Source organism: Helianthus annuus, chromosome 14 (genome assembly GCF_002127325.2).
Source record: "Helianthus annuus cultivar XRQ/B chromosome 14, HanXRQr2.0-SUNRISE, whole genome shotgun sequence".
Classification (NCBI taxonomy): Eukaryota; Viridiplantae; Streptophyta; class Magnoliopsida; order Asterales; family Asteraceae; genus Helianthus; species Helianthus annuus.
The window spans coordinates 1,461,727-1,522,674 of NC_035446.2; the positions used below are offsets into that span (position 1 = coordinate 1,461,727).

Here is a 60,948-nt window from a genome sequence, read left to right on the forward strand (position 1 = left end):
CAAATCTGACAAGTTGAATATTCCTTGTCCAAAACCGATCAATTCAGTTCCAATAAGTGACTGTGTCACAAACTTTGACTCTGTCAAAGTTGAAGATTGTGATGATGCATCCGATGATGAAAATGTTAAAAAAGAAAAACAAAAATTGGTTTTAAATTTGAAAGAAAAATTTCAGAAAACTGTTTTGCAATCGACCGAAAAAGGTGAATGTTCTAAGCAAAAGCCTTTGAAGAAGAAAGCAGAACAGAAACAAAAAGATAATAAAAGTTCATCGGATCGATCATCCAATCAAAAACAAAATTTACAAAAAATAAAAAATGAAAACTCAAAAAATGTTGGTAATAAGTGGTGGAGGTCAGACCACAGTGCTAAAACGTCAAATCCATCAAAGTTGAGGAAAGAATATCACCAGGCCAAACAGTGTTACGACTTGAGTGTTTGGTACAACGGTGATAACTGGTACGATAACAGAATGTGTTACAGCTGCGGCTATCATGGACACATTGCTGTTAATTGCCAGTATTGGAGTTATGAGACCAGGAGGTGCTTTAATTGCAACATCAAAGGTCACATTGCCCGAGATTGCCCGAGGAGATCAATGGGAAGATCAAGGGTTATGTCTCAGAAAGTGGCAAGAATTCCAGTCAAGGTCAAGCCCGAAGAACTAAAAGTTCGAGAACCAAAAGTTCAACAACCGAAAGTTCTAGAGACGAAAGTTAAACTTTCTCAGGGGCAAAAAGACAGACTGAGGAAAAAGAGAAAGAAGGCAAGAGAATATCTTGAGAAGATTTTGTCCTCGGGTTCACCGGACAAAAAGATTAAAAGTTCTGATGAATCAACTCCCTCAGTTGCAACAACAAGGAAAAAGAATTCATCAGATACAAATCTGAGGACTAAAGAGGAAAAGAAGGAGAAGAAAAGGGTCGGCGATGAATCTGACAGATCAAAGTCGGACAAGCCACCTGCAGGCAATGATTCTGGTATGGTAAAACCAGAGGAGCCATTGGTTAAGGTAAAAGTTGAGAATTCTAGTTTAGCAATGGATGATGCAAATTTTCCACCATTGTTGAGCAAGAATTCAAAATCACCCAAGGTCAGTCAGGCTTGGGTGAAATTGTTTAAATAAAAAAACCTGACTTGCCGGAGATCCCAAGATGGTATCGTGGATCATGTATCGGCACATTTCTTGAGAAATTTCACTTTGGTGATTTTTCGCCTCGTACGTGGTAAATCAGGGACATTAATTTGTACTTGATTTTCTACTGATGGTTTATGATCAAACTGGAAATGATATATCTTTAAAATGTTTGAAGAAAACAAGATGAAGAGATAACCCCGAATCTACAAATGGTTTGAACACAAACTAATTTTTCCGGAAAAACCATTTTGATTGAAACAAACTTAGGTGTTTTGAAATCATTATGGGAAAATAGTTTGTTGTGAGGGGGAGTTCTGATTGTTTTTTGCACGAGAATGGTGAATTGAGGTAATTCACATAATGTTGTCAAATTTTTGTATAGTTTGTTTTTCAATTTTTCCTCAGAAAATCAAAATTGAAACATATTTTGATTTTAGAGGGAGTAAGAAAATTTTGAAAAATTTAAAAAAATTGAAAAATGAAAATGAGTTTTGTTGCAAAAAGAGGAGATGATAGTACATCGGTGGACTATCACAGCATGCTAGAGATTTGTAAAGACAAAATTGTTTTTAAACAAGTCTTACTAATGATGTGTCAGTAGGCTTCACACAGTTAGTAAATTGTATTCGAGATATAAACATAAAATCAAAACTTACTTATTTTGTGGGGAACACTACTTGGATATATAGGTAACCCCTGAAATCTCGTTTGAAAGGTTTCTTATTCTGGAATACTAGATTCTTGTACTCAAATGATGTCTGGGGTATTATTCCGGGACTTCTGCTGAACGGTAGTTCTGACCTAGTCCCTGGCTAATACTTTCTTCATATGCTTGAAACATAGCATAAAGCCCTCAGCTGATTAGACAATAAAATTGATGATCAGTTGTTGTAGCTGAAAAGATCCTCTAAAGGGGACCCACTGCTAAGTCGAAGCTGATATCTCTCTGCTGAACGGAAGTTCTGACCTGAGATCCCTCAGTTCTCGCATTTTTCCCCTAATTTATATACAGATATCATTTGTAGTTATACTTACCTGTAGATCAGAATATTGGGATCTGGATACGGGAGTATATTCAAGAGGTGGGACACTCAAATAAGTCTAAGTTCTAAAACATTAAATACGTATCTTGAATCAATTGAAAATTTGTGTAGAGGTTTAAGTGGACAACAATACTGACAATCAGAAGTAAATTTGTTTTTAACATTTGCTGATTAATCAAGATCAACGGTGTTGGTGATATGTCTCAAAAAACCGATATGATCCTCTTGCACAATCTCTCAAAAATAGTGTTCATTTTTGTATTTCATTAAATTCAAAAATCCAAAAATATTGTATTTTTGTTTGATATTTGAAAATTACAAAAAGATTTTCGACAACAGAGTGTGAAGAACTGATATTTGACATTTCAAGTGCTAAACATGTTGAACTTGTGGTTTGAGAGAGAGTGTGTGAAATTGTGAAGATTTGAAATGCAAATTTGGTTCATTAACTTGATGAATAAGTTGAATGGTAACCTACAGTTTGATCTTCATAATTTTTCTTATATGATTTGCTGATTCATTAAGTTGAATTGCAAATTGTATTAGTTTGTAATAGTATGGTTGAGTTTTGCAGGTTTCTGATCCTGTTGCTACGAATAGCCAGGAGACACATCAGAACCAGAGGAGAGCTTAAACAGAGAAAGCCAGGAGTTGATTTCAATGGTGATAACGATTTCCAGACAGAGATCCCAGCATTATGTTAGGGGGAGTCTGATGAAAGTTAGAGCCAGAGAATGATCCAGGCATATGATTCCAGGAAGGAATTCCTGAAGAAGATATTATTCCAGGCTGAGTTCCTGAAGAAGGCCGAACAAGATTGAAGAGTTGTGATTGTTTGAAGACTCTCACTAAAGATTCCGTCAACATCCAAGGGGGAGTTTGTTGGTGCAGTTGTCTGTCGACTACATCTTCGTTCGTGTCTTAAAATGATAGAATGATAAAGAGAGAGTAGCCCGAAGACTGATCAAGACTGAAGAACTGAAGACAGAATGGTGTGACTCGATAGTCGACTCCATCAACATCTGAGGGGGAGTCTGTTGGTACACTACATCTGCTGATTCCGTCTTGTATCGAGTCATTGTCTTAGATTGTTAGATCTGGGCGCGTAATAAGAGAATTAGTGAGATTGTATAGTTTTAGGCTTGCTGGATTGCTTATTTGGTTAGTAATGGGCTGAACCACTCGAACGGTAAATAGGCTGGTCCGCTCGAGCGGCAAACTAGCTGGACCGCTCGAGCGTCAATCACTCTGGACCGCTTATACGGACATGCCGTATGAGTGGACCAGAAATCCTATAAATACCCTATGAGAGGTCCCCAAATGTAACGAAGTGGTAGAAATCGTGCCGAAGCTCTGCCGGTGCGAGATTTGAGCTGTAAACGTTTGAAATCAATAAACAAGTAGTTAAAAGTGATTTGCCTGCTGTTTCTACCTTAGTTTCTTGTTATTCCGCACCTGAAACCAAGGAGAAAGCCTCTGAACGACTCGTTCGGGTCCTCACACGATCCTACATTGGCACTAAAAATAAAGAAGCTGATTCAGTAGCATGGGCTGCAATAAGGGCTCGGTGTCATTATGTTAATAAAAAATGGCTCGGTGGTATGTTAACGAATTGGTCCACTACAGAAACGAGACTTCATAAGTTTAGAGACTTAAGAACTGAACAAAAAACAGGGGGGCTCAGCCGTCTTCCGAAAAGAGATGCGGCTATGTTGAAAAGACAATTATCTCATTTGCAAACATATCTGGGCGGGATTAAATATATGACAGGGATACCCGATATTGTAATCATCATTGATCAGCACGAAGAATATACGGCCCTTCAAGAATGTATCACATTGGGAATTCCAACAATTTGTTTAATCGATACAAATTGTGACCCCGATCTCGCAGATATTTCGATTCCAGCGAATGATGACGCTATATCTTCAATCCGATTAATTCTTAACAAATTAGTATTTGCAATTTGCGAGGGCCGTTCTGGCTATATAAGAAATCCGTGATTAATAATAAGATAAATAACTTATTTCATTTCGGAACCTTCATAGATTTATCGAATCGGTTACTATTTCTGAATCTCAAAAAAGAGAGAAAAATAACAAGGAATAGAATTTGATTAGTTGGTATTCAAAATATACGATTCAAGTAGTCAAGTCGAGAAAGAGATGGTTGAATCAAAATCATTTTGTTTAAAGTTCTATTTTTTTCAGAGGGCAATATGAATGTTCAATCATGTTCCACCAACACACTAAATGGGTTATACGATCTATCCGGTGTGGAAGTAGGCCAACATTTTTATTGGAAAATCGGGGGTTTCCAAGTCCACGGCCAAGTACTTATTACTTCTTGGGTTGTAATTGCTATCTTATTAGGTTCAGCCGCTCTAGCCGTTCGGAACCCACAAACCATTCCGACCGGCGGTCAGAATTTCTTCGAATATGTTCTTGAATTTATTCGAGATGTGAGTAAAACTCAAATTGGAGAAGAATATGGTCCTTGGGTTCCTTTTATTGGAACTATGTTTCTATTTATTTTTGTTTCTAATTGGTCAGGCGCCCTTTTACCTTGGAAAATCATACAATTACCTCATGGGGAGTTAGCCGCACCCACGAATGATATAAATACTACTGTTGCTTTGGCTTTACTCACGTCAGTGGCATATTTCTAGGCAGAAGATGCTGTTGAGGGGTCGGGCATTCCACTTTTGTTCCTTTTCTTGTATTTATGTTAGATTTTGCTGTCTTTTTGCTTCTTTTGTTAATTTGAGCTCATTTAATCCTGAAAATACAAAAGGAAAACAAAAACATACTTTTTCCAACGTTAGTACTAAAAAAGGGTTAGTTTTATGCCACATTTGATATAATTTATATGTTGCATTTTGCGCATATCATCGGCCTGTTCGTCTAACACTTGGCTGTTCTGATTGCTTGACGTTATATCGAGGTATTTTGACAACGAGCTGAACAATGGAACTTTCGTTCTTACTTGTTTCCTCTGCTCGGACAGGAATCACCCAAGTCCGGCCGGTGAACGGTTCGGAACGGTAGTTTAACATTTAACCCGAAGTCGGTGAACCTCGTAGATAGAATCTGAATCTTGAACCACACAACCATTATAATGATTGGTAAGTTGGCTCGAGCTTCGTTTCTACCGGTTTGAAAGCATTGAGTGTAAAAGAGTTGAAAGAAAGTCGAAAATCATTCTTTCAATCATTCACATCATGTAAATGTTTAGATCTGTGATAGATCTTAGTTTGTTTATGTGGAAATCGGCTAGATCCAAGTGATTCTTGGAGGATTGAGGCCAAAACATGATGTTCTTGAAGAACACCACGATGATATCATCCTAGAATGCTTAGATCTTGATGATTTCACGGTTAGAAATCAAGATTTGAAAGATAGAAAGGTGTAGGAGCATGTATTGATCAAGAAAGTACAAGGTTTAGGATGAAAACTTACCGAAATCTAAAGAAATCTGAGAAAAGAAGGGGAGCACGAGCTGGTCGGTCAGAGAGTTTCCAAAAGTAGAAAGAATGACAATGACAGGCCTATTTATAGGCTTCCAAAAGGGGAAAAGGTTGGCCGATCGGCTAGGCATCCCGATCGGACAACCTGCTCGATCGGACGGTCTGTCCGATCGGCTGGGCTGTTCGATCGGCTAGAAGCCTAATCGATCCACAGCCTGTTTTGAGCGTTCGGTGCGACGATTTCTGATATTTCGATTTCGATTGAAGATGGTATGAGTACAATGGAGTTTCCTATTCAAATTACTTTTAATCCCAACCACTATATCTACATACAAGCATCTATATACTATATTCGATTTCAATTTCGATTGAGTTCGATTGAGTTTCGAGTTTCGATTCGATTGATCACCACACATAACATAAGGTAAACACGCATAGGTAACACATAAGGCACACACACGTAAGGTAACACCAAATTCGCATAATTCGAGTCTCGAGTTCGATTGATGATTCGATTAGCTTGATTATTGATTGATTAACTTTATCGCATTGTTACTTCCTACTATTCACAGTCGTAAATCATTTCGCTATGATTAAATATTCGATTACCTCGATTCTTTGATAGACAACACGTACTCCACATAATACAAAACATAAAATAGACTAACTATAGTCAAAGAAGTCAAACTTGACTTGGACTTTGACTTTGACTTTGACATTCGAAAACACGGGGTGTTACAGCCTCCCCTTGTTTAGGGAATTTCATCCCGAAATTAGGCTCGAAGCTGCACAGCACCGTGAATGATTTTACCAATTTCTCGCTTCAGATCTTCATTTAAACAACTGCGGGTACTTGGCCTTTATGTCGCCTTCGAGTTCCCAAGTGAACTTTGCGCCTCGTTTGCCTTCCCATCGGACTTTCACGATAAGGATGCGCGAGCGTCTGAGTTGCTTGGTTTGGCGATCCATGATTTCGACAGGCTTTTCCACGAAATGCAGTGATGTGCGTTAGCTGTAATATATTTTTGATGAGTATTTAAGCCCCTTTTTTTACACTTTTAGCCAAGTTTTAAATTTATAAAACACGATATTCACTAACACTAAACACACATATGGGCAAGTGCACCCATCGTGGACGTAGTATAGTGTTGGTAAGATACCGAGGTCGTCCAAGGACACAAGAGCTTTTAGTACCGGTTTATCCTCAACGTCTAATCAAATCAAAAAGTGAGAAAAATGTTTTAAACTAAGAAAAATAAAAACTAACTAAATGCAATAAAAATAAAATAAAAACAGATAGACAAGATGAATCACTTGGATCCGACATGTGTATTAGTATAACCTTTGATTATTTTCGCACTTTTGCACTTGTTTAAGAGATTATCTTAGTTATTGTAGTAGGCCCCTCTTTTGAAGGCGACGTTACCCTCAACCCAGGAGTTTGAGTCAGCAAGGATACAATCCTAAAGGGTCGGATTATTGAAAGATAATGAATTAAGTTATTAATGCAAATTGTGGTAGGCCCCGCTTTTGGCGGTGACGTTACCCTCGGCTAAGTAGTCTGAGTCAGCAGGGATACAGTCCTAAATAGCCGGGTTATAGTATTAATAGTAGTTAACTTATGAGGGGGTCAAAGAGTTTGGATCCCCGCCATCCAATACCTATGGGCATTGAAGGAGATCCTACTAAATTTGACCCAGGTCCCAAGCAGGACCTCTAAACGCTGAACAAGGGCAAGACCCTTACCAAACCGTTCCCTTAACCCCCGACCAGGTAGCCAACATACCTCCATATAGACCGTGGAGATATGAATGGTGAAAATCTTTTATTTTATATAGACAGTAAAATAATGCCAAGACACCACGGACAAACGATAAGGAAAGATCACCTTCAACATAAGTAACTAGTTATTAAAGTCATTAATACAAAACCAAATAAAAAGTGCAAAAGATTAAAAATAAAAAGTATTATACTAAACACTTGTCTTCACCAAGTGATGTAAGAGACTTAGGCAAACATGGCCTTGATTGTCAAGAACTCTTACTATCAATCTTGGATCCCGAGACGACTCACACACTCTACGATGGACAATGGATGATGGTGGTGGATGATGGTGTTATGGTGGTGGTGGATGGTGGATGAAGTGTGAGAGAGGTGGTGTGCCAAGGGATGAGTTGAAATGGCTCCAAGCACTCCTATTTATAGGCTGAACAGAAGCCTGGGCACGGCCCCGTGTCCGCTGGACACGGCCCCGTGCCCGTCTGACACTCTCTTTCTTCATTAATTGTAATTCAGAATTACAATAAATGCACCTGCAGCACTCTGACCACGCCCCCGTGTCCGCTGGGCACGGCCCCGTGGTGGGCAATAGAAGCTTCTATCACTTTGTCTTTTCTGCCAGGGCTGACCATCCTGGGCACTGCCCCGTGCTCGCTGAGCACGGCCCCGTGTTGAGCTGGACACGCCCCGTATCCGCTGGACACAGCCCCGTGTTCAGCTGGGCACAGCCCCATGCTCAGCTGGGCACAGCCCCATGCTCAGCTTTCTTCTTGTTTTTGCTTTGGGAGATGCTGTCGAGGAGTCGGGCATGCCACGTTTATTCCTTTTCTTTGTATTTATGTTGGATTTGGCTGCATTTTTGCTTCTTTTGTTCATTTAAGCTCTTTTAACCCTGAAAATACAAAAGGAAGACAAAAGTACACTTTTTCCAACATTAGTACTTAAAAAGGGTTAGTTTTATGGCTCATTTGATGTAATTTATATGTTGCATTTTACTCACATCAAATACCCCCACACTTGAATCTTTGCTTGTCCTCAAGCAAAACTCTTTAATATGTGGCTTACACTCCCAAATGGAATGGGTAGAAGAGAAGGTTTTGGGCTTGTCTTGAGTGTCGGGAATCCAAGATCTTTATTGGGTTTTATTTTTATACTATTTACAATCCTATTCGTTATGATTTATTTAGAACGTTTCAAAAGATAAATTACTTACTTGGGCATAGCATGCCTTTTTAAAATTCCATTTATATACAAGTTCACATACCTCACGGGAGACATCACTCACACTCGGCCGAAGGTGTAATTTTTTTAGTGAATCACTCGAGAGCGGCATGGAACTTATTCCTACCATAAGCTTGCCAAGCAATCAATCCTCCTCCTTTTTAACTTTATACCTTTGTAAATATCAAGAGGACTTTTTGGGTGAAGGGTTAGGCTTGGGCTAAAGGTGGGTGGTTGGGTTAGTGGTTAGTAAAAGGGCGAAAAGCGTAAAAAGCGTCGGTTTTCGTAAAACACTTTGTTTTTTTTTTCTTTTTTTTTCTTCACTTTTTTTTTATTCTAATGAAGCATTTTTCAAACAAGGTTTCTTTTGATGAGCTTGTTTGTTTATTGCTAACTTCATCTCTTTTTTTTTTTTTTTTTTTGTGTCACAAGAAAACCGAGCTTTGTTACTAAAATAAAGGGTTTAAAATGAAAAAGGTTTTGGTGGGTAAAGGGTGTTTGTTTTGGGGAAAGAAACGAAAAGGTTTAGGCTCAAAGGGGTTAACTAGGTGGATTTTTGGGTAGGTGGTAAAAAAAAAAGAAAAATTAATGGTGTAGAAATAAAAAGGGGTTAGTCCTAATGCCTCAATCATTTACTTACTCGGGTTTAAGTTGGTAAGGACCGGGAATGTATCGTCGTGGCAAGTTCTAGAGTCGTAAGAACCAAGCGGCTATTCACACAAGAAACGAAAAATGAGCATTTACTTTAAAGATGTATATTTGTATACTCAATAAAGGCTCAAAACTCACTTTTGTGGGAATGGGTTTTTATGTGATCAAGTATATATAATCAAATTTTAACTAAGATTGTCATGTCGTTTCATAATCTTCTTATTTGGTTCTTTTTATCACGACGCTATCGGTTGTAAATTTATAAAAAATATAACCTTTTTAGAACTTGTTATTCCCAAATTAAACCAAGACAAGTAAAAAAAAATGAAAAGTTTTTGAAAAAATTTGGGGTGTTTAGCGGTTCCAATAGATTTTTGTGTAAGGCTTGTAATTAGGACTTGCAAAATTCAAGGTTTTAGCATCCCCCCACACTTAAATTACACATTGTCCTCAATGTGTCCCAAAAATAAGATTTTCGGTTGATTAGAATGTGAAAAAGTGGGTTAAAAACAAGATTTTATGTTACTGGGTAGCTGAACACGGGGTGGTGTTGGCTGAGCACGGCCCTGTGTCCAGACTGCCAGTACCAAAAGTAAACAGAAGGCTGGGCACGGGGGCGTGTTCAATGAGCACGGCCCCGTGTCCAGGTACCTGAACTGGGCATTTCTGCAAATGTTTGGGCACGGGGGCATGTTGGGTGAGCACGGCCCCGTGCTGAACTTGCTGTAATGAAGAAAAATTGTCGAGAGGCTCTGTTTTTGTGCTTGGGGTGTTGGTTCAAGCTTCCCTTAGTGTCCTTCACCATCCCGAGTGTGTTTTATTCCTGAAAATTAAAAACTAAACTAGAAAACATAAAAGTTAAACTAATCTAAAACTAAGGATAGTTCCGCGGAATGCCTCCGTGGTGCGCCACGTTTATAAGGGTCCTTGGCTAGACCCTCCTTATCGGGTGGTTCAGGCTCATCTTCAATTAGGGGGTCATTATTGCCAAAAGGATATTTCATTGAGCGCTCAAGATCTATGCTCCTTTTGAATGCCCCTAATTGAAGAGGTAGATTATTAAACTTCCGGTTTTTCAAAGCGTCATGAGTTTTTACAAAAGGTTTTCCCAAGACTAGAGGAGCGTCATCGAGGATGACAAAGTCGGTTGGAATAACCATTTGATTTGTTTGAACCAAGAAATCCTCAACTACACCGATTGATTTTATTACTTTCCGATCGGATAGAAAAATGGGTATTTGAAGTGGAGAAAAATCACTAATACTTAATTTTTCGAAAATGTAGTTAGGCATTATGTTAACACAAAGATCTTTATCAATGGTGATATTACTAATAAAGGAATTTTGAAAGAAACATGGAACCGGTGTGATGTTAATTTCAAAAGGATCTTCTTTTATTAGCGAGGTTTGATCATTAGTTAACTTAACACTTACCATTTCTTTGATTTTAGCACTAGTGTTTAGCTCTTTTAAAAACTTAGCATGAGGGGTTACTAAACAATGATTTTCGAAAGAAGTTGACAAGAGATTAATTTCTTCTAAATTAGACTCTTCTTGAATTTTAACATTATCGGACTCACCTTTTTCATTGTTTAACTCATGTGTCGGTTTCTCACTTTCTTGTTCTTCCATTTTTACACTTTCAACTACCTCTACGTTATTATCATTTTCTAATTCTTCTCTTGTGCGGGATTCCTCTTCCCTTGCGCGAGATTCTTTTATATAATGTTCGATAGTTTTAAGTTGTTCCAATATCCTATTAGTTACTTCGGTGAGAGAAAAAGAATTTGGATCCTCAAAGCTTGAATCCGGTTGTTCGATCCTTGGTTCCTCATAATACTCATATGAAGTAGATGGTTCATGTAACGCCTCGTATTTCCGCATTCTAATTCTTTTTTTATTTATATTCGTAGAAATTACGGGCCACTTAAATTACGGGGATTGGGCTTGTGGGCCATGGGCCCAAGCCCACTAATCAAACCTAATTATAAAAAAATATAGAGCCAACCCTAATTTTTTTATGTGCAGCCGTTACATATGTCTACACTACCCATCTTCATTTTCTCTAACACACCTTCAAATAAAAACAACAGACCTCTCATCTCTCTCAATCATTTTTACAGTCAACACACAAATCACTCAGCCTCCCTCATTTCTTCTCTCGATTATATGTGCACAACAATGAACTTGATACCCCCTTCTCACCTCCCTCTCTCCGGTCATCCTCTGTGAAATTTCAACAACCCTCTATTTCGAGCATGTTTGGCTTAGTTTTCTTTGGAACAACTTTTATCCTATTGACTTATATACATACGTATGTATGTATGTATATAGAGATAGAGGGAGGGGTGGCGAGGAGACGAAGAGGGAAATTGAAGACGTGGCGGCGACGGCGGAGTCTCGACAGCCCGGTGACGTCGCCGGCAACCATAGCTTTCCCGGTTTGCGGCAGTGGTGAGCGGGTTGAGTCGACTCGGGTCATGCTCAGAACTCGGTGAAGTGGTCTTGGTTCGGGTTCTGATTTTGGGGCCGGAACGAAGGTGACGATGGTGGTGGTTGTTCCGGGTCTACATTTTTGGACGACCGAACCGCTTCGCCTTAACCCATCAACCGTTTCAGAACGTGAAGACGACACCGGGATCCATCGGGGTTTACGACGGAAACCATTTCATCATCGTTTCGGGTAACCATCCTGTTCGTTCTCTTGGATTCCCAATCTTACTCGTGCGTTACTTACAAGAAATCGCAACGCAACCAATGTGAGCATACTCGATCCCTTTTTACGCTTTATTACCTTTGGGATGCAATACATGTTCTTTGAATCAAGTACATAAACATGCTAAAATTTTTAAACAAATAATCTCTACATATGCTCATACGTGTTATACTTGTAATCATACGTGTTATACTTGAAATCCTATGTGTTTAAATTCATATGCTTATACTTAGTTATTGCCATGAAAAAGTTGTTTAAAACATTTTTATACTTATAATCAAACTTGTATGCTCGCCAATACTATTTGTATTGATCTATGCTTTAACATGTATTGCAGGATTTGGATGATGCAAGGAATATAGTAGGATTGCCTAGAAACGCATTTAAATTCTAATACTTGTTGTACTGCATTTTATTTTCAAACATGTTGTAATTTGTTTCCAATCTTTGTATGAGACCATTAATCAAGGAAATGAAACTTAATTACTTGAATACTCGTTGTATTTTATTTATTTCAAACGTGTGGCATTTCTAGTTCAAACAACGTAAAAAGTAATTATTAAATACTCGTCACAATTAGTGTTATGAAGTCTCTTGCAATCTAGTTTTCGTCTCACTCCGATGTTTCCGCCATCGGTTGGGGTGTGACAGATTGGTATCAGAGCCATAACTATAGAGAATTAGGTAGAATTGCCATGTTCGACCTAGTCTATAGTCTAAGTACCAAAACTTGACCATTCCTCATTCTTGCTTAATATGTGATTCTTCCTATTTGCTTCTACCTCTTCTTTTGTCTAATTAGACAATGTGCCTTTTCTAAAAACATTTCAAACAATACATACTTGAAGAACTCATATTCCACAATCGAAACGACTCACTAGAATAGGGGTGATTCCCGCCTTTGGTGACGAATTTCAATCCACCTTACATGTTTTTTTTTGCACGAAACTTCACCATCAAGTCAGGAGTGATATCCGCATCTTGATGGGAAGTTCCATTTTATACTCTAGTGGTTCCTTATTGACGAGCCGAGATTTTATCTTGTTTCGTTCAATAAACCACGTTTTGGGGACGAAATTGTCAAGCTAGGATTGATATCCTCACCTTGGTGACTGGTTCCGCTCTACGATTTTCAATCTCGCCAAAGTTTCGTATTTTCGATCAAATTAGGGACATGTACTAACTGCAAGGGTAAAATACCGTTAATCGCCTGTCGACGAGAGTATTTTACCTATTAGGCCAAAGCATGTCTCCGTAATTCGAAAGGACTTACGGGTCATTTTGGAATAGTCGAAGTTTCTAAACCCGAAACGTTCCAATATTTTATCAAACCCATCTTTTATGCTATCTCGGTATCTATGTGATTTAATACTTGTTATCTCGTTCATTTCAAAACCAATGTTATACTAGAATCGATTTATCATCCAACCATTCAATACATACATACTAATAGTTATACTTGGTTCGGGATTACTGGGTGATTCTTATGTGATAAACTTGTCATTAACTTTGATCAAAGCCACAACTTAACATGTATAGCGCTTGTGTAGCGCTATAGGAGTAGCGCCCGCCCGTATTCTTGAGGTCATGTTAAGACATTTTGCGGTACACGATGGGTTGACAATTAGTCATTAACTTTGATCAAAGCCACAACTTAACATGTATAGCGCTTGTGTAGCGCTATAGGAGTAGCGCCCACCCGTATTCTTGAGGTCATGTTAAGACATTTTGCGGTACACGATGGATTGACCTGTTTATTCGCATGCCAGTAATGCGTTAATCTTGATTAACTAAAGTATGTTGTGTGGATTGTTCAATGATTTTTTTTTTACATATGCTAATGCTAGTTATACTTGATTCGGGGTTTCTGGAACATTCTTATGTGATAAACCTGTCGTTAACTTCGCAAGAAGCCACACCTTAACATGTATAGCACTTGTGTAGAGCTATAGGAGTAGCGCACCACCCATATTCTAGTGGTCATGTTAAGTTAAAAACATTACACCCTTTTCGTTGCGACGATGTGGGGTAGTCAACATTGCGGTACACGATGGTTTGACATGATTACTCACATGCCAGTAATACGTTAATCTTGGTTAACTAAGTATATCATGTGATTGTTCAAAGATTTCACTCCTACTTTATACTCTCTCATACTTAAACACAATCATGCTTACATACCTAAATCTTTATACGTTAGCACACGTACACATTCATACTCGTACTACGATAACGTACCCTGACCCGTACACTACTAAGAAAACTAGGCGGATCACGCACATACCAAAATAATCGCGGATGCATACGTGATTATATTGGTAGATGCATGAAAACCATAGTAGGCTCTACTGTGTATCGTAACATAGGACGTAACATGACATCGATTAGCGAAATGGACGTAATATGGTATAAACATGGTGGTTACGCCGCTGGTACTTCCTATATATACGTGTTCCTACCATATTACCGAACTTTTGTGAAAACGTGCCGTGAGAAATTCGGTGTTTCCCCATACCCTATTAAATACAAACTTTGATCAATCGCAACCTATTTCTCGGTTATACCCAGACATACTTCGAGACGACACTCCTTCTTAAGGTCTTCCTCTTAAATAAATTTCGGGACGAAATTTCCTAAAGGAGGGGAGACTGTAACGCCTCGTATTTCCGCATTCTAATTCTTTTTTTATTTATATTCGTAGAAATTACGGGCCACTTAAATTACGGGGATTGGGCTTGTGGGCCATGGGCCCAAGCCCACTAATCAAACCTAATTATAAAAAAATATAGAGCCAACCCTAATTTTTTTATGTGCAGCCGTTACATATGTCTACACTACCCATCTTCATTTTCTCTAACACACCTTCAAATAAAAACAACAGACCTCTCATCTCTCTCAATCATTTTTACAGTCAACACACAAATCACTCAGCCTCCCTCATTTCTTCTCTCGATTATATGTGCACAACAATGAACTTGATACCCCCTTCTCACCTCCCTCTCTCCGGTCATCCTCTGTGAAATTTCAACAACCCTCTATTTCGAGCATGTTTGGCTTAGTTTTCTTTGGAACAACTTTTATCCTATTGACTTATATACATACGTATGTATGTATGTATATAGAGATAGAGGGAGGGGTGGCGAGGAGACGAAGAGGGAAATTGAAGACGTGGCGGCGACGGCGGAGTCTCGACAGCCCGGTGACGTCGCCGGCAACCATAGCTTTCCCGGTTTGCGGCAGTGGTGAGCGGGTTGAGTCGACTCGGGTCATGCTCAGAACTCGGTGAAGTGGTCTTGGTTCGGGTTCTGATTTTGGGGCCGGAACGAAGGTGACGATGGTGGTGGTTGTTCCGGGTCTACGTTTTTGGACGACCGAACCGCTTCGCCTTAACCCATCAACCGTTTCAGAACGTGAAGACGACACCGGGATCCATCGGGGTTTACGACGGAAACCATTTCATCATCGTTTCGGGTAACCATCCTGTTCGTTCTCTTGGATTCCCAATCTTACTCGTGCGTTACTTACAAGAAATCGCAACGCAACCAATGTGAGCATACTCGATCCCTTTTTACGCTTTATTACCTTTGGGATGCAATACATGTTCTTTGAATCAAGTACATAAACATGCTAAAATTTTTAAACAAATAATCTCTACATATGCTCATACGTGTTATACTTGTAATCATACGTGTTATACTTGAAATCCTATGTGTTTAAATTCATATGCTTATACTTAGTTATTGCCATGAAAAAGTTGTTTAAAACATTTTTATACTTATAATCAAACTTGTATGCTCGCCAATACTATTTGTATTGATCTATGCTTTAACATGTATTGCAGGATTTGGATGATGCAAGGAATATAGTAGGATTGCCTAGAAACGCATTTAAATTCTAATACTTGTTGTACTGCATTTTATTTTCAAACATGTTGTAATTTGTTTCCAATCTTTGTATGAGACCATTAATCAAGGAAATGAAACTTAATTACTTGAATACTCGTTGTATTTTATTTATTTCAAACGTGTGGCATTTCTAGTTCAAACAACGTAAAAAGTAATTATTAAATACTCGTCACAATTAGTGTTATGAAGTCTCTTGCAATCTAGTTTTCGTCTCACTCCGATGTTTCCGCCATCGGTTGGGGTGTGACAGTTCACACCATTGTTCTTCATTGTAAGTATATGATGGATAAGGGTCGAAACTTTGTTCTTCACAGTACTCATATGAGGTGGGTTGTTCACGCCATGGTTCCTCATAATAAGCATATGAAGGTGGTGGTTCATATCTTGAGTCTACAAAGTATGAGTATGAAGGCTCATACCTTGGTTCATCAAAATATGAGTATGAGGAAGGAGGTTCATACCTTTGGTCTTCATAGGATGTGTATGAAGTTGATGGTTCGTACCTGGGCTCCTCATAATGGTTGTATGAATTGGATGGTTGATATGAAATATTATATTGAACCGAGCGTGCGTTACGACAATTAGTGCAATAATTACCCCTATAATCATCCTTATCATAGGTGTAGTTGTAACCTCTTGAGTATTGATCCATAAGAATCACTCAACAGACCACAACTGAGTCTCGGGACCAGGAAACAAAAATAAAGACGGAAACAGAAGCTGGACACGGCCCCGTGTTCAGGGTCTGTATCTGGGCGTTTTAATTATAGTTACTGGTCACGTTGAGCACGGGGGCGTGTTCAGTGAGCACGGCCCCGTGTTCAGACTCTGTATCTGGGTATCTACTCTAAAAATATGCAGCACGGGGGCGTGTTCAGCGAGCACGGCCCCGTGTTCAGGCTACTGTAAATGCAAACTAAACTAAAATGCAGAAAAATGTGCGCGCGTTTTGAAAAGGTTTTGAAAAACTGATTAGGCCGTCGATTTTAAGCTTTCTTAAAATCCTTGTGTCCCCGGCAACGACGCCAAAAACTTGATGTGCGTTAGGTGTAATATATTTTTGATGAGTATTTAAGCCCCTTTTTTTTACACTTTTAGCCAAGTTTTAAATTTATAAAATACGATATTCACTAACACTAAACACACATATGGGCAAGTGCACCCATCGTGGACGTAGTATAGTGTTGGTAAGATACCGAGGTCGTCCAAGGACACAAGAGCTTTTAGTACCGGTTTATCCTCAACGTCTAATCAAATCAAAAAGTGAGAAAAATGTTTTAAACTAAGAAAAATAAAAACTAACTAAATGCAATAAAAATAAAATAAAAACAGATAGACAAGATGAATCACTTGGATCCGACATGTGTATTAGTATAACCTTTGATTATTTTCGCACTTTTGCACTTGTTTAAGAGATTATCTTAGTTATTGTAGTAGGCCCCTCTTTTGAAGGCGATGTTACCCTCAACCCAGTAGTTTGAGTCAGCAAGGATACAATCCTAAAGGGTCGGATTATTGAAAGATAATGAATTAAGTTATTAATGCAAATTGTGGTAGGCCCCGCTTTTGGCGGTGACGTTACCCTCGGCTAAGTAGTCTGAGTCAGCAGGGATACAGTCCTAAATAGCCGGGTTATAGTATTAATAGTAGTTAACTTATGAGGGGGTAAAAGAGTTTGGATCCACGCCATCCAATACCTATGGGCATTGAAGGAGATCCTACTAAATTTGACCCAGGTCCCAAGCAGGACCTCTAAACGCTGAACAAGGGCAAGACCCTTACCAAACCGTTCCCTTAACCCCCGACCAGGTAGCCAACATACCTCCATATAGACCGTGGAGATATGAATGGTGAAAATCTTTTATTTTATATAGACGGTAAAATAATGCCAAGACACCACGGACAAACGATAAGGAAAGATCACCTTCAACATAAGTAACTAGTTATTAAATTCATTAATACAAAACCAAATAAAAAGTGCAAAAGATTAAAAATAAAAAGTATTATACTAAACACTTGTCTTCACCAAGTGATGTAAGAGACTTAGGCAAACATGGCCTTGATTGTCAAGAACTCTTACTATCAATCTTGGATCCCGAGACGACTCACACACTCTACGATGGACAATGGATGATGGTGGTGGATGATGGTGTTATGGTGGTGGTGGGTGGTGGATGAAGTGTGAGGGAGGTGGTGTGCCAAGGGATGAGTTGAAATGGCTCCAAGCACTCCTATTTATAGGCTGAACAGAAGCCTGGGCACGGCCCCGTGTCCGCTGGACACGGCCCCGTGCCCGTCTGACACTCTCTTTCTTCATTAATTGTAATTCAGAATTACAATAAATGCACCTGCAGGACTCTGACCACGCCCCCGTGTCCGCTGGGCACGGCCCCGTGGTGGGCAATAGAAGCTTCTATCACTTTGTCTTTTCTGCCAGGGCTGACCATCCTGGGCACTGCCCCGTGCTCGCTGAGCACGGCCCCGTGTTGAGCTGGACACGCCCCGTGTCCGCTGGACACAGCCCCGTGTTCAGCTGGGCACAGCCCCATGCTCAGCTGGGCACAGCCCCATGCTCAGCTTTCTTCTTGTTTTTGCTTTGGGAGATGCTGTCGAGGAGTCGGGCATGCCACGTTTCTTCCTTTTCTTTGTATTTATGTTGGATTTGGCTGCATTTTTGCTTCTTTTGTTCATTTAAGCTCTTTTAACCCTGAAAATACAAAAGGAAGACAAAAGTACACTTTTTCCAACATTAGTACTTAAAAAGGGTTAGTTTTATGGCTCATTTGATGTAATTTATATGTTGCATTTTACTCACATCATGCAGCGTTTCGTTGACTTGGAGGTCGTCGAGAGGTACAATCAGATCATGATCAGCTAGGCATTTTCGGAGGTTTGACACATGGAAAGTTGGGTGGACGTTACTAAGTTCCTCCGGTAGTTCGAGTCTGTAAGCGACTCTTCCGATCCTTTCCAGAATCTTAAAAGGTACAACATATCGAGGCGCTAGTTTCCCTTTCTTGCCGAATCTGACCAAACCCTTCCAAGGTGATACCTTTAGGAGTACGTAGTCGCCAATGTCAAATTCAAGGGGCTTGCGTCTTCTATCGGCGTAACTTTTCTGTCTATCCCTTGCTTTCGACAAATTGTCTCGAATTTGGAGGATTTTGTTAGTCGTTTCTTGTAGTAACTCGGGACTGGTTAATTGCGAATGACCGATCTCGTGCCATACAATAGGCGAACGACATCTTCTTCCATATAAGGCCTCGAATGGGGGCCATTTGTATGCTGGCATGATAGCTGTTGTTGTACGAGAATTCGACTAACGGTAGGTATTTGTTCAAACTACCACCGAAATCTATGACACACACGCGGAGCATATCTTCAAGGCACGGATCGTTCTTTCAGTCTGTCCGTCGGTTTGAGGATGAAATGCGGTACTCAGGTTAAGCGACGTACCAAGAGCTGCTTGAAACGTTTCCCACAATCGCGAAGTAAACCGAGCGTCACGATCTGAAATGATGTCACGAGGCGTACCATGATTACAAATGATCTCGTCGGTGTAGATTCGAGCTAGTCGTTCTACCTTGTAGTCTTCCCGTATTGGCAAAAAGTGGGCTGATTTGGTCAGACGATCAACTATAACCCAAATGTTGTCGTGACCTGATGGCGTGGGCGGAAGTTTGGTTATGAAATCCATAGCTATACTCTCCCAATTCCATATAGGGATTGGAGGTTGTTCGAGTAAGCCAGAAGGTCGTTGATGTTCAGCCTTAACTCTCGCACAAGTCAGGCAACTTCCAACATAGAGGGCGATATCTCTTTTCATTCCCAGCCACCAGTACTTGTATCGAAGGTACTGGTACATTTTGTCGGCACCGGGATGAATAGAGTATCGGGATTTGTGGGCTTCGTTCATTGTAATCTTTCGCAAATCGGTCCGCTTAGGGATCCAAATTCGGTCCAGATAATAGAAGATCCCATCTGCTTTGCTTACAAGCTGAGCTCCATCGTGATAGATTCTCTCCTTCTTCAAGGTGCGTTCATTAAAGCAAGCATGTTGGGCTTCGCGGATGAGGGTTTCGAGATCATGCTGGGCTTGGGTATTGCAAATACTGAGCAAATAACTCCGTCTGCTGAGCGAGTCTGCAACAACATTTGCCTTGCCTGGGTGATAACGAATCTCACAGTCGTAATCGTTAAGAAGTTCTACCCATCGGCGTTGACGCATGTTAAGTTCTTTCTGATTAAAGATGTGTTGTAAACTCCTGTGGTCGGTGAAGATCGTACACTTGGTACCATACAGATAGTGTCGCCAAATCTTCAATGCAAAAACAACTACGCCTAGCTCGAGATCATGGGTTGTATAGTTCTTCTCGTGGATTTTGAGCTAACGAGATGCGTAAGCTATAACCTTGTCCCATTGCATGAGAACACAGCCGAGACCAAGGTTGGAAGCATCACAATAGACAATGAAATTGTTGTTTCCGTCGGGCAATGTGAGGACGGGAGCATTGTAGAGCATATGCTGGAGGGTTTGAAAGGCGGACTCTTGTTCAGTTCTCCAAACAAAAGACTTGTCTTTATGGGTAAGGGCGGTAAGCGGCACAGCGATCTTAGAGAATCCTTCGATAAATCGTCGGTAATAGCCCGCTAGTCCGAGAAAAGAACGAACTTCAGACGGGTTCTTAAGCGTAATCCAGCTCTTAACTGCTTCAATCTTCGCGGGATCGACATGAATACCTTGACTATTAATGATGTGACCCAGAAACTGAACCTCCTCTAGCCAGAATTCACACTTGGGGAACTTGGCATATAGTTGATTCCCCTGGAGTAGCTCGAGAACCAAACGCAGATGTTGCGCGTGTTCGGCTTTCGATTTAGAATAAATCAAGACATCGTCGATGAACACGATGACGAAACGGTCTAGAAATGGCTTACACACACGATTCATCAGATCCATGAAAACCGCGGGTGCGTTGGTTAAACCAAAAGGCATAACAACGAATTCGTAATGGTCGTATCGAGTTCGAAAAGCGGTTTTGGGGATGTCTTCCTCTTGAATGCGCAATTGATGATAGCCTGAATGTAGATCGATCTTCGAGAAACACTTGGCACCTTGCAGCTGATCAAATAAGTCATCGATTCGAGGCAAAGGGTAACGGTTCTTGATGGTCAATTTATTCAACTCCTGATAGTCGATGCACATCCTGAACGACCCGTCCTTCTTTTTAACGAAAAGGACTGGTGCGCCCCAAGGAGAGGTGCTCGGGCGAATAAAACCTTTTTCATGTAACTCCTAGAGTTGGTTCGAGAGTTCCCTCATTTCGGATGGAGCGAGTCGATAAGGGGCTTTGGCAACAGGGTTAGCTCCAGGAATGAGTTCGATACGAAAGTCGATATCACGACTTGGCGGTAATCCAAGAAGATCGTCAGGGAACACCTGAGGAAATTCACGGACCACTGGAATGTCTTTGACTTCAGCCTTCTTTTTCTTTTCCTTCTCCGCTACTACAATGTTGGCCAAGAAAGCTCTGTATTCCTTGCGGAGATATCTGCTAGCTTGGATACACGACATGAGCTTGAGACCTTTCGAAGCTGTTTCACCATACACACATAATAAATCACCATTCGCGAGCGAGAATCGAATCATCTTATCAAAACACACAACTTCAGCATGATTTTCGCAAAGAAAATCCATGCTTACTATGATGTCGAAACTTCCGAGTTGCATAGGAATAAGGTTTATTGGGAAGATGTGATTGTTGAGCTCGAGAGTACAATCACGGAGAACAGAGTTAACGGTGACAGTTCTTCCAGTAGTGACTTCGACTTCGAATGACGAGGGGAGATAAGAGCGCTTACGACTAAGGAGCTTCTCGAATTCAAACGACATAAAGCAGTTATCGGCTCAAGTATCAAACAAACATGATGCATAAATACCATTCACAAGGAACGTACCATTAACCACGTTGTTGTCAGCCTGGGCTTGACGAGCAATGATGTTAAAGGTTCTAGCACGGGCTGCTTGCTGTTGCTGCTGAGGTTGCTGCTGTTGCTGCTGGGGCTCTTGTTTCACCACCCTGTTCGGGCACATGTTTGCAAAATGGTTAGGATCACCACATGCAAAGCAGACTCGAGCATTGACCGCGGGTGCTTGAGCTGTAGGTTGGCCTTGAGGGGCTGGGAGTAGAGCTTGATGAGCGGCGGCTTGAACTGGGGCTTGACGGGGACCATAGCGATAGTTCGCAGTGAAATGACCGTAGAGATTGCAATGAGCGCAGAAATGGCAGGCGATTCCCACAGGATGATGATACGAGCATGTCGGGCAGAGCGGGTGGGGTCCTGTATAAGCACGCTTTGCTGGCGGTGCATTGGTCACTGGATCTAGTCGGTGATGAGACTGCTGCTGCGCCGGTACGGCTTGCAGAGGGGTAGCATTTGTTGTGACCGCACAGTTCTTGTTGCTAGAGCTGTTGTTGTTGTGCTTCTTCTTTCCGCGTGATGACTTGGATGGTTGAGCAGTGGAGTCGGTGGTTGGTGCAGTAGTAGCTTGATGCAGAGACTTGGATGGCTTATCCCAGAAACCAGCTTTTGCTCGCGTGTCATTGATCTCGGCGGCAAGCAAGTAAGTCTCTTCAACTGATGATGTCTTGGCGGCGTGAACAAAGTCGGCAACACAATCGGGTAGAGCTCGAATGTACTTCTTGATGGCCATGTCTGGCGTTTTGACTTGATCGGGACAGATAATGCTAAGCTGCTTGAAGCGAGCAGTTAAAGCAGCGTTGTCTCCGTCCTTCTGCTTGATGTTCCAAAACTCGTCCTCCAGCTTTTAGCGTTCATGGGGAGGGCAGAATTCGTCCAGCATGATGGCCTTCAGCTCTTCCCAAGTCAGCTCATAAGCTGCATCATTCCCGCGTTTGTTTCGTTCGGCCGTCCACCAGTCTAGAGCTCGGGACTGGAAAACGCCGGTTGCATTTAGGGTACGGAGATTTTCAGGACAGCCGCTTTGGTGCAGAATGACTTCAACTGAATCAAACCATTGAAACATGGCGGTAGGGCCATCTTCTCCGGTAAACTCTTTTGGTCCGCATGCTTTAAACTGTTTGAAGCTGAAAACAGTCTTGTTGGCATCTTTAGGAGCATCGGTTCGCGACTCCTCAGACGATTTGCTGACGTTTTCATACACCTCGCTCACAGCTTTTGCCACTTGCTTGGCGATGATAGCAGCGAGACGCTCGTCTCTCTTCTCTTGGCGGGTAAGTGGGGTTCGGTGTCCAGATGACGACATGGTCTGCAACAGACATCGTCGTAGGTCTCAGACACAACAAATCGAATCTCACCGCACACGTCTACTACTTACTAAAGCTTAGGAACACGTCGAAACACGCATCACATAAACACATAACCACAGATTCACGTAATCACAAAAGCACATAAGCACATAAAGCACAGAATCACATAAACACAGAAACACAGAAACATAGAAGCACATGCGCATTCAGTCACAGAGGCTGTCAGAATACAGAAACCTATCATTCAAAGCTCGCATGTCGTTCGTATATATCGGTCGCGTATAGCATATCGAGTAGCATCGTATAGTCGTATAGCGTGTCGAGTAGTATAGCATAATCATAGCACAATATTGTCAAAAATTGCAGCGACTTATTAGCGATGTGTACTGTGTTGTGCGATTTGCGGGAGTAGAGGACGTTAGATCAAAACCCATAGTATCTCAAGATGCTAACAATTTAAACAGGTAATCACGCTTAAAACACATGAACTCGACGAATTATCAGAGTGACAACTGCCGACTCAAAACACAAAAATCGTGAATTGGATTGTCTACGGCTACTAGACATCGACTACCCAAAGCGATTCGACTATTCACATTAGACTTGTCGTCACATTTCGACTTTCAGGATCGTGCTTCTGCCTCGATTCTTGGGCACTCAACACGCATTCCCTAGGTCATACTCGTGAGTTCGGGTCGTTGGAGTCCGTCGAGGCTTTGGTGAGATAAATAAAATCCGGAACAAGTTGTCAAGATCAAGGTTTCACCCCTAGCTTAGCAACTTCTTCCTTGTTTTAGTAAAATTTGAGGGGATTATTCATCAAAATATGGATTTCACTCCTGATTTGGTATAATTCTCCTCGTTGGTTCTGAAAAATTAATGAGGAAATCATTGATGAATTGATAAAATCAGCATTGATCAAGCATTTTAGTCGAGAGTTTGCGGTTTTCACACCTATTCCTGACTAAATCGCTTGACCCTATTGGAAAATTCGAGTGCAGTGATAGTGAGGAATAATAGAATATCACGTAAGCTCGGTCTGTTGGTTCCTAACTATAGTCTAGGTCTCTAAGACAGTGACCCGGACCAGGTCGTGTCTAGCCTAATTCCCTATAGTTATGGCTCTGATACCAATCTGTCACACCCCAACCGATGGCGGAATCATCGGGGCATGGCACTGAGTGAAACAGATTGTCCAGAAGTTTCCACAACAACTATTAATACTATTCAGTTAAATGATACGTCCCATACTGTATCCCAAATAATACAATAATTTATTACAGATAACAACCAGTCAAGTAATTCTGTTCCGACAACTCAAATTTAAATAAAATATAAATATTGTTTCTGCTTCTAAAAACCCCTAGATTGACTGCTACAGACAACTATTTGTTGGGGGCTCTAGACGCTTTATTCTAGCCTCGCTTCCCTAGCAAGAATGCATCTTAAACACCTGTCACATACGTTAAAATAAAGTCAATACATAAAATGTAAAGGTGAGCATACAAGTTTGATATAGCATATAGAGTTCGAAATAGTTTACGCATAACCAGCACGTACACAGAGGAAAACGAAGCATGTTAATTATCGACATGGATCTATCGATACCAATGACTGTGGGTTGACTGTCCGAGACAGTTCGCAATACATGATTACCACCGTAATCCATGCAAGTAATTGTCCTTAACAACCACCGTGTGAACGGGTGCTGAGTCCAAACTATAGTACTACGTCGTTAAGGCAGGTAGAAAGCATTCCACGTGTAAACACAATCAACAAGCATTCATTTAGTCACGTAATACATGCATAATGGTTAGCGTTTAAAGTAACTGAGTAGTGTGTTCGATTGTGATTTAGATAAGTAACGTATGTAACACCCAAAAGTGATAAAGCAAAAAGGGTTCGATTATACTCACAACGATTGATTGATGGATTGAAGGGAGCGCTTGAGAGTAGGGTTAGCCTGAATAGTTCGATAGCATAACGATGAGTAACGTGCCAAATGGAAACGTGTGATGATGGGTCGAACTGCCTGGTCGATCGAACTGTAGGTTCGATCGAACGGGTCGTTCGTTCGGTTGGAAGGTCCGTTCGGACAGCCTGTTCGATCGGCCGGTAGGCTCGATCGGTTGGACTGTTCGAGTGGATTGTTTCTTCCTTTGAGTAGGATGTGTTTGTGTATGATGGCTTGACCTTTTGAAGTTTTCGTTGTAGTATTTGAGAACACTAAAGTGTCCTTACCTTTCAGGTCGATCGATCGAATGGTCTGTTCGATCGTCCAGCTTAACCGATCGGTTAGGAACTTCAGAAATGGGTCCTTAGTGGAATGTCACCTGATCAGATGGCATGTTCGATCGGGTGGCACTCCAATACATCGAACGAGTTGAAAATCGATTAAGTGTTGAAGCATAGTACCTCATGATCCGAGGAGTAATGTTATCGAACAGCTCGTTCGATCGAACATCACTTCGTTCAATACTACACATCATAAAAATTATCAAAGTGTGGGGCCATATGCTAGCCGATCGGCTGGCCTGGTCGATCGGCTGACATGTCCGATCGGCTAGGCTGTTCGTTCGAACAACGTATTCGATCGGTCAGCATCCTGACCTGGTTGGCCTGTTCGTCTAACACTTGGTTGTTCTGATTGCTTGACGTTATATCGAGGTATTTTGACAACAAGCTGAATAATGGAACTTTCGTTCTTACTTGTTTCCTCTGCTTGGACAGGAATCACCCAAGTCCGGCCGGTGAACGGTTCGGAACGGTAGTTTAACGTTTAACCCGAAGTCGGTGAACCTCATAGATAGAATCCGAATCTTGAACCACACAACCATTATAATGATTAGTGAGTTGGCTCGAGCTTCGTTTCTACCGGTTTGAAGGCATTGAGGGTAAAAGAGTTGAAAGAAAGTCGAAAATCATTCTTTCAATCCTTCACATCATGTAAATGTTTAGATCTGTGATAGATCTTAGTTTGTTTATGTGGAAATCGGCTAGATCCAAGTGATTCTTGGTGGATTGAGGCCAAAACATGATGTTCAGGAAGAACACCACGATGACATCATCTTAGAATGCTTAGATCTTGATGATTTCACGGTTAGAAATCAAGATTTGAAAGATAGAAAGGTGTAGGAGCATGTATTGATCAAGAAAGTACAAGGTTTAGGATGAAAACTTACCGAAATCGGAAGAAATGTGAGAAAAGAAGGGGAGCACGAGCTGGTGGTAAATGAGTTTCCAAAAGTAGAAAGAATGACAATGACAGGCCTATTTATAGGCTTCCAAAAGGGGAAAAGGCTGGCCGATCGGCCATGCATCCCGATCGGACAGCCTGCTCGATCGGACGGTCTGTCCGATCGGCTGGGCTGTTCGATCGGCTAGAAGCCTGATCGATCCACAACCTGTTTTGAGCGTTCGATGCGACGATTTCTGATATTTCGATTGAAGATGATACGAGTACAATGGAGTTTCCTATTCAAATTACTTTTAATCCCAACCACTATATCTACATACAAGCATCTATATACTATATTCGATTTCGATTTCGATTGAGTTCGATTGAGTTTCGAGTTTCGATTCGATTGATCACCACACATAACATATGGTAAACATGCACAGGTAACACATAAGGCACACACACGTAAGGTAACACCAAATTCGCATAATTCGAGTCTCGGGTTCGATTGATGATTCGATTAGCTTGATTATTGATTGATTAACTTTATCGCATTGTTACTTCCTACTATTCACAGTCGTAAATCGTTTCGCGTTGATTAAATATTCGATTACCTCGATTCTTTGATAGAAACACTTACTCCACATAATACAAAACATAAAATAGACTAACTATAGTCAAAGAAGTCAAACTTGACTTGGACTTTGACTTTGACTTTGACTTTGACATTCGAAAACACGGGGTGTTACATCGGTAATACAGAGTGCGGTGATAGAGACGTGGAGTTCATGGCGATGCTCAAGGATATACATCGAGAGGTTCAGCAATCGATGGAGTTGAAGATGCTCAAGGATATACATCGAGAGGTTCAGCAATCGATGGAGTTGAAGCTAAAATTTCTTAATTCTTGCTGTTATTGTTAGATGTGAAAGTTTCGTTGTTTAGTATGTTATGTAATTGTTGATATTTTAATGTCATGAATAAATGAATGCAATTGTTTTCCTATTAATCTTTGTTGTTGCTTTTTACTTTTACTTATTTAGGTCTGAGTTTGATTAAGATTATGTTGATGTTGAATTGTGTGTGAACAGATGTTTGGTAAGTCAACAGAGGTTTAATAGGATTAAAGGTTGGTTTAAGGTGAACTTATGAGTGCAAAGTCAAAATAATGTATAAAATTTGATCATCAATAAGAGTTTTTTGAAGAATTTGCTCCTCAAAATTACAAACACATCAGTATTTACTGTTGGGAAAGGTCTGTTGTAGCTATAAAAGGTAAAAGAGAACATTTGCTGATGAAGAAAGTCTGAAGAAGAAAAGGTCTGCTATGGGCCAACAAATGTTAAAGAACAACAGATGATATTCAAATTATGTTGCTCAACAGAGGTCTTTATAGTAACGGTGGTTAGGATAATAGCAGATGTTGAGAGTTTGTTAGATTATGTTGATGTTGAATTATGTGTGAACAAATGTTTGGTAAGTCAACAGAGTTTTTTGAAGAATTTGCTCCTCAAAATTAAAAACACATCAGTATTTGCTATTGGAAAAGGTCTGTTGTAGCTATAAAAGGTAAAAGAGAACATTTGTTGATGAAGAAAGTCTGAAGAAGAAAAGGTCTGCTGTGGGCCAACAGATGTTAAAGAACAACAGATGATATTCAAATTATGCTGCTCAACAGAGGTCTTTATACTAACAGTGGTTAGGATTAAAGGTTGGTTTAAGGGTGAACAGATGAGTGTAAAGACAAAATAATGTATAAAATTTGATCATCAGTAAGAGTTTTTTGAAGAATTTGATCCACCAAATTACAAAGAATCAATACTTGCTATTGTAAAAGGTCTGTTGTAGCTAAAGTCTGGCAAAATAGATCATCTGCTGATGAAGAATGTCTGAAGTCGCAAAGGTCTGCTATGGGCCAACAAATGTTAACGAACAACAGATGATATTCAAAATACGCTGCTCAACAGAGGTTTTCATAGTAGCAGTGGTTAGGCTAATAGCAGATGTTGGGAGTTTATTAGGCTATTAGATGTTGCTCACTAGGTGAACATTGTAATTGTAATCTTTGTATAAGCATGTTGCTGACATCATTCTTCTCATTCTTATGAAACAACTGTTTATCCTAACGAACAACAGATGATATTCAAAATATGTTGCTCAACAGAGGTTTTCATAGTAGCAGTGGTTAGGCTAATAGCAGATGTTAGGAGTTTGTTAGGCTATTAGATGTTGCTCACTAGGTGAACATTGTAATTGTAATCTTTGTATAAGCATGCTGGTGACATCATTCTTCTCATTCTTACGAAACAACTGTTTATTCTAATGATTGTTGATTTACCACTGCTGAATAAATGAATAAATTTTAATCCTATTAATCTTTGTTGTCGCATTTTACTTTTACTTATTTTAGCAAGCATAAGTATTATTATATAGTTTTGAATATCATCTGAGGATTGTAGACCGATATTGATGTAGATGTGTAATTGTGTCTGAGTTTGATTTAGATTATGTTGATGTTGAATTGTGTGTGAACAGATGTTTGGTAAGTCAACATAAGTTTAATAGGATTAAAGGTTGGTTTATGGGTGAATAGATGAGTGTAAAGACAAAATAATGTATAAAATTTGATCATCAATAAGAGTTTTTTGAAGAATTTGATTCTCCAAATTACAAAGAGTCAATACTTGCTATTGTAAAAGGTCTGTTGTAGCTGAACTCTGGTAAAAGAGAGCATTTGCTGATGAAGAATGTCTGAAATAAGCCACAAAGGTCTGCTATGGGTCAACAGATGTTAACGAACAACTGTTTATCCTAACGACTGCTCATTTATCACTGCTGAAAACAACTGCTGAAAGGTATCGTCTGTTGTCATAACTTTTGTTTATCCTAATGACTGTTGATTTACTATTGTTTCCAACCTCCGTTTTTGCCCAATAGAGGTTTCCAAACAATTTGTCATCCATTATTAGAAGTGCTTAACTTAAAATCAAGATCATAAAAGCATTCCTCTCATTCTTATGAGAAAAAAGTTTGTTATTCTGTTACATATATTTCTATTTCTATTTTATCTTTTTCCATTGTGATCATCTTAACTGTCACAACAATCATAACTTTTGTTTATGCTAACGACTGTTGACTTAGAGGGGTTAAAAATGTCAAAAATCAGATAATAAAAGTCCAGGGGTCAAAACTGTCAAAAAATGAAAAAAAATTCATCAGAGTGACTTGCGGACCATAAGGTATTATCTCTTGCAGTCCATAAGGGGTCCCTAGAAGCAAAACTTTTGCTTGATCATCAAGAATTCCCACCTTTCTCCATGTGTTAACACCTCGCACGAATCTTGCCATCTTCATTCTGGTCTTGACACTTGTTAGGACACTAATCAACATCATAAGACCTCATCAAACACTTGGCAACACCTCCTTTATCCTCCATGAGTATAAATAGGTCCATGTTTTTGAGTTTTATTCACACCTTTCATTCTTCACTTCTTAAATCATCTTGGAGTTTGCTCTAGTCATTGGAGCTACCTTTTGCTGAGTTCTAATCCTTCTTCCAAACACAAGTAAGTGTTTCTCCTAATCTATTTCATTTTATTTGGCTAGTTATGAACTAAAAGTCAAGCAAATTGACTTTTGATTTAACTTTCGGTTCCGACCTTTTTGGTCAAGTCAAAGTTCAAACTGAACTTTGCTACGTGATCGTAATAATGAAGGTGTTTATCGCTTGCGATTACACCCTCTGATCATCATGTTTTGTAGGCGAAATGATGAGTTAAACTTTTATGAAATAAAGGTAAAAAATGCCTAAAATTGCATTTTACAATGAATGAGTTTTTAAGTATTAAAACCTAAACTTTTGAAACCAAATCAGTTTATATAATATTATTAGACATGCCTTAGCATGTCTAACTAGTCATTTCTAGTTTAGCTCATTTCCTAGTCGAAAGTCAAGCAGTTTGACTTCTGCTTTGACTTTTGAATCTAACCCTTTTGATCAACTTTAGGATCCAATCAAGCCTAATTGTATGACCATAATAATATACAGAATAATCCTCTGAGATTATACCTTATCGTCATTCCGTTTGGTGAGTTAAATGACGAGTCAACTATATATAATTTTAAAAGGTTAAAAATGCTCTTTTTGGTATAAAATGGTTTAAAACTTATATAATCAACATTTTTACATCAAGACTGATCATATAATATAAATAAACTTGTTTTGACATGTTGAACTCGTTGTAAGACCGATTCGACCATTCGGACCCGTGTTTGCGCATATAACTATTTAATTAGCGTAAACTAGCCGCAATGGGTCCAAACACTTCGAAACACTTTCCAATCAGAATATTAGGTTTAACCAACCATGATACATGAGATCTCTTCCTCATATGGTTATAAACCACATTCTATTCACTCTTTCATCAAATCCGTAATATGCGCAATTAATAAACTTTCGACGAAAACTTCCTGTTTTGACATAATATCTTTTTAAGCAATCATGATACACGAGATTCCTTGCTCATATGATTATAAACCACATTCTTCATTTTTAGGCTGTGTTAAAGCTAACTGGTTTTATGTGCTCTGGTTAGAATAAAAAAGTTTGTGATTGTTCCAAGTATAATCCTAGTTTGTTTTTCCTCTTGCAATTTCATTGTCAACTTCTAGAAAGAATATATCATAGTTTTCTCCTCCTACTTTTATATACATATACTCATTATTCCAATATACTTACAACACAAGGGACCTTATATTTTCCACCTCAATCAAGTTTTGCATATCCTATATAATATGAAAATATCATTATTCTTTAATAATCATTTTGTTTAGAAATACTTCCTTGGGGTGAGAAAGAAAAAGTAGTGAACATATATCATTAATTATTTACCTTTAAATACTCGTGAATGTCGGGAGGTCTATTATATGTTGTCTTAACCGGGTCTGTGCTAGAGAGCCCCCTCACACAATAGATCCTTAATTTAAAACCCTCGATGAAAAACCCCTATCACCCAAACTCAAACCTAAGACCTGAAGGGAAAAACTCACCCAGACCTAACTATTTACTTATCTCCTTCTTTAAAGTATATGTTATACATTAAAATTAACAAGCATTTCACGTTATTCTAGAATGTAAACTACGTAATTAGACTAGTATCACTGCCGCTATCCTCTTTGCCGCAGTGGTTATATTAGATTACCTATATATTTTTAACTTCTTTTAACAATTTAACAAACCAAAAATTACAGATTTCAATTCAATTGACAAAACTTTCTTTCTTTTAGACAAAATATTTGAGCTTTGGTTTCTTTATGTTCCTTCTTAAAAAAAAAAAATCGTGAACCACCTAAGTAAGAAACCAAGGTATCAGAATCGATTAGTTATACGAGTAGATGTCTATTCTATATATTCTCTACTTGACTTTTGTTGTACAATAACATGCATTCGTACTTTTACATGACATTATTGTTGAACTGTAACAAAAAGAGAGAAAGAAGCACATGCAAAGAGATCTTTGTAGCAAACATATGCCGTATGCGCGCCTCAAACTAAAATTTCTCATTTTAACAGTCAGATTTTTATACCCTACGTTGAGATCTAGACCATTGCTACACAAACTCAAACCGGAACATACTCATCTTCTTGTTTTAATCAATAAGGTCATAAAAACTAGCTAGGTATAAGTTGTTTATGATATTTTATTTTCAAACAATAATCAAATTCTACGATCCTAAACTACATCATTGTCCAATATGAGACTCAAACCCTTAGGGGGGACGGGGCGCCCCGTGGTGGCCATTTCTTCACGCGTTGTAAGCGTGGAACACCGTCGCCACCGGTGGTTGATCACGCGTGGATTTGAAAACGCGTTGAATATTTCACGCGTGAAAGAAGTGAAGAAGTTGAGGGAAATTGTTGGGTCGTGAGGGAAATTGTTGGGTGTGGTGAGTGATGGGCATTTCCACTAAAATCCATCACTAGTGATGGAATAATGCTTGATGACATGGTAGAACTTGATTGGATGTTGTGAGTGATGAGTGATGAGCGCCCCTACCCCATAAAGTCATAGGAAGTGACACCAATTTACACATCCTAATACCGCTAGCCCTTTTGGTGTTTGTGTTATATGCACGTACGGGGTTTTAAGTTTTAACTATATATATTATTGAGATTTAATTAAAACGGATTAATTTTGGCATATTTTTTTATGTAAATTCATTTTTCTTGAAATTTTAGACTAGTTGTGTAAATATGGATAGAAAAGTGTAAAATGATCACTGATGGGACTGATTTGTTGTGGATCCTCACCCTTAATTGAGTAAAGCATCCTTGCATGAAATAGTACTTTGAAGCACCATAAATATTCATTTCCTCAGCCATCTACCCTCATCTTTCGACGATGATGAACAAGAGGAGCTCCATGAGAACGTCTCAATCATTTCAGCAGACGAATAACAACGCTGCTCCATTGGGCGATCGTTATAAAAGGTCTATTTCCGCCGTAGACCTATTCCCGACTTCTCCTGATCAATCTCAACAGGTGATGCATCATTTCACTCACTCCCACCACCCCATCGCGCTCGTGAACCTGCTGGATACTTTCACCTGCTCTGGCTGCAAAGAGCGAGGCGGTGCGGGCAAGAGGTTCGCATGTCAGATGTGTGATTTCCAGCTTCATGATTTCTGTGCCTTGTCCCCTCCTTTTCTTAAATCCCACCCCCTTCACGCTCACCACCAACTTGTCTTTTATACCAAACCCAAAACAGGTACACAACTAATTAATATCTCTCTCTTTTCATGTGTTCTTAATTAATACATTCGTATATATTATTAACTTATTATTATATATGTATGTTTGATGAAGGGGGGATTCGATGGCCCACATGTAACGTTTGTGGAAAGGCAACAAGAGGGTTTATGTTCAGATGCAACATCTGCCACTTCCAGATGCACCCATGTTGTGCTATGCTTTCTGACCAGATCAACTACCCGTCTCTGCACAGGCACCCCTTGAACCTCTTGCCTCCTGACGATCAGCCCTGTGGAGAGTGCAACAGAAAGAGGTCTGGGCGCCTATACGGGTGCAGGGTTTGCGGGTATCATCTCCATGCAGTGTGTGCCAAGGACTTGATCAAGGGGCTCAAAGTGAGCAGTGAGAAGTCGGGGGTGCTGGGACCGGCCGTCCGGTTCGCTTCACAGGCGGTGATTGAGTTCATCGGGGGACTCATTGACGGAATAGGGGAAGGGGTTGGAGAGGCTCTGGTTCAAAACGTCACCAGGAGTCCAGCTGGCTACAGTTGTGGAACCAGAAGAATGTAACCAACAAATTCCAAACCTACTTTTTTCTATTCATGTTCCCTTATTAATCATTGTCATATACTCGTTTGACATTATGGCTACTTGTACCCCATACAAATGCATTATAGTGTTGTAAATTATAAGATGTGATCGATGACGTAAAACAAAGTATCATTAATTGTTGTATAATTAATTAATTTATTATTGCTAAAAGAGTGTCCCTCTTATTATGTAATAGCCTTCTCTTGAATTTATCATTGGGATCATTGGGTTAGGATTTCAACTTATGGGAAAATAAAGACTATCATGTGTACTTATACAACATATAAAATTGTAAAATAAAGACTAATTACAGAAAATCTTGCCATTTTGGAGGTCTTTATCCATTTGCGATGTGGAATCAGATCCCTTCCTTTTCCTATTTTCTTACCCACATTGACGTGTTAACAAAAAATAAAATATATAGCATAATGAAATTAAATCTCTTATATATAAAATTGAAAAATAAAGTCCTAAATGTCTCATAATAAAGTAAAGATTTTGTTGTCTTTCTCTAAGGGGTTGTTTGGCAACATCTGAATGGTTAAGTGCTAAACCAGTAAAAGGTCTGAACCATTAAGAGCATGTGTAATGCTTAACCGTTCAGATGCAAATGTCTGACCAATTCAGATTAGAGATCTTAACCATTCAGACTCTGTATAAATCTTAACCATTCAGAGGCAAATGTATGAACCATTCAGACATCTGCTGGTGAAACAAAGAGTCTGAACCATTAAATGTTGAACCAGTAAGAGGTCTAAATCATTAAGAGCCTCATTAAGAGGTCAACAAACAGCCCATAAATGTCTCAAAATAAAGTAAAGATTTTGTTTTCTCCAAATTTATTAGGAGACTAATTACTAGTCTTCTCTAAGGGAAAAAAACATGTTATCCTCCAATATTGTCATCAACAAATTACACACACAAACTACATATTAATAATTGGGCTCATCAAAATGGATCAATCGATAATTTATTCGGTTAAATATGTACATGAGAATTACAATCTACTAAAATCTTTCAACCTGATATGAAATAAAAAAACGAATATATAATACTTTTTGGAAAATACTAATAGTTACAAACATGATAGAAAAAAAAAACATTACCAACTATTTTTTGTTCAAAGGCTAAATTTTATAAAAGAACAACTAGCAAGCAACCAGTTGTGACTAAACAAACAATTTGAAGAACAGAAACAAAACCGAAAAGAACTCATAACAATAGCAACTATGACCATTCACAACAAGAAAATCTAAAAACATCAAAAATCCACCAAATAGGAAAACCTATAAACATTCAAAAACATTCACACATCGTCACCACCGTTTACATTCATTTGTATTTGTATACTTTTTTATTTTTTTAATTACTTTACTAGAAACAATTAAGTGTTTTTTATTAAGGGGAAAATTCAAAATTTAAATTTATTAAAAAAATATAGTTTGAGGAAATTTTGAATGTTAATTTTTGAAAAGATTACGATGATAAAGTGTTACAAAAAAAACAATATAGTTTTCAAAGTTTAAAATTTGTAAATATATATATAAAGAATGTTTTTTTCTAATTGAGACCCAACCCACCCACCTAGCTTCACTCACCAACCACTGGACGCACCATTGTCTAATTTTTTCTAGTTGTTGAAGATAAACACAACCCAAAAAATGGGTATAAACAGTAGGAAAAACAAGGGGTAAATTACACTTTTCGTCCTTTATCTTTGTACTGAATTACAATGGATAGCCTTTAACTTCAACAATTACAGTCACAGTCCTTTATTTGAAAACTCGTTACATCTTTCGTCTTTTAGCACTAACTAGGTTAAAATTTTTAATTAAGACTATTTATATAAGGGCACTTTGGTCTTTTTTATCAATCTAATTAAAATACAAAATTAAATTAAAAAGAAAAAACATCAAATGACGAGTCACAACTTCCCCAAATTATATTCACTGAATTGGATGAAATGACACTACCCTCTGTCTACTTCTACAACACTTTTCATCCAATGATTCTATGAACAAATCCTACCATTAATGGATGAATCAACCACCATTCAATCATATGCCATCGCTCCACCACTCCCATTGCTTCTAACTGTCATCCATTTTGATCTCCTCCTCCATTTTCCACCTCCAATTTCCCATATCTGAGTTGCCCTCCAACTGTTCGATCCTTTGCCTCAAAGAAAACGATGAACACATTGACTGGATCGAATCAGTACCCACTGAACGTGATTCTCCAATTGAGTTCCAAATGTATTGATCAAGCACTCGAAATCTGATAAAGGTAGAAACCCCCTTTCCAATCTGAGTTTCAACACCCTAGTGCTTATGCTCCTATGGATGTTGAATCTATGGCCGCTGATGTTAATGGGTTGCAACACTATCTCCGGCACCGCCGCCGTGGTGGCAGCAGAAGCAGAAACGGTGAAAAGTCTTCTCTTATTAGATGAAATAGAGATCTGTGTATTTGGGGTTTTGTATTTCGGCCCAGAAAATAAGAAAGGCGACAACTTGGAATAAGGGCTTGGGGATTTGGAGATGAAATAGCCGATCCCTGTGAGTTCAGGGATTTTTCATGATTCACCTAGTGCTGATGCTCCTATGTAGGGGTGGCAACAAAAACCCAACCATGATATTTTGGGTTATTTTGGGCCTTTTTAAAAAATGAAATAAGTTATAATGGGCTGAGAATTTAGTCAAGATGGGTTAGAATGGGTTTTAAAATACTCATTTAAATTCTAACATGGGCCAGGATGGGTTTTTCACTATCCAACCTAAAACACATCAGACTTCATGACTTCATACGGGAGTTGTGTGACGCTTTTGAATCCCCTTCGTGGATTAAACTCTAAATCACCATCTTCGTCGATTTCAAACTCGTCATCACGTGACTCGGTCTTCCTTCCTTCTTTCATCACCATATTAAACGTTAACACCCTCTCTACTATGCACAATCAACCTTTGAAGACGCATTTTTAGCTGTTTACAGGTAATTCTGCAACAACCATTTGCGTTTCTTGATTGTGTGATTGTAGTTCTTGTAACTAAATGAAGAAATTGCACTTTCGTTGCCTTTTAATTGAAGTTTTCTGATGGTGAAAATGTTGAAATTGCTATGGTTTAGAAAATATGGTTTCATGCCCACCAAGTGTTTGATGATTTGCTTACTCGGTTGTGACGTTTGGATTGACATGTTTTTGTTTTCGTTGCCTCTGCTGGTATCCCCAGCATTGTTTTCTTGCCTGCTTTGTTTTCTTGCCTGCTGATAAGATTTCCATGGCGCAATTGGTGCAGCCGATTGCCAACGGGGCGTTTGTGTTGAGCTTGGATACCGATTTTGACGGGTGTATGCGGTTGGTTAGGGAAGTGACGTCTGAATTGCCGATTTATTTGGCGAATAGTTTGAATAGTCTGAGGTTAGAAGGGCAGAAAACGGCTGCGATTGAGATCTTGCAGCAGTTTGATTGGGAAGTACCCGATTGGGTGATTGTTCCGGGTGGGAATTTGGGGAACATATACGCGTTTTACAAAGGGTTTCACATGTGCAAAGAGTTGGGATTAGTTGATAGGATTCCGAGACTTGTGTGTGCTCAAGCTGCAAACGCGAACCCGCTTTATTTACATTTTCAATCCGGGTGGGAGGATTTTAGTCCTGTGTAGGCGAAAACGACTTTTGCATCCGCTATCCAGATTGGTGATCCGGTTTCTATAGATCGGGCTGTGTACGCGCTCAAGAATTCGAATGGGATTGTTGAGGAGGCTACTGAAGAGGAACTGATGGATGCGATGGCGCAAGCGGATGCAACGGGGATGTTTATTTGTCCGCATACTGGTGTTGCGTTGACGGCTTTGGTTAAGCTTAGGAATAGTGGTGTGATAAAGCCTACTGATAGGGCGGTTGTGGTGAGTACTGCACGTGGGTTGAAGTTTACGCAGTCGAAGATTGATTATCACTCTAAAGCAATCCCGGAAATGGCTTGTAAGTTGGCTAATCCGCCGGTGAATGTGAAGGCGGATTTTGGGTCGGTTATGGATGTTTTTTTGAATTTTTTGATTTTTTTTTGAATTTTTTTGATTTTTTTTATTTTTTGATTTTTTTGAATTTTTTTGAATTTTTTTGAATTTTTTTATTTATTTTTATTTTTTTGATTTTTTTGATTTTTTTTTGAATTTTTTTGATTTCTTTTGAATTTTTTTTATTTTTTTTATTTTTTTTGAATTTTTTTTATTTTTTTGAATTTTTTTATTTTTTTGAATTTTTTTTATTTTTTTGAATTTTTTGACAAAAACCTATCTTGACCTAAACCCATTCTAACCCATCTCTTAATAAACCCATCTTAACCCAAACCCATTCTAACCCATGCCCATCCTAACCCATTACCCAAACCTACCCAACCCACCCATTTTGCCACCCCTACTCCTATGGATGTTGAATCTATGGCCGCTGATGTTCAGGATGTAGCTGGTAACTCGGTGAAGGGATTGTTAAATTGTTATTTTTTTAATTTTAATTTTGTATTTTAATTAGATCGGTAAAAAGACCAAAATGCCCTTATATAAATAGACTTAACAAAATTTTTTAATCTAGTTAGTGCTAAAGGACGAAAGATGTAACGAGTTTTTCAAATAAAGGATTGTGACTGTAATTATTGAAGTTAAAGGCTATCCGTTACAATCCGTTACAAACATAAAGGACGAAAAGTGTAATTTACCCAAAAACAAGAGAAAATGACACACAGGCATATAAAAACATGAAAAAAATGGTTTACTGGTGATGCTCTAACAACATAAAGAAATGAACTAGACAAACGAAAACCTACGAAAAGAATCCAAGAAGAAAATATGCATGTAACATCTACTACCCACAACCGAACCCACAAGCCTAAAAGCTCCAAATATTGCACCTGAAAGTAACCCACTTCCCACTATCAGTATCACCAACCACTACACATTTGGAGCAAATAGAAAAATTCCATATTCGTCAAACAATTTCTGAAGAACTACGTTAGTTCTTCTATTTCATAACATGATGCCCTAGCTACTTCTATACAACGTGTTATACTTTAAAAAAAAAGGAACTACCAACTAATACATTTAAATTTAATATTTAATATTCTTTGGATCATGATAAATTGATAATGGACTTGGGTTTGAGGGGGAAAAGTATTGGTTTGGGTTTGAAACCGGTTCTTATTCATTCAATTCCGATTTGGTTGGTTTCAAAGGACAAGTATCTACCCCAAACCGGGGAGAGTATTGGTTTCAACTGTTATAAAATAGTGGGAGTTCCCAACGCGATGCAACTTAAATTCAGTTTCGATCGATATTGGTTTGGTTTGTTATGATACTGGCATTTCGTGTAGCAAGTCACAATATGCCCAAAATGATATCAACAAGTGTTTTATATCGACTGAAAATCATACAAATGAACAGTCATTATATAAAGTTATGATATAATCAAAGCGTAGATAAAAATAAGTATTTTTATCCAAATTATTTATCAATTAAGATAATAAATAAGTACTACTGCCACTTTAGCGAAAAAAAAAAAAAACAAAGGAGTGGGATAATTAATAATAAGTTTAATTAAGGTTGAAGGGGATATTTGGTAATTAGGCTTTTTTTTATTTTTATTTTTGAGGGGTTGTTAGGTTTTTGGGAGGTGGGGGTTAGGCTTTTTTAGGTTTCTATGGGTTAGGTTTTTTTAGGTTTATGGTGTGTGTGTGTGTTGAGGGGGGGGGGGGGGGAGGAGGGAGTTTACGTTTTTTTTTTTTTGTGAGTTATAGTTTTTTTCTTTTTTTTTTTTTTTTGGGTTTGGTAGGTTTTTGGGTTGTGATGGATGGGGTGGGTGTTTAGGGTTTTAGGTAGTGGTGGGGTAGGTGTATTTTGTTGTGTTCACATTGGTTCTCAAGCATTCATAATAATACGTTTTTGGGTATTGTTTATACTCATTTTTCCATATCATCCATTTTTCCTTACTGTAGACCTTGTTTTGTGCCCCATGTTTGAGATATGTTCTTCTACAAAAATGATTAAAAACAACCAAATGGTGGGCCACCTTGTCCTTTTAATTATATATTATTTAGATAGAGAGAGATTTTTTTAGAGAGTTAATTACTATTTTCGTCCTAGTGGTTTGTCAAAAATCACTATTTCAGTCCATTAGTTTAAAAATTGCGATTTCAGTCCCTGTGGTTTCACTTTCGTAACCATTTCAGTACACCTCGTAACCATTTCAGTCCCTGTACCTAACAGAATAATGGATTGAAATGGTTACAAAAGTGAAACCATAGAGACTGAAATGGTTACAAAACTGAAATCACAGAGACTGAAATCGCAATTTTTAAACAAATGGACTGAAATAGTGATTTTTGACAAACCACAGGGACGAAAACAGTAATTAACTCTTTTTTTAGAAGGTGTTGATGATGTGGTAATGTTTTTGGGTATTTTTAAGTTTTCTTATTGGGTGAGTTTTAGGTGTTTTTGAAGAATGAATATTTTTCTGATGTGGCAGCTAACAAGGCACATTTTTATATGTTTTTAAGTCTCCTTATTGTGGATGGTCTAAGGGTGGTTCTTGCATGAACCTTACCATATATATGTGTGTGTGTGTGTGTGTGTCTGTTTTGTTTAAAAAGTATACATATACCAACTCCAAGATATGTCTATTTACGAAACAATTTTTATAGTTTAGTGAGTCCAATACCGATTTGATTTTTAAAAAATAATAATAATAATAATAATAATAATAATAATATAATAATAAAACATTACGGAAGGACACTGAAGGGGTATGGTCCCAGATCTCGCGTCAGCATCGACCGCGAGTGACCATTACCCTTATCAAAACCCCCACTAGCTAGCAACCTGCTTGTGCCCATGCGAGTACGCGTCGGCACAAAGGTTGAATCCAATCTATCTAGTAACGAAGGAGGACTTACATGGAACATAAGAACGGTAGAGTGGTGCGACATAGCATCACATCTGGTGTATGAAAACGGAAGTATTCACAGCGATGCGGCCTCGCACCGCATCCAGTGAACACTTCTATCAATACAAGAAAGCCTTACCTTGGGCATAGAAGAAGATGAACATAACGATGCGGCTGGCACCGCACCATATGGGCATTTTCGTCACGACAAGGGATGCAGGCAAATAGTCTCCGCGGACGACGATGCGGCTAGCACCGCATCTCGCGTATTCCTTGATCGCAAGTAGGAGACGCGGTAACTTCAGACGTTACCGCATGTAGCGATGCGGCTAGCACCGCGTCCTATGCACTCAACAAGTGGGACTGACACCACAGTGCAAGTGGCACCAATGGCAGTTACCTGTCAGAGCTACGTAAGCAATGGACTGACGTGGCGTAACCTCCACAACCGACAAGCCTGACACACCTGCAAAGGTGCAGCACGTCGTCAGTCCATCCATCATCATCCTCCTTCACTCCTCGGCTATAAATACCAACCCCAAACCAGGTTTGAGGTATCTCTTCACAACTCTCTCACTACTACTACTATCTTACTTTGCTTCCCAAGCAAACTACTGATTCTCACGCCGGAGAGTGGTAACAAGGAGCACCCCCCACCCCATCCTCCTTGTTACGAGTCACGGCTTGTTTCCTTGTGCAGGAGATCAACCACCGGTGATCCAGCCAGCGATCCTCGAGAGGAAGGGATTAACCCTTCTTGACGAGACCAGTGTGTTAACCCTGCCCGGTTAACCATTGTTGTAAGATTAAATATTATTATGTTTAATATTTAATCTATAGCCATCTTAATCATTTACATTATAGAGATCAAAATATATTAGAACCTATTATTTAAATTAGTTGGTAATTGTTGATGGACCATATTACCCTTAGTAACTAATTAGGTTTCCTCCTGGGTGCTTATATAAAGAGAATAAGGTGGAGGTTTAAGGGTTACTCAGTTTCACAATTCACACCCCATAAGCCATAACATCATCACGAAACCTCCTCTCCTAAACCGATACCCTTTTCGGTTTCTAAGTCACCATCATCAGTCAGCACCCTAAGGAGGAACCGAATCAAGATGACAGGCATGTCGAACTCTCTCACAGGATTCTCCTCTGCACTATCTGCGGTGACAGGTATGATTCATATGTTTTCCTTCATGCTTAAACAGAACTGAACCAACATGTGGTATCAGAGCATATGTTGATTAGTCAGTTCTGTTTTCGTATCCATAATTCTGGGATTGAAACTTGGAAAACGGAATTTTGAAACCATAACAGCCGATTACGAGTTCATCAGGTTGCGACTCGAAATCATGATTTTCGATGAAAAGGATTAATTGTTTGTTCACCGAATTAACTGGATCATGTTTTAGCCGAAATCTGTTTAGTAAAATTATTAAAAATTCAGGTTTTGGGTTCCAGAATTTTATTTTTTTATGATTAGGGTTCATCATGTTTATGTGAAAATTCGAATATTCTGTTATGTTTTGGAATATGATTTGGATTATTAAGTGTTTTTCCTGATTTTGATCTAATTTTGTCCTCTAAAATTTTTAGAAAACTGTTAAAAGATAAAGAGATTGAAATTTTCGAAATCAGTTAACAGAATTAGATCAGCTTAAACAGGAAAGGATATCTTTTAATCCCTTAGATTTCGAATTTTCGGTTATGATATCAAATTTACAGCTGTTAGCGAGGTTGCTACTCGAGACCACGAGGTTGCTACTCGCAACCATGAGGTTGCTACTCGCAACCATGAGGTTGCTACTCGCAACCATAACGTCATTAGTCGCAATCATGAGGTTGCTACTCGCAACCAGAATGTCATCACTCGCAACCATGAGGTTGCGACTCGCAACCATAACGTGACTAGTCGAAACCGTAGTTGCGACTCGCAACCATAACGTGACTAGCCGAAACCGTAGTTGCGACTCGCAACCATAACGTCATTAGTCGAAATCGTGGTTGCGACTCGCAATCTCATTATTTTAAGCTGTTTAAATGTGAACTAAAGAAAAATTTTTTTTCGGGGCCCCGCCCCGAACCCCGGGCGGGGGCACGCTGTCCCCCGCACCCCCCATCGAACTCACCGCGGAGTTCGATCCGCGCTAACGGGTGGTTTGCTATTAAATAAATGGTTTTGTAATTTACTTAGTTAATTAATCAGAATCAGATAATGTAATGTTTTACAAAACCAGAAATAGCTTAACTTGAATGAGCTTTTGATATATCATTTCTGGCCAAAGCTGACTTGATACATCTACTTATCATTCAAGTATTACGAAAGCTATGCTAAGTGTGCATCCTAAGCATGAATGTTTTAATATCTGGCCAAAGCTGATTTAATTCTTTCATAGATGGCATACTTAGCAAGTGCATAACTAAAGTGATTGTTTCAATTTCTGGCCAAAGCTGATTTGTTACAACCACTTTGCACATATGCTTAAATGATTACACTTCTGGCCAAAGCTGTTTTGTTTTCGTTTAAGTAGAATTTTTAGTTAAGTCTATTATTTTGATGTTAGTAATAGACATTATCACAGCTTCATTATGTAAAATGGTCATTATTTTGCCTGCCTTAGTTTAACGTGCCCATAGATCACATTAGAATTTCTTCCTTAGTATCATAACTTGCTCATCTTATTTCCACTATCAGCACCCAACTGCGGGATTCCACCTTTGACTGGTGATAACTTTGCTGCATGGAAGGATGCTCTCATGCTTACTCTCGGATTGCTTGATTTTGATTATGCTCTAAGAGAGAAAAAGCCAGCGGACCTTACCACTCAAAGTACTGCTGCTGAGCAGTTAACTCATGAAAAGTGGACTAGGTGTAACCGCATGTCTCTCATGTTTATGAAGCAATCCATAAGCAATGCAATCAGGGGAGCTATTCCTGATTCTGAAGATGCTAAAACCTACTTGGAGCATGTGGAGGCTCAGTTCAAAGGGACGTCTAAGGCGCACGCTAGTACTCTTATTCTTAAGCTGGTGACAACTAAGTATGATGGGAGGAGCGGCATTCGCGAGCACATCATGATGATGAACGACATGGCCAATAAGCTGAAAGGGCTGGAAATGGAAATCAGTGATGGTTTCCTTGTTCATTTCATCATTACTTCGCTTCCTTCTTCTTTTGAAGCATTCAAGATCAACTACAACACTCAGAAGGAAAAGTGGACGATGAGTGAGCTGGTCGCTATGTGCGTACAGGAGGAGGAGCGCATGAGGATGGATCGCACTACCGATGTTGCCAATTTCACTACCTCCAATCCTAAGAAAAGGAAGCACAATTATCAGAGGAAGGATGCTTCTAAAGTCCATAAGTCTAATCCTAACCCTAATACAAGTGCACCTTCCAGCTCTAAGAACTCCTTAGGCAGTATCCGCTGCAAGTTCTGTAAAAAGACAGGACATATGCAGAAGGAATGCCCTGACTTTAAGGAGTGGCTGGCTAAGAAAGGTAACGATTATTTTATGATACTTGAGTCCTATAATTTAAGTGTTCCTGCTAATTCTTGGTGGTTTGATTCTGGTTCTATGGTTCATGTTACCAATTCTACTCAGGGATTCCTTTCAATCCGGAAGCTGGAAAGAAACCAAAGAACGCTTAAGGTTGGGGATGATCGAGAATTAGAAGTGAAGGCCATTGGAACATTACAATTAGTTATGAAAACTGGTTTATGTATTAAACTTTATGATACCTTATATGTTCCTGAGGTAACTCGGAACCTTGTATCAGGACCAAAGTTAGACATGGACGGTTTTATTGTTTCCCATGGTCATCGCCAACTCTCTATCCATTATGATTCTGTTCTTTATGGTACTGGTGTTCTGGATGGAGGTCTCTATAGATTAGAACTAGATGATGGCTTTTCCAAATCTTTGTTGTCATATAACATTAATGAATCACTCACAAAGATGGAAGAGAAACGAGACTTAGAGACTTCATCCATGTTGTGGCATCAGCGTTTAGGCCACATTTCAAAAGAGCGATTAAATCGTCTCCTGAAGGATGAAGTCTTACCTCCTCTCGATTTCTCTGACTTTGGAACATGTGTCAAATGTCTTAAAGGTAAAATGACATTAGCGAATAAGAAAGGTGCCACTAGGAGCTCTAATTTATTAGAACTCATTCACACTGACATTAGTGGTCCCTACCAAATCGCTGGCATAACAGGACATACTTCATTTATCACTTTTATTGACGATTATTCTCGTTACATGTACTTGTATCTTATTAAGGAGAAATCTGAATCTCTAACAACTTTTAAAGATTATAAGGCTGAAGTTGAAAAGCAATTAGATCGTCAGATTAAAGTTGTGAGATCAGATAGAGGCGGTGAGTATTATGGAAGACATACTGATGTGGGTCAAGCTCCTGGTCCATTTTATGAGTTTTGTAAGGGCCAGGGGATTGTAAACCAATACACCATGCCTGGTACACCTCAGCAGAACGGTGTCGCTGAAAGAAGAAACCGTACCCTTATGAACATGGTGCGCAGTATGTTAGCCAACACTAACTTACCATTATTCCTCTGGACTGAAGCGTTAAAAGCAGCTGTTCATATACTCAATAGAGTTCCTTCTAAGTCTGTCCCTAAAACTCCTTATGAACTTTGGACAGGAAGGAAACCGAGTCTTAAATATATGAAAGTATGGGGCTGCATTGCTGAAGCAAAACTTTACAATCCTTTCCTAAGGAAACTTGACCCTAAGACAGTTACCTGTTTCTTTATCGGGTATCCTGAGAACTCTAAGGGTTATCGTTTCTATTGTCCTTCCCATGTCACCCGTATTGTTGAAACCAAGCGTGCTGCGTTCCTGGAGAATTTCAAGGTCAGTGGGAGCAGTACCAACCCTTACGAAGAATTGCAAGAAGTACAAGACGCGGGGGGGAGAGACTCGTCGCTTACCATTACTCCGATTACTCCTCTTGTACCCAATGCAACTATTGTTCCTGAAGCTACTGCACCAACTCCAAATTCACCTCTACAATCAGAACCCATTATACCTCATGACGAAGGCACATCAAACGCTCAAAACCAAGACAACGCTGAACCCGATAATCTACTCAGGAGGTCATCCAGGCAAAGAAGGCCTCCTAATTGGGATGATTATGTTACCTACCTGACTGAAATGGATCCCGGAAAGCTCAATGATCCTATCTCTTACAATGAAGCCATTAGCAGTGATCAGTCTTCTGAATGGAATAAAGCAATGATTGATGAGCTTGATTCCATGAAGAAAAATGACGTTTGGGATTTGGTAGAATTACCCAACGGAGTCAAACCCGTAGGATGCAAATGGGTGTTCAAAACAAAACTGGATCCGAATGGTAACGTTGAACGCTACAAAGCGAGATTGGTTGCAAAGGGCTACACTCAGAAAGAGGGAATTGATTATCAAGAGACGTTTTCACCTGTCTCTCGTAAAGATTCATTAAGGATCGTCATGGCCCTAGTAGCTCATTTCGACTTAGAGCTGCATCAGATGGACGTTAAAACCGCTTTCCTTAACGGAGATTTGGACGAAGATGTTTACATGAAGCAACCTGAAGGCTTTGAGCCTGAAGGTCAGGAGCATCTAGTCTGTAAGCTGAAGAAATCCATTTACGGGTTAAAACAAGCATCACGTCAGTGGTACCTCAAGTTTGATGAAGTCATGAAGAAGCAAGGTTTTATGAAGAATCAAGTGGATCAATGCACCTACCTCAAGATGAGTGGGAGCAACTTTACTATACTTGTCCTTTACGTTGACGACATTCTATTGGCAAGTAATAGTTTAGACATGTTGCATGAGTCGAAGCGGTTACTCTCGCATAACTTCGACATGAAGGATCTCGGAGATGCATCTTACGTCATTGGCATCGAAATTCACCGAGATAGAAACAAAGGGATCTTAGGATTGTCCCAAAGGGCCTACATAGATCGTGTCCTTACACGATATAACATGCAACAGTGCAAACCCTCCATCGCTCCAGTAGTTAAGGGAGATGTTTTCGGTTCGTTTCAGTGTCCGACAACAGAGGTTGAGAAGGAGCAAATGAGCCAGATACCTTACGCATCAGTAGTCGGGAGCTTGATGTATGCTCAAGTCTGTACTCGTCCAGATATCGCTTATATTGCTGGAATGCTAGGCCGTTATCAGACTAATCCTGGCCTAGATCACTGGAAAGCAGCTAAGAAGGTACTTCGATATCTGCAAGGGACGAAAGACTATAAGCTGACTTATAGAAGAAGTGATCATTTAGAAGTGGTGGGCTATTCTGATTCTGACTTTGCCAAATGCAAAGATGACAAGAAATCCACTTCGGGCTATATCTTTATGTTAGCAGGCGGCCCTATCTCTTGGAAGAGTCATAAACAACAGTTGACCACAACTTCCACAATGATGGCAGAGTACATTGCTGTCTATAACGCAACCTGTCATGGAATGTTGATTAGAAACCTGGTCACTGGACTCAAAATCGTTAATTCCATTTCTAGACCATTGAAGCTTTACTGTGATAATTCAGCTGCCGTTAGTTTCTCGAACAGTAACAGTTCGACTGGAGCTGGTTTATATCTCGATACGAAATATCTATTTGTACGTGAACGTGTTGAGGAAAATAATCTTTGTATCGAGTATATTAGTACTAAGGATATGCTTGCGGATCCGATGATTAAAGGTCTCCCTCCTAAGGTTTATGAAGAACATGTTCGGAATATGGGATTATGTAAAGACCTTATTTGAGCATATTGTACTAGCTTATGTTTTATGTTTAATGAAATTTCCTCAAGTTTGATTTTGTATGTCTATTAGAATATGTTCAACCGGTATAATGGCATATAGACAAATAAAAAGTTACAAATCAAACAAAGGGCTTACGCGTATTTTGATCATAACGACTAGGTTTTAAATTAAGGCTATAGTATGATTAATGGGGGTCCTGAGTCGCATAATGATTCAACGGCTGTATTTCTCTGCTATAGTACTTGTTTAAGGCTAAAATGAGTGTTAACTCCTGATCAGGCTTAGCTAATACTCATAGTAAATGATTACTCGGCTAAGTGGGAGAATGTAAGATTAAATATTATTATGTTTAATATTTAATCTATAGCCATCTTAATCATTTACATTATAGAGATCAAAATATATTAGAACCTATTATTTAAATTAGTTGGTAATTGTTGATGGACCATATTACCCTTAGTAACTAATTAGGTTTCCTCCTGGGTGCTTATATAAAGAGAATAAGGTGGAGGTTTAAGGGTTACTCAGTTTCACAATTCACACCCCATAAGCCATAACATCATCACGAAACCTCCTCTCCTAAACCGATACCCTTTTCGGTTTCTAAGTCACCATCATCAGTCAGCACCCTAAGGAGGAACCGAATCAAGATGACAGGCATGTCGAACTCTCTCACAGGATTCTCCTCTGCACTATCTGCGGTGACAGGTATGATTCATATGTTTTCCTTCATGCTTAAACAGAACTGAACCAACAATTGTTTCATCAGACACATTTTTTTTGAGCTAGAATAGGGTATGCGAATTCACATATATGTCCCTATGCAGGAGAATAGCACTATTGTTATACACCTTTATACTTCAAAAAAAGAAAGAAAGAAAAATAATCATATAATGGTGAATAACATGAATTTCAGTATATATATTGTTCATCATAAGAACGGGAAGAGATGAAAAGAGTCGTACATTGAGAATTTAACAATGCTTATAGTAAAACCTCTTAAATGAATACCCTTTGTTTGGTTCATAATATCTTAGTTTAGTGACCTTGTTTATATATAGATAATGGCAACACTGGTAAGGCCATACGGTATAACAATGTTTTTAAATCGGTACCGAAAAAAAAAGTTGATGCGACTCTTAGGTACCAACAAAAACACCATTACTTGTGTTTTGATATTGAGCAAATTCGGAAAGGGAGCGCTAGGTAATTCACCGAGCGTCGTGTTCAAAACAAACTCTTCATATGCCAATCATCTTATGCCACATAAGCATTTTATATTTAATATTTTATAATAAACTATTCACAACCTCCTTTTGGGACGGAAAATAATATGACGTGACACCAACGGAGAGAAGAAAAAGTTATAGGATAGGTGAGATGAAAAATATAGATGCCTTATTTTTAAAAGAGTTCATTTATTTGCAAGTTATAAAAGTATTGAAGTATGTATGTACTTTTTGACTCAAGTAATATGGTCTTTTTGTAATTAACATCTTCAATTGTATACACGCTGTGGTGAACGGTTAATCATGCATCATGTGGTGGCGTTGATAGCTGAAAGACAAAAGGGCACATGTACTAATCGGTCTTTGTCTCGATTGCTAAGTATTATGTGTCTTATGTCCAAGGCTTGATGCAAAACTACTATCAAGCCGGGGTCTCACTGGAAGCAGTCTCTCTATTCCTACGGGGTAGAGGTAAGGCTGTCTACATCTTACCCTCCTCAGACCCTACCTTTGCTTTGCTATTGGTGGGATTTCCTGAGTATGATGATGATGATGAACTGTATACACGCTGGGTGATGGATACTTTTTGTTCTTTAAATTGGTACGCCACATTTCCATGTTCCAAGTGATAACCACAATATTACTGATATTATGCTTTACAGTTGAATATAAACATAGTGACAGACAGATCAGTGACCAAATATATACACACCAACAGGATGACATTACTTTTTGTGTTTACTTGTAGAGAGACCCAAACAATGATATTATGTTATTATGCAAAGGGTCTGAAATGTGGTCAACAAGGTTCTGCACAGGTCCCTTACCAGTCAAAGCTGCTTGAGCATAAAACCCTAGCCACGCGACCATTGCAAGACGTCCATTTTTAATCTCTTTAACCTTCAGTTCTTGAAAACCAGCTGGATCTCCAGAAAGGTTTAACGGATCGAAGAGCACGCCACCTGGATAATTAATGTCACCTGGCAGGAATATTCCTAATGGCTCAAGAGCCTCTATACCACAGTATCTTGCGTATTCTGGCCCAACCTGCACCAACACATAAATCACATATATACACAAAAGTACAAAACTTAAGAACCATTAGGGCTGCAGATGAACTGAACAGTTCGTTTGTGTTCGTTCGTTTAACACATGAACAGAGGCCGTGTTCATTCGTCTGTGTTCGATAGCTCATTAGTGTTTTCATTTTATATATTTTATTCAAATACTTCAAAATTCCGACAAATTAAATATTTAATAAGTATCAGTGTATTAATATTCTGTTCATGAGCATTAGTTTGCGCTTGTGTTCATGAACGTTTATTTGCGTCCGTTACCTAAAATTAACAAACAAACACGAACACGAACACATTCATTTTCTAAACGAACGCACACGAACTGAAAATCTCGTTCGGTGAGTGTTCATGAACAGTTTGTAAAGACATATATTTCCTTAACAAACGGTGAGAAGTATTTTGATTGAAAGATGATGAAGGTTGTTACCATGAGAAGAAATTGGCAGATTGCTATAACAATCACTCCTTGACTTCCAGCGAAATGGAGCCCTGGGATACCAAGGTAATCCAGTGTCTCACCCTGGGGATAAAATCAAGTCAACCATTAAAAGTCAACTGGCGATCCAGTATACGTTTTTTCTTTAACAGTTCAAACGGGATACGACAGGCTACCTGAAGCTTTGAGTATCCGACTCGCCACCAGACAGGTTCAACAAAATGGAAAGCGCCAACAAGGTCTAATAGCTCTGGAATGAGAGCACCCAATGCAGCAAGCATAGCCCAACGTGCATGCAAAATTTCAAAACTGCAAGTAGCAACTGAATATTGTGTGATAGCATAGCACAAGTAGCAAGTAAAAAGTAAGAATGTGGTTTACTTGTAGTATCTCTTGAAAGCTACAGGATCTTGACTGAGGCCTGCAATATCAAACCCGTAATCACCAGGTAGATCACCGTCAAGATAGGTAGGATAGTCAAATGGGATGGGGCCAAGCCACCGAGGCCTTTCTTCTCCATACCAAAAGCTGTGATGGAAATCCAGAACAACCTTTTTAATACTCTGACAACTGTCTCATTTAACTATGTATCAATCAAATACACATATATATACCTGTCCTTTTTTGCATTTTCTGCGAGTGCTTTATAGAGTGAAGCATTTTGAAGAGCAGCTTGCTTTTTCTCCTGCATTCGTCTCTGAAGTGTCTCCCCGAGGGGACTGTTGGCGATGGCTTTAACAGCAGTGAAAGGAATAGCTGAGAAAACTACTACTCCAGCAAGCTATATTACAAAACAAACAGGACATTTATCATCTAAACTTGACGACAGTAAAGGCTCCGCCACTGTTTCGGTTAGGAGTGTAATGTTTCCGATTTTTCCTTCGAAAATTTAAAAAAGAATTATAGGTCCGCCCCGCCAATTATGTTGCCTAAAAATCCCCTGCCCCTACCAAGTTTATTGTCAAAAATATTTATACATATTTTTGTATTGAGTTTAAAAAATGTGAAGAACGGGCTATTAGTAAGTTTTATAATTGTTAATAAACTTTAAGTAAAGTTTGTTACTACTTTATATATAAATCAAAGTTGAGGGTTATTTTTTATCTTAAAGGTATTTATCATTTATCTTAAAGATAGTTGGGGTGAGTTGTAATTCTTCGTCCTTACTTAACATTTATCTCGCATTATTATAAATATTTGGTCTATATTTTGTTAAACAATATTTAGCGATTTTTTTATGTGTAAGAACGCCTCGTTTGAATGAATGAAGATTATGTAGTATTATTTGGAATTATTATTGTTTGATCCCACTTGAATCGAATATCTGACCTGAACATATAACCCGAAACATAGCGATAGGAAACACCACCCCCGCAAAACTTTTGGTTAAGCTCCGCCCCTTTTCCTTACAAACTAACACTTAATTGTTGGTATGAGGGGAAGTGAGAATATTCATCCTCATAAATAATGAAAGCAGTTGAACCCTACTACTACATGTTTGTTAGACTTAGATGCTTGGGGCTATGGCAGGCAGTGATTTGTAACATATAGGGCATACATACATACATACAACTCACTATCTACTATGATTTAATCTCAGAGGATTGTAATTGACAGTTCGTTGATGAACATATAGGGCAAAGCAATATTCTTTTTCGAAAATCAGAGATGAAAAGGAATAGTAGCAACCTCTTGCCATGAAGCTCGGCAGCGGCTGAATTGATCTTGAGATAAAGCGAGTGGTGATTTGGCAAATAGTCCGGAATAACAACGGAAACCGGAGGTGGAGGAGACCTCAACATTCATTTTGGATGTCTGCTTTTCTCTCCTTTCCCTTCGTATCCTTGTATCTTTTTTAACATTTATGAGTAAATTACCTTTTCATACTTTATGTTTGTAGAATGTATTCTCTTCTAACTTAAAAAAATAAGTGTCATAGTTCTTTATTTGGAAAACTCATTACATTTGTGACTACTGTCACCACTTGTCACTGTCACACAGACCACAAATCCGACCACAAACTTCAAGATTGACGTCGAGATGTTGGGTGGTTCTTCGTGTCACACCCCAGCCGATGGCGGAAACATCAGGGTGTGGCACTGAGTGAAACAGATTGTCCAGAAGTTTCCATAACAATTATATTTATCAATTACTTAAAACAACATGTCATATACCATGTCATAAAAGATAGTACAATTATTACAGACAAAAATCTAGGCAATTAGTTCTGTTCCGACAACTCAGATTCAAATTGTACAGACAACTATTTGTTGGCCTCTAGGACCTTATTCTAGCATCGCTTTCCTAGCAGATAAGCATCCGAAACACCTGTCACATACGTTAAAATAAAGTCAATACACATTGTGTAAAGGTGAGCATACAAGTTTGATAATAGCATATAGAGTTCAAAATATTTTACGCATAACCAGCACGTGCACAGATGAAAACGAAGCATGTTAGTTATCGACATGAACCTATCGATACCAATGACTGCGGGTTGACTGCCCAAGGCAATTCGCAATACATGATCACCACAGTAATCCATGCAAGTAATTGTCCTTAACAACCCCCGAGTGAACGGGTGCTGGGTCCAAACTAGAGTATAATCGTCGTTAAGGCAGGTAGACAGCATTCCATGTGTAAACATAACAAACAAGCATTCATTAAGTCACGTATAACATGCGGTAACGGTTAGCGTTGAAAGTATTGCGTAGTATGTTCGATTGTGATTTGCATAAGTAGCGTATGTAACACCCAAAAGTGCGTAAAGCAAAAAGGGATCGAGTATACTCACAGCGGTTGATGGATTGAAGGGAGCGCTTGAGAGTAAGGTTAGCTTGAATAGTTCGATAGTATAACGATAAGTGACGCGTAAAACGGAAACAAGTGTTGGTGGGTCGAACAGCTGGTCGATCGGACGGCAGTCCGATCGGACAGCTGATCGTGCGGGTGACAATCCGTTCGGACGGCTGTCCGGTCGGATGGCCATTCGAGTGAATTGTTTCTTCCTTGGAGAAGAAGGTGTTTGTGTATTCGTTTAGCGTTTGCGATTCGATTGCGATTGAGTTCGATTGTGTTTCGATTGATCACTACACATAACATAAATAAACATGCACAAGTAACACATAAGGCACACACACACGTATAACAATCACCAAAATGTGTATTTCGAGTTGCGAGCGCGATGCTGATTAGATTAGTTCGATTAGCGTTTAATTAACTTTATCGCATTGTTACTTCCTATTATTTACAATCGTAAAGCGATTCGTAGCGATAAATATTCGTCAATTGTTGTGATTCTTAACAATTACTCCACATAATACAACTAACGTAAAACAGAAAATAGACTAACTACGAGTCAAAGAAGTCAAAACAAGAATTGAGCAAGGAGAGACAGATCGCAATTAGCAATCTTTTCTTCCTTTGACTTCAATCTTGACTTTGACTTTGACTTTCGAAACACGGGGTGTTACACTTCGCATATCTGATTTGATATTTAAAATTATGTAGCAATTGTTTACCATTTCATGGTTATTTAGTAAGTCAGTAGATAATTGTTTTAATTTGGGGGTAATTTTTTTCAGGTTGAAGCTCAAAACACTCATATGATGTTTAAGAATTCGTAATTGAGTTCAAAAACATGTATATGATGTTTGATTTCCCATTACGACGTCATTTCCATCTTTTCATTCCCCTGTAGAACCTTTGATTGTCAAGTTTCAGTTTTGTATACTACTGAATGAGCTTACGAAACCCTAGGTTCATACTCTTTTATCAGTTCCATGGTTCCATATGATGAATTGCTTATTTAGTTCATATTTTAGTTGATTTTTTCATAATTTGATGTCGGAATGACCGGATTTTATTAGTTTTGTGATTGATTGTTTAGTTCAGTTTTTCGTTGATTTGTTTTGGAAGTTTGGTGTTTGAATGAGTGAATGATGCGAAATGTCGTGTGTTTTTTGTTTGGATTGATGTTAAAGTGCGGTAGGTTGATTTTGTTTTTTTTAGGATTGATATTCAAGTGTGGTAGGTTGATTTTCTTTGATTAGTTTTAGTTAGAGTTAGTCTATGTAATTAAATATATAAGTATCTATAAATCAATGTTTCGAAAATGTTAAGAACTTTTTGGTTGCTGTAGAGCAAATAGGACTGCCTACCTTTGAGCCATCTGATTTGGAACAAGTAGGTGTTGTAAAGGGGTAAAGAGGGCAATGAATAATATGTGTTTATGATAGTTTTGAGTAAAATGAGTAACCCACCCTTTAACATATTTAGCTAAAATTTTTTACATTATTAGTGCTAAATAATGAAAGGTGTAATAAGTTTTCCAAATAAAGGATTGTGACTGTAATCATTAAAGTTAAAGGGCATCCATTGCAACCCGATACAAATATAAAAGACGAAAAGTGTAATTTACCCTTTAATTTATTTTGTTTTAAGTGGGTGTCTGGATTAGCTTATATTTTTCCTTTCAATTTTACCGTATAGCTTATTCTTTTTTTTACGGTTAATTTCTTTTAATTCGTTATTGTCTGTGGGAGTTGAACCCAAAACCTTTCCCTTCCTGACCCAGATGTTTTAAAAATTTTGCCTTTATTTTATTAATGGAACTCCACCCATTATTGTATTGCTTATTCAAACTAACAACCTAACTTATTAAGATTTTTAATTCATTATATCTTTATTAAGTTGAAAAATAAAACTTACTCCGAACACACCTAATTCATTAACAGTGAACTGAGATTTTATTTTAGGGTAAATTACTTTTTGAGTCTCTGTGTTTTATAGGTTTTAACTAGTTGAGTCCAAAAGCAAAAAGTTTAACGACCTGAGTCCCTAAAAGCACTTTTCTTAACCATTTGAGTCCAAATTTCTAACTCCATCCATCAAGTTTGTTAACTACAAGGGTAATTTGGTCATTTACACACAAAGTACAAGTCTTATATGCACACGAGTATAAGGAACAAGTCTTTAATGCATAAATATTTTAATATTATATATAAAATAAGTTATATATAGTGTTATACACTGCACACACAAACATTTCACACCCATCCCTCCTCTCTCTCTCTTTCTCATCTAGACCATCATTAACACCACCGCACCATCAGTACACCACCACCACCATCCCCACCGCACCTCCACCTCTATCACCACCTTCCGTTGACCGTCAACCACCACTATCACCGCTGCAAACCGCACCGTCAACCACCACTGTCAACCACCGCCTGCAGACGAGACCACCACCACCTACACACCACCGCCGCCACGCCGACAACCGTCAACCACCACTGTCAACCACCACTGTCTCCATCTCCAACTATCCAACAAAATTTCAACGAAACCCTAGAAAAAGAAACCCTAATTTCTGATTTTCCCCAAATTGTTAACTACAAAATCAGCAGGCTTTAGCTTTGTAAAAACTCATCTTCTTCATCTCATAACCCAACCTGAAACTCTAACCCATTAATTCCCCACACCAGTCAACGATTTCAGTAAAAACTTCAAGGTTTTGATCTCCACCAACAAACGCAATAAACCGAGAGAAGTTATACTTTTCGTATATGAAGGAGAAGAGAGATAAAGTGAGGTCCGACGAGTTCGAACTTCCGGTGAAGTTGCAGGTTTTCCAACGAGCATTTCAGCAGTTGATAGGGGTTCGTGGAGTGATAGAGGAGGGTTGTAAAGTTTTGAGTTTCGCTTGGCAGATTATGTTTCTGGGATGATGATGGTGGTGCGATGGTCGGGAGGGTGGTGGTGCGGTGGGGATGGTCGTGCGATGGTGAGGATGATGGTGGTGTGGTGGTGCTGATAATGGTGCGGTATGGATGATGGTGATGCAGTGGTGGTTCGGTGGTGGGGACGGAGGTAGTTTAGAGAGAGAAAGGAAGAGATGAGGGAGAGATGTAGATTTAGAGAGAGAGAGATAAGGGGTAATCTGTGTTGGACCAGTTCATTTATAGATTTACCCAATTAGTTTTTATTTTTAGTTTTTTAATTATAGGGGTCATTTGGTCTTTTAACAAAACTTAACAAAAAAATTATAACTGTGTTAGAAATTTGGACTCAAATGGTTAAGAAAAGTGCTTATAGGGACTCAGGTCGTTAAACTTTTTGCTTTTGGACTCGACTAGTTAAAACCTATAAAACACAGGTACTCAAAAAGTAATTTACCCTTTATTTTATTGAGATATATGACATCTTTTTCCCGTATGGGTTAGGAACTTGTGTATTACTTAAATTGAATTAAAATAGTAAAAACAAAATGCCCTTTATTAGATATGGGCCGTAGTTGGGCTGGTCCACAGAAAGACGACGCTCGGATCCTATCCTATAATTTCAAAATTTGAAATGAAGAGCCAGCCACAGAGAAAAGAAAACCAGAAGAAGTTGACCGTTGAACATACATCAATCAATCAATCTAGGGTTTGCAATTTCGAAGGTCAGAGCCATGGAGGATGCGATACCGGTGGTTATGGATCCAGAGACGGCGTTCTTAGCTTCCAAACAAGAAACCGGCAACGAATGGGAACTCTTCAAGGAGAATGTCAGACCCCTCAAGAGAGGACGCGATGTTAAACTCCTCAACGACTCCCTCAAATCCAATTCCGACTTTCAAATCAGAAACTCTCTCATCGAAACCCGAAGGTAGCAATCATCAATTTTACTTTTTTTTTTTTTTTAATTTTACAAGAGCAATGTCTAATTGTTATTGCTTTTAATTTAATTTTATCAGGAAGATGATTAAAGCCATCGATGAGTACGAAGGTGAAGATCCTCTACAACCATGGCTTCAGTAAGCTCCATCTTCATTTTAATCTTGCTTTTATGTATTTTATTCCAATAATAAATAACCTTTTACAGGTGCATCAAGTGGATTCAAGATGCTTTTCCCCCTGGTGGAGACTGCTCAGGGTTGGTGGTCATTTATGAACAATGTGTAAGGACCTTTTGGCATGACGACCGCTATAAGACCGATCTTCGTTATCTTAAAGTCTGGTTGGAGTATGTGAGTACCTATCTTTCTTTCTTGTCTTATCTTAAGCTGCCCATTGTGTTGTGTATGTATGGTAATCACTCAAATTTGCATTGCAGGCTGAAAATTGTGATGATGCAGAAGTTGTTTACGGTTTTCTTGACACAAATAAAATCGGCCAGACACATTCTCTGTTTTACATATCGTATGCTAATCACCTGGAGTCCAAGAATAAAATCAAAACCGCAAATGAGATATACGAGTCTGGGATATCTAGGTCTGTTTTACTCTCTACCATTCAACTCCTTGGCTTCTAATCATATTGTATAGGATATTTAAGAAACACATCAGCATGAAATCTAACTGTATAGTTTTGCAGTATATTCTGATTGACTGATTTAGTGTAATTGCATATATGCTATATTTAAGTAAGACATCAGCATGAAATCTTTGGATATGATTAGTCTGAGGGCATTTTTGTGTAATTGCATTTGTTTATGATTTGTATTAAATGTAATTCACACATAGATTTCCGTCATCATTATACTTGATCATCCTATATTTCTATCTACAGTCTCTTATTTTCCACATTAATGTCAATGAACCTTCTGGTTTGATTCAAAATAAGTGTTATTAAATAAGTTCTCCTATTTTTTTTTTTTATTTTTTTTTAAGTAGTTCACATTCACCATGTGTTGAAATGTGCTTCAAATTAATTTGGTTCTGTTTGTCTATTCTTTTTTATAATGTCTGATTTTGGAACAGAACAATTCATTATGTTGCAGCATAGTTAAGACAAATAAATATGACTTTTTTTTACTTAACTAAGTTCTTAACATATTCATTGCTTGTAACAGGAACGCTCAACCTATTGAGAAGCTAAAAGCAGCTTACAAGAAGTTTTTTGCTCGTTCAATGAGTAGACCAAAAGCCAGCGAAGTATGTCAATAACCTTTATTTTCAGCCTCTTTGTTATTTGAATTAGCTTGTGTTGATGCGTAAGTTAAAAAATCCATAGGAGGAAGTGATGGATACGCGTCAACCTGCGCGAAGCTTTGGAACCATCTTGGCCCGTGCAGACAGTGGTGATTTTCTTCTTTCTTTCTTATCGTTTACAAAATACATAAATCTCAAATACGCCTCCTTTACTCATTCATATATATATTTATAAATATTAAATATATATCTATGTTTTCTTAATCACCTTCCAGGAAACCGCACTCAGGAAAGTAGTTTTGATATCGCTAGAAAAAGACCAAAGCAAGAAGGGTGAGTGTAAACAATGAAGTCAGCGAGTGTAACTTTGTTTGTAATACGTGTAAACCATGAGTTTCTTTTTGTTGTTGTTGTTAGGAATCAAGGGGGTTCACTCAAGGTGTTTAAAGAGACGGGCAAGAGCTCATTGCATGGATCCGATTCATCCTTGAAGCCCTCAACTTGGCACACTCTAGGAGCACGAGCCGAGAGAAATAAAGAGAATAATGCCATCCCTTCAAAGTGGACCTCAAATAAGGTAGTTAGTTACACACACATCTTAGTGTCAATTGTGTTTATTATAATATAATTATCATTGATGAATCTTTTTTTTAAAATTTCAGATTCCCCAGAGAGCTTTTGGTAGAGCCGCCCCTCCCCCTCCTCGAATTGAGGTTTTTGTAGACGAAGAATGTCCAGAGTGAGTGTATACTAATTAGTTACTGCTTGCTAATGAAGTTAGGCATCGGGCCACTCTTCCGCTGTACTTGTTAATAGCGCTCATAGTGAGCACTATCTAATTTTGGCGCCTCCGTAGCGAGTGAATAGCAGAATTTCAGGTTTTTTGGGTTTAATATAAATAGCGATAAAATATACATTATACAATAGCTGGATTTTAGGTTTTTGTTAAATATATGTATAGAAACACTGTATTTGGATGTAATATACATATAATATATTTCTAAAAATTTCTTCTAGTGTATCGCTAAACATAAAATAGCGCCCGCTATTTCATCGCTATCGCTACGTAGCGTATACGTTGCTTGTCGCTAATAGCCGCTATTCGCAATTAAGTATGTTTTCCACACAAAACAATAGTAAGCTGTCATAAAAAGGGATTCACCACATATTGTACCCTCTGCTTTTATATGTTCACGTATGTGCTTTTAAATGTCTTTTCAGATCTCATATTGTAAGCAATGGGGGTGGACGTGTGCAGCTTAGAGACAACGATGATGGTAAAGACCTCAAAAAGTAAGTAATAAGTGTGTAACCTTGGTTTGGTGTGACTGGGACAAGTTTGACTTACCAATGGTTTCGTCTGTTTTGAAACAGGGAGACAGAGCTACTAAGGGAGAACCCGTTACGACATTTTCCTCCAAGCAGTCTCAGATGATCTCTTCCTTCATCTTGTATCTCGTTCCATTACATTACATCTGTGTGATGTTGCTTTGTTGTTTGAATAATAACTATCTTGTGTATTGTGGTGCATTTGGGGGTCAGCTTTTGTCTATAAAGCCTCCTGATTCAAGTTGTTCACATCCTTGTTCATTTTATCATGCAAAAAAACCCATCAAGTTTGAATGTGGAAAGCATTGTTATTCTTGTCTCATTATAGTTGTATGTTAATATTGGGTGGTTTTTAATTACCTTTAGAGGGGTATGTATGTATGTCACACTTGTTACCTTAAGTTACTTTTTTATCTCATGCTCTTTTTCGCCCTCTCTTCATCCAGTTGCTTTGCGGCCCCAACCATATCCCTGTCCGGAAACTAACTTCTGCAACCAAAACTATTTGCACAACAGAGGTTACTGTCCCAGAGTTGAACCAGAGATTTCTGTTTGGTAACAAGGCATTACCCCGTGTTCCAAGGATATCAGTGCGGTGGCTGATAATGGCCCTGATAGTGTGGTACAATGGGAGACTATTTAGGTACGTCGTTTCATTTACTGTTTTACAGTTCAAAACACTGAATTCATATTAATGTAAAGCTAGATGATTCTAATCAACAACACCAGGTAGGAAATATTTTTTTTGGGAAATGAAGGTGAAAGAAGAACCAATCAGATGTTAAAATCGGCTTTTGTGACAACGTATCTTAAGTTGCGTTGTCTTTCAGTGACAGAGATGAATTGAAGGTGAAAGAAGAACCAATCAGATGTTTTCCTTTTGACCAGCCTCAAAGCGTGTTAAAAAGTATAAATTTGGTTCCATTCAAAACGAGTTCTAACCAAAATGGGTTAGGACGCTTAACTCCGGCAACACTTGGCTTAACTATTGGTATGTTTTACATTAGTTGGGCAATGTTCAGGGGTACCTTCCTGCCTCCGGCCATTACATGAATCCGCCAGTCTGTCTCCATTTGTATTTCCAAAATATCGAGAGAAAAAAAGGTGCGATCAAGAAAAAAGATCATATATAATAAAACAGATTAAAACTTCTAGTGCCTAATGGTGATGTATGTTTGTACAAACTCTAACCTTGACAATTAACAAGTGCCTCATATTCAAGGGATCCATTTGAGCATTTACAAAGCAAAGCACCAAGTTATACCATGAAATAGCTTAAACAAACTGGAACTACTGCTCTAACACATACTTTGGGATACAATCTGATGGGTGATATCACTTTAGACCTCCAAAGTGTATGCTTTTAGTGACAAACTGATAACTTCATTGTATAACATCATGAACAAACATAAATGGAAATTTGTAAATCAATGAAGGGTGATCTTAAATATTGGGGGCTATAAAAATTCTTTTGGGGCACCTAAACTTTAAAGGCCTAGAATGGGAGCCCTTTCC

General features: G+C 38.8%; 3 protein-coding genes and 1 pseudogene across 3 annotated transcripts; 3 read left to right on the forward strand and 1 right to left on the reverse strand.

Moving 5' to 3' along the window:
• The first annotated feature begins 32,498 nt into the window (after positions 1-32,498).
• LOC110907995 (diacylglycerol kinase theta) lies at positions 32,499-33,901 on the forward strand. Its single transcript, XM_022152902.2, has 2 exons — positions 32,499-33,156; positions 33,255-33,901. Exons 1-2 carry the CDS (start codon positions 32,790-32,792, stop codon positions 33,707-33,709), a joined length of 822 nt encoding a protein of 273 aa, XP_022008594.1. The 5' UTR covers positions 32,499-32,789; the 3' UTR covers positions 33,710-33,901.
• Positions 33,902-36,891: 2,990 nt separating this feature from the next.
• LOC110906350 lies at positions 36,892-37,782 on the forward strand (annotated as a pseudogene).
• An 11,512-nt stretch (positions 37,783-49,294) lies between these two features.
• On the reverse strand, positions 49,295-52,061 carry LOC110907994 (chlorophyll a-b binding protein 7, chloroplastic). The gene is made up of 6 exons (XM_022152900.2): positions 51,879-52,061; positions 50,804-50,970; positions 50,571-50,717; positions 50,366-50,498; positions 50,181-50,273; positions 49,295-49,724 (listed from the first exon to the last, which is right to left on the reverse strand). The coding sequence occupies exons 1-6, from the start codon at positions 51,993-51,995 to the stop codon at positions 49,416-49,418; spliced, it is 966 nt and encodes a 321-aa protein (XP_022008592.1). The 5' UTR covers positions 51,996-52,061; the 3' UTR covers positions 49,295-49,415.
• A 4,487-nt stretch (positions 52,062-56,548) lies between these two features.
• LOC110907993 (mitotic spindle checkpoint protein BUBR1) lies at positions 56,549-59,755 on the forward strand. The gene is made up of 11 exons (XM_022152899.2): positions 56,549-56,840; positions 56,929-56,988; positions 57,057-57,201; positions 57,288-57,445; positions 58,026-58,107; positions 58,187-58,253; positions 58,380-58,437; positions 58,522-58,681; positions 58,767-58,843; positions 59,326-59,397; positions 59,479-59,755. Exons 1-11 carry the CDS (start codon positions 56,644-56,646, stop codon positions 59,537-59,539), a joined length of 1,137 nt encoding a protein of 378 aa, XP_022008591.1. The 5' UTR covers positions 56,549-56,643; the 3' UTR covers positions 59,540-59,755.
• Positions 59,756-60,948: the final 1,193 nt, after the last annotated feature.

Excerpts from the sequence above, each read along its gene's own strand:
- LOC110907995 (XM_022152902.2), top strand. The coding sequence starts at position 32,790 with ATGATGAACAAGAGGAGCTCCATGAGAACGTCTCAATCATTTCAGCAG. Across the intron at positions 33,157-33,254 it reads TTATACCAAACCCAAAACAG|GGGGGATTCGATGGCCCACA; the intron begins GTACACAACTAA and ends TGTTTGATGAAG.
- LOC110907994 (XM_022152900.2), bottom strand. The coding sequence starts at position 51,995 with ATGAATGTTGAGGTCTCCTCCACCTCCGGTTTCCGTTGTTATTCCGGA. Across the intron at positions 50,971-51,878 it reads GCCGAGCTTCATGGCAAGAG|CTTGCTGGAGTAGTAGTTTT; the intron begins GTTGCTACTATT and ends TTTGTAATATAG. Across the intron at positions 49,725-50,180 it reads TCTGCCAATTTCTTCTCATG|GTTGGGCCAGAATACGCAAG; the intron begins GTAACAACCTTC and ends GTGTTGGTGCAG.
- LOC110907993 (XM_022152899.2), top strand. The coding sequence starts at position 56,644 with ATGGAGGATGCGATACCGGTGGTTATGGATCCAGAGACGGCGTTCTTA. Across the intron at positions 56,989-57,056 it reads CCTCTACAACCATGGCTTCA|GTGCATCAAGTGGATTCAAG; the intron begins GTAAGCTCCATC and ends AACCTTTTACAG. Across the intron at positions 57,202-57,287 it reads TTAAAGTCTGGTTGGAGTAT|GCTGAAAATTGTGATGATGC; the intron begins GTGAGTACCTAT and ends TTTGCATTGCAG.